Source organism: Setaria viridis, chromosome 9 (genome assembly GCF_005286985.2).
Source record: "Setaria viridis chromosome 9, Setaria_viridis_v4.0, whole genome shotgun sequence".
In the NCBI taxonomy this organism is placed as follows: Eukaryota; Viridiplantae; Streptophyta; class Magnoliopsida; order Poales; family Poaceae; genus Setaria; species Setaria viridis.
Genome location: NC_048271.2, coordinates 40,390,326 through 40,460,714, shown reverse-complemented (window position 1 = coordinate 40,460,714; position 70,389 = coordinate 40,390,326). Strand labels below are relative to the sequence as shown.

Here is a 70,389-nt window from a genome sequence, read left to right as displayed (position 1 = left end):
AAGGAATTTAGTAGAAAATATTATTGTTCCAATGAAAAACTCTCATTACTGAATATTGACAAGGCGAGCAATAAAAGATAGTAGAAGGATATGCTCAAAATTAAAACAATCCAAGAGAGAGCGATCCTAACTCAATTCAAAGCATTAATTTTGCTTATGGTGGTATGGATAAATATTTTTAGGCTTTGGATAGCATAAACAACTCTCAACCCGGTTAGAGAACCTGATCAATCTTGTTTTTGCAAAGGTTTTTGATAAGCAATAAAATTTTTAAATCACCTCCAATTTAACCCTTACTCATAGAGCATAATCAAAATCAAAGTATTAGATCATCATAAAGCATGGGTCTTGCAAAGATAAATCAATTACTTAACTTCACAACCAAGATTTAAAATTCAAGACAAAGCTCATGAACAAAAGTTGTAAAGGCAAAGTAAAAGACAAGCAAGCAAAGGTAGACACTAAAAACACTCGCACGATCCTCAATTTTATTCATGTTTCTTCAAACCTAGATGCTAAAGTAGCGATCTAAACCTAAGCCTTCCCGAAGCTAGGAAGACTACTACTTTATCAAATTTTGATTGAAATAAAAACAATAATTTAGACTCTCACATGACTCGACTTGAACAAACTAGATCCAAAAACTCCTTACGAGCGGCGATCTTCCCAGCCCCCCCCCCACCCCCCGCTTAAAACCTACAACGTCCTTGTTGCAACCGAATGAAGTACAAAGGGAGAAACGCTCATGAATGCACTAGTGACACTACCTGCACTCCTTGCACACGAGACAGTTGCTGCTTCCTTCGCCATTAGCTCTGTTCTTCCTCATATTGCCACACATCCCAAAGATCTTCCTCACATTCCTCTACAAGAACTTGAAGTCGTCCTTTTGACGGCGATCACTGTCTTCAACCTTCTGATCTAGAGCCTGCAAGGCCTACATGATGTCATCAATGGCGTCGAAGAGGTAGTGGATGTTCTTCCTCCAAGCGATGCAACACGTACGATCATGCTCCTCCGGTTTTGGCCTGTCGTCTTCTAGATTCTTCTCTTTGCCCTTGTCTTGAAGGTGTTCCTCTTCCTCCTTGCTTTTCTTCATCTCATCGGCTCAATCCCAATACATGTTGGCATCTTCATCGTCGTCACGGCCTGCAGCACCCCATGATCCGGGGCTCCTATCGTCCTCCTAGACGCTATCACCTCCATAGTCAGCCGATGACTACTCGGGCATCTTCTTCACATAGCTCTTGTGCTTGATCCCGAGGAGCCTTGTTGAACGCCTTGTGGGAGTGACGACAGCCTTCTTCTTCTTCATCGGTGCCTCATCATCACTTGAGAGGACAATGAACTCGCGATCTGTGAGCTTTCCAGATAGCGCCTTGCCTCCAACACCGATGCGAGCATTGCAAGGGCCCCTTGGTGGAGTTTTGGGACCAAGATCACACCTCTTCACCTCCACCCAAAGTAGGGCACCGGTAGCCACCAGAGGGGGCTAGGCTAATAGGCTTGGGGAGGGCAGGCCGATCAGCTGGCCTCCCCCTTGGCCGCCAGTTGTTCCCTCTCTCCTCCGAGTTCCTGGTTGCCTCCATTGCTCCTTTTTTCTAGTTTGGTGGTTCTGAATTACTTGATTAGATGCGAAACTTGAGCTTCAACTGCCCTCCATTATATACTCTTGACGTCTTGGCCAAGGATCCACACATTTCCATATTCTCCTTCGCCTCTTCCCCCAAAAATTAGCTTCCATGTATCGTCGTTACCATATTTGTAAAGGGGAAACCGAACGGAGTTGAAAACAACCCAAGCCGATCAGCCTAGGGGGTGTTTAGCCCCTCTGCCTCCCAATTTTTCATGGCAGCACGTTCATCCAAAAATACGTCTAACTTTTTGAGTCCCACACAAAAATTCGAAAAAAAAAATAACATAGCTAAGATAGAGTATGTACACAGTACCTGTTTTAATGTCGTCAGGCTCGATGAACTCCTTCTTCTTCCATGATGTAAACATCAACATAGTTGATGGGCACGATGTTAGGTTCCAAGAATACCTTTAGCCGCTGTCCATTAATAACATATTGATCTCCATTAACATCCATGATCATTACCGCTCCGGTTGGTGACACCGAATGAACCACGTATGGTCCATCCCATTTTCTGATCAATTTTCCTTTACCAAAGAGTTTAAACCTTGAATTGTATAGTAGCAATTTGTCACCCTCCTTAAATTCTTTCTTATGAAGCCTCTTGTCAAACCATCTCTTAATTCTTTCCTTATAAATGCTTGCACTGTGATAAGCCTCAAACCTCAACTCCTCTAACTCACTTATTTGAATTCTTATCTTTATTCTCGCAGCATCAACATCAAGATTCATCTCTTTTATAGCCCAATAAGCTTTATGTTTTTGAGTTCAACCGGAAGGTGGCACATTTTTCCATAGACAAATTGATATGGGGTCATACCTATAGGTGTTTTATGAGTTGTCCTATATGCCCACAATGCTCCGTCCAACTTCTTCGATCAATCCTTCCCTCCTTTGATCACCGTCTTCTTTAAGATATCCTTGAGCTGCTTATTTGAAGTCCCAGCTTGGCCATTAGTTTGAGGATGATAAGTTGTAGATACTCTGTGCTCAATCCCTAATTTCTACAAGCATTTGCCAAAATATTTTCCCACAAAATGCGATCCTCCGTCACTTATAAAAATTCTGGGCATTCCATCCCTAGGAAATATCATTGTCTTGATCATTTGAATTGATTCTTCTAATGATGCTTTCCGACATGGAATAGCTTCCACCCATTTACAAACATAATCAACCATGACCAAGATATGTTCATATCCTTGTGAATTCAAGAATGGTCCCATGAAGTCTATACCCCAAACATCAAATAGATCCACTTGCAAATTATAATTCAAAGGCATAGAATTTCTTGATGAAATATTTCCTATTCTCTGGCATTCTGGGCAAGTAGCAATGAACCTTTTCACGTCTTCATGCATTTTAGCCATAAAATCCGCTTGCCCATACTTTTGCTTGACTTTTAAAGTGACCATAATGTCCTCCGTATTTTGATGAATGGCATTTTCTAAGTACCGCTTTTCTTTCCTCTCTTGGAATGAATCTTCTTAATACTCCATCTGCTCCATATCTGTATAAATAAGGTGCAAACCAATAGTACTTCTTGCTTTTAGGAATAACCTTTCTTATTTCATTCCTATCCAAGTGATGCAAAGTGGCTCTTTTTATTTCTCTGATAATGTCATTCATCCAATCATCTTTGTCAAGTATTCTATATAGATGATCATCTCTCATTCGATCTTCAATAGGATTTTTTCCGTCATCTTGTTGATACATTCTTGACAAATGATCCACCACAACATTTTTTGATCCCTTTTTATCTCTAATTTCCACATCAAATTCTTGTAACAACAATATCCAGTGGATCAAACATGGTTTGGCATCTTTCTTGGACAAAAGATACTTGATTGCATCATGGTCAATGTACATGATCACCTTAGAATTCACAATGTATGATCTGAATTTTGCAAAAGCAAATACCACTGCGAGCAATTCCTTCTCCGTAGTTGCATAATTAATTTGAGCCTCATTTAAAGTCTTGCTAGCATAGTAAATTGCGTGTACCTTCCCTTCTTTTCTTTGTCCAAGAACTGCTCCAACGGTGTAATCACTTGCATCGCACATTATCTCAAAAGGCAGACTCCAATCTGGAGGTTGAATGATAGGTGCGCTGATAAGTGATTGCTTTAATATTCTGAAAGCATGGACACAGTCTTCATTGAATTTGAAGTTGACATCTTTTTGCAGGAGTTGCGTCAATGGCTTTGTTATCTTCGAAAAATCTTTGATAAACCTCTTATAGAATCCAGCGTCTCCGAGAAAGCTTCTTAATGACTTGATGTCTGTTGGAGGAGGCAACTTTTCCACAGTCTCAATCTTTGCCTTATCAACTACTATACCTCTCTCTGAGATTACATGCTCCAATACTATTCCTTGCTTCACCATGAAGTGGCACTTTTCCCAATTCAGGACTAGATCAACTTCTCCACAATGCTTGAGGACTTTATCAAGGTTTTTTAAACAATCATCAAAACTTTTCCCATGTACCGAGAAGTCATCCATAAATACCTCCATAATATTTTTAATAAAATCTAAGAATATAGACATCATACAACGTTGAAAAGATGCCGGTGCATTACATAGACCAAAGGCACTCTTCTATAAGCAAAAGTTCCATAGGGACAAGTGAACATGATCTTATGTTGAGCATCAGGATGTATAGGGATTTGGAAGAAACCAAAATATCCATCAAGGTAGCAGAAGTGAGAGTGCCTCGCTAACTTTTCAAGCATTTCATCCATAAACAGCAAAGGAAAATGATCCTTCCTCGTTGCCTTGTTCAACTTCCGGTAATCAATACACATCCTTCAAACTATCACTGTCCTCTGGGGAATTAGCTCGTTCTTCTCATTTGTTACCACAGTCAATCCTCCTTTCTTTGGCACGCAATGCACAGGACTCACCCATTCACTGTGAGGTACCGGATAGATTATCCCGATGTTAAGAAATTTGATCACTTCTTTCTTCACTACGTTGCGCATGGCATAGCTCAACCTTCTTTGGTTCTCCACAACTAGTTTAGATTGATCTTCCAATTGTATCTGATGAGTGCAGAAGGCCGAAGTGATTCCTTTCAAGTCGTTGATCGTATATCCAATCACCTTTCGATGTTTTCTTGATAAATTAAGCAACTTCTCGGTTTCTTCTTGGCTTAGCTCATCACTGACAATGACTGGATATATCTTATTGTCTCCCAAATATTCATATTTCAAACCCTTGGGAAATGGCTTTTGCACGACATCTGGCGCTTCTGGTTCTTGTTGTGTCAAGTTGCTGATGTCTTCAAATTTTTCTTCATCCATAGTCCCATATTGTGGTGACAATGCTTCCGTCGCTTCTCCCAATTCGTCATCTTGGCCATCCTCATTATTTTGTATGGCTCTAAGCAAAGGTTCCCTAAAAATTTTAGCAAAAGCACACACTCTCTACCTCCCCGTTATCAGGAGATAGAGGTAGACTTTGACGAGAAGCAGGTAGAAAATCATATGTATATTTAGCACCATCAAGATTTATAGTCACTTTGACCTTCCCAGCATCAAGCACAGCGTTAACCAACTTAAGAAAAGGCCTACCAAGGATTATATCATCATGTTCATTGTGGCAGGCATCAATAATAAAGAAATAAGTTGGTATTACTTTTTCTGAGATAGCAACATCTAAATCTCTAAGCACACCCAAAGGTTTGGTTGTTCTACCATCTCCCATGATTAGTTTGATTGGGGTTGGAGCAAATTGCAATGTTCGACTATAAAGCTTATCATAAAGATTCGAAGACATAACACTTGCATGAGCTCCTATGTCACAAAGTGCCTTGTCGATGTGTTCACCATCAATTGTGCAATTAATATGAGGAGTAGGCAATGATGCTCCTTCATCTTGATTGGTACCGATTGCGTAAACTTGTGCCCAACTAGCAAATGGCAATGATTCGGGCTTCACTCCCATGATCCTTTTCACTTCGGTGACATAATCTGGGTCTACTTCTTCTTCACTGAAGAGCTTTTGAATTATTTCTCCAGTTGTTTCTTTATCAAGCACATACCCATTATGTCTTTCTGGTGGAAAATCTACCTCTACAACTCTGGCCAACGCCTTTTGATTTGGATATGGTCTATGCTTATCAAGTATGTCACTGAAATTGATAGGCACCCAATCCATTTGTTAAAACTCCTACAAGGGTTTTGCGTTGGCAGAACTTTGGGCTTCAGATGTTTCTAGTTTGTCGTTCTTGATGTGTCGAGTGGGTTCCTCCTCCTTCTGTGCTGGTTCTTCTTCTTTTTGCACCACAAGTTCTTCTTTTGTATCTTTCTGGAGTTCTTTTCTAAAAATTCCAGCAAGTATTTGTCCTTGATTTTCTTGATTTCATACTCCAGATTGATAGCTATCCCATTCTCTATTCACAGCTGCACCTCTGCTAATTTTCTGTAATAGTTGAGCAGCCTCCCTGAGTGTTTTCTCAATAAAATCTCCTCCTGCACACATTTGAATGAACTCTTGACATTTTTGGGTTAGTGCAAAATAGAATGTATGCAACAACACATCACCTGAGAATCCAAGCTTTAGTCCTTGTTCGAGTAATCTATTAAATCTATCCCAAGCTTGATCTATTCCTTCATCTTCTCCTTGCACAAAATTGATCACTTCCTTCCGAAGGTTTTGAACTTTGCTTATGAAGAAAAATCTTCCGCAAAAATTTGTCATCAATGCCGCCCAATTACCCTTGGCATCAAAAGAAGCTTCCGCATACCATCGTTTTGCTTCGCCTACAAGTGAAAATGGGAACAAATTCCATATGAACCAAGCTGTTGGAATTCCCTCTTGTTGTAGCGTGTTGCAAAGCATCGTGAATCGCTCAATGTGCTTGTATGGATTATCAATCTCCAGTTCTTGGAAAGGGTTACTCTTAGCCATCTTGATGCTTTCTTGATTCAATTCATATTGCGTGGCTGCAAGTATCGAGTCAAATTTCTACATCTCGAATTAGTTGGTCAATGGTATTGCATAATCCCTTAGTGACTTTCCCCCTTCCTCTTTGTCACAAAAAAACAAAAACAAAGACTTTCTTTTCTAGAGAAAAGGTTAGAGGTTAGAGGTTAACAAAAATCAATACAAAGTTGAATGTAGCAAAACTGAGATGATCCCTGGCAACGGTGCTAGAAAAGCTTGTTGACAGCAGTTAGCATGCCAATTTGTGAACTGCAAGCGCATGGATCAGTTGTAGCTCTTCCCTCATAGTACTCCCCTAAGGTTTATCAATCCATGGAACAAGTGGATTTGCACACTTAACTAGGTATTAATCTAAGTAACCGAAAGCACTTGGTGTATGAGATTGATCTAACTAATCTAAGCAATCTAGATCAAAGCAGGTAGAGAGAGTAAAAGTGTGCCCAAGATAGATAAAACACTTGTCCTAGGGATCTAGGATCACTTCCAGATGCAATTGCCAAGAGTTAACAAAACAGATCTAAGTGTTATCATGAGTGGATGTGAACCAAGCCCAACACTTTCCCTCCCACATACTAGTCACTACACAGGGGTACTCAACTATCAAACAAAGAACACGGCAAGATGATTGTTCTAGGTAAGCAAAGATGCAATCCAAAGTAGCGCTAGCCAATCATTCATGAAAGTACATCATCAAGATATGAAGGATAACAGATTGATCTCACAAAGAGGTTCGGCGATTACAAATCAAAATCTCCATACAACCCCGAGGACAAATCAAGACTTTACCCCATGATCTTACACATGTTGATAAATTTTAGGGTAAAGGATGCCCTATAGATCAACTGGATCGAAGACGATGATGAACGGGGGCAGGAAAGACCCAGGCCGATTGTCTTGAGCACCTCTGAGCCGATCGGCTGAGGGGGTTTTCACCTCCCCTGGTGCTCCTCTTCGCGTGGCCTCCTCTAGATCCAATCTTTTCTCCATTTTTCCTACTTGTGGTGGTGGTGGATGGTGCTTTCATGGTGATCTCCGCTCCCTCTTCGTCTCCTCCTTCCTTGATCCAATTGGGTTGTATTTATAGTCCCTTGTAGGCGGCAGCTCTGGGTTAATGTCAATGAAAAAAACCTAGAGGATGTCGTGGATGTCATGCTGAAGAAACGGGGGCTCGACCGGGCCTAGGACTGGGGCAAGCCGATCGGCCCAGAGGGTCCCAGGACAATCGGCCTGGGCCCTTTCTGGCCCTCCTAGTCCTCTCCTTCCTCGTGCTAGCTCCCCTCGATGACCCATGTCCAAATATTCATTTAGCTCCTTGTGAAACCCCCTTGATTATGTCGCATTTCTGCCAAAACACAACATGCTCCAAAATACAACATGTATGCAATAATGGGGTTATTTAATGTGCCAAGTGGCGGGTTAGTGTAAGACTAAGCATGAAAACACTAGTTAAAAACACTAAAAGTGTGTAAATAATGAGCGTCAACATTGTCGACCGCGTTGTTCGCATCGATGACGTGCGGGGTCATCGTGTCACCAAGCTCAAGGTCGATGTTTGCATTGGCGATGAAGCTGAGGCTGCCGAATCGTAGCACCTGTCGTTCAGGCAACTTGCCCTACGTCTAGTTCGTGGTGCATATTCTTTTTTCCCAAACTTGAGAGCTCAAGTTTGTAGTAGGGGGTTACAACAATGCGTATGTGTGTGAGTGTGTTCCACTTGGGGTCGCATCCCTTCTATCGTCCCTCCCTATGTCCTTATATACACGGCTCATGGGAAGGGTTACACTGTAGGTCGTCGTGGGAAACCCATTCAGTTGGGCGTTCTCCTCCGATTGGTAGTCATGGGGCCCGTCCTTTAGTTGGGGCCTCTTTCTGCTTGATATCCGCCGAGATCTTCATCCAGGGCCCGCTCTTCTAATTGCCTTGGTTGTTGAACCCGGCCCCTACACGTATCCAGGGGTGGCGCCTGCCCCCAATCACTTCACCTGGTACCATCATGATGGTGGATTAGGCATGCTTGATCGGGTACGATCCAGAACAGCGCCACAGCACCGTTCCTGACTCGGAATTCTTGTCCTAAGGCGGTTGTCCTACCTTTTGGGGCACTAACAATAGTGAGCCCGACTGGTCAGCCCGCGTTCCCTTGCTTTAGCCCGTGCGGACCTGGATGCATCGTCACATCGGGCAGGTCTAGCTATGTCTTAGGGGCATGATAGGCCTGGCCCATCATTACGCCTCGATCCTTGCATGGCGTCTTGGGCTAGCCTAGTGGTTTGTTCCTCTCGATTCCTGAGCCTCAACCTCGGACGCCATCGGCCAGTCGGGCGATGATGGCGGCGGTTTTCCGCCCAGCCCAATCAGCTTTGTTTCTTGATCCTTTCTTTGTCTGGGCTTACCGATGGTTTAGGGTATCCCTAATCTGGGTACCCGTCAAGACCCAAGCTGCAGCCCCCAGTCCTATATCCACCCCTGGGTAGAACAGTGAGGAGGCACCTCCAATCAAGATGGCTAAAGATTGTTAATGTAGAGTTGGATGAGTGACTAACTGACGATAGCCATGGGTGAGAAGGGGCATATGCCCCCATCTCACCTCTTACAGACCCGGTGAAATTTCTACTAAAAGATTCCAAATTCAAGCAAGTTTTGGGGAAAAAAACTATTATTAACCCTCTCAACTAGGAAAAATTGAATTTCTAGCATAGCTTTTGAGAATAGCTATTATAGAGACGTGAGCAGAATATTTTCGACAAGCCCTACTGAACGCTTCAAGGGAGATAGGCATGAAGAGGTAGTGTTTGGCGAGAGGAAGATGATATATCACCCTTAGTTTAATGAGACGGCTTAGAATCCGTTGATAGATGAAAGGATATAGGATGTCGACTATAGGAGGGTGAATAGTCAAACTTGAAATTTATCACAACTTCAAACAAGTTTATCAGCGACTTCCGAAGTTTCCGAAGATTTTTCCAGAAACTCCGCATGGAAGAAATCTCCGGATTCTCGGAGATAGGTGAGAAATCACTTATGCCCTATGCAAAGTTTGACCAAAAGTAAATCGACAAACATAGCGTTTTCACATAAAAGAACGATGGCAAAAAGTTATAATGAGATCCAGCATTCCGATTTTGAGTGACCAAATCAACTCGACGTGAATTTTTCATCCGGAAGAATAACAAATTTAGAGAGGAAGCCATAAGCATTAACCCAGCCCATAGGAACGAGTAAAGAGTGATGGCGTTAGGTGTCACAAAAAAGACGTCAATGGATGTTTAGAGTTAGAAAAGGGCAACAATAGTCATTATGGAGGTGGCAGTAGAATAGTAAGGAGGCACGGCCAATCAAGATTGCTAAAGATCGTAAATGTAGAGTCGAATGAGTGACGAACTAATGATAGCCATGGGTGAGAAGGGGCATATGCCCCCACGTCACCCCTACAGACCCAGTGGAATTTCTACTGAAAGATTTCAAATTCAAGCAAATTTTTTTAAAGAAAACACTACTATTAACCCTCTCGACTAGGAAAAATCGAATTTATAGCTCAGCTTTTGAGGATAGCTATTCTGGAGACGTGAGCATGACATATTGCACGAGCCATAATGAATGCTTCAAGGGACATAGGAATGAAGAGATTGTGTTTGGCGAGAGAAAGATGATGTATCACTTATAGGATGACACTGCTTAGAATCAGTTGATAGATCTATAATTCAACTTTTAAGTCCTAAACCTTGACAATGATGATATTGGGCACAACAGTACTCAAAGTCCATATAGACTGCAACATGGCTCATGTCTTAAGAGATTTCTTAGGTTACCATGGTGGATCAAAAGTAAGAAAAAAAATTATATCACTGTACATGTTTACGAGTTCGTAAAGAAAGAAGAATAGTTTAGCTTTAGGAGTGAGGTTGGAATGAAGGCCCAAGGTGGCATATCAACACTGAAAACTATGCATGGCACGAGGACAAAAATACCAACGGACAAACCTAGAGATGAGTTAGCTATGCAACGGGCAAGAGGAGATTAGGGCGGACACGGGCACAAAAAACAGGAGAATTAACAAGTGAAAAGACTTTAATTTTAAGTCGGTTGGCCTTTTAGCTTCTCTTGCTTTAGCTACGAATTAAGTACATTTTTAGATAATGATTAACTAAATACGTTGATGTGTTGAATTGAAATTTGCTAGGATAGGAGCACCAACAAATATGAGACGTGCAGTCTGTTGTGCATCTCCGTTGCAGAGTTTCCACTCAGTCAGCCACTGATGACTGATCCACTATAAAGAGACGAGGTATCGGACGGTAGTTAGCAGAGTACAAGAAACAACCTCCTAGAGTCCTAGTAGGTGCTTCTCACTCAGCAGCTCACAGCTTTTTCTCAGTTACCATCTCTGTTAAAAAAAGATAGGATGCCATCGTTTTCTCAGTTACCATCTCTGTTAAAAAAAGATAGGATGCCATCGTTTTCTCAAATGGTTTGTTGGTGGTGGATTCCGTTGCTCGCGGTCTTGTCCTCTCCTCTTGCCACAAATAATCAGGTGATGGCGACAAGTAATGGATGGCTCTGGACTCCGTCGTCGGAACCAGCTAGGCAATGGAACACAATAGTCACCAGCTGCCATGGACGAGCTCTCCTTCGGCAGCTGCTTGTCTCTAGCCACGGTCCTCCTCCCATTGCTCTTGCTCGTCGTCAGCCGAGCGTTGGCGGCCATGGAAGCTCCCCGTCATCGGCAGCCTCCACCACCTCGTTGGCGCGGCCCCACCGCACCGCGCGCTGCTCCGCCTGGCGCGCCGGCACGGCCCGCTGATGCTGCTCCGGCTCGGCGAGGTGCCCGCCGTCGTCGTCTCCTCCCCGGAGGCGGCCGCGGAGGTGATGAGGGCGAACGACCCCGTCTTCGCCAGCCGGCCGCGGGGCGCGACGGCGGACGTCGTCGGCTTCGGCGGCAGGGGCCTCATCTTCGCGCCCTACGGGGAGTACTGGCGGCAGATGCGCAAGGTCTGCGTGCTCGAGCTTCTCAGCGCGGGGCAGGTGCGCCGCATGGAGCGCATCCGGCAGGCCGAGGTGTCGCGCCTCATCGAGCCGTCTCCCTCGCCGCCGCCGCGACGCCGGCGAGGGCCGTGGTCGACCTCAGCCAAGGCCTGACGGCGCTCACCAACAACGTCATCGCGAGGGCGGCGTTCGGCGGCGAGTGCCGGCAGCAGGAGGCGTACCTCCGGGAGATCGAGGTGGTGGCGACGCTGGCGGAACGGTTCAGCCTGCCGGACCTGTTCCCGTCGTCGCGGCTGGCGAGGTGGCTGAGCGCCGCCGCGCGTGATCTGAGGAGGAGCCACGCCCGGGTCGAGCGCATTATCGCTGGCATCGTCCATGAGCACATGGCGAGGCGGAGTGCCTCTCCCCTCGGCGGTGCCGGCGTTGAAAACGAGGACCTGCTCGACGTGCTTCTCCGGCTGCAGGAGCAAGGATCCCTCACCTTACCCCTCACGACCGAGATCATCGGCGCCGTCATATCCGTAAGTGCAATTAAAGACTGAATCTCCCGCTATTTAGTTTTAGAGTGAATACATGACCAGTCCTTAAACTTGTCCAGCTGTATCACTTAGGTTCTCATACTCTCAAAATGCATATTTAGCTCTCTAAATCTGGGCTCGAATATCACTTAGGTCCTGTACTCTTAAAATGCATATCTTACTCTCTAAACTTAGCGTGTCATATAGATCTCTCAACTCTTAGAATACAGTGTCATCCCACTAATACAACATGATAAGATTAAAGTTTATGCTTTCAAGCGAGCTATTACTTTCATATTGGCACAATTTCTGACTTGTTGTATAGCTCCTTCAGCTTCTCCTAATATTCACCTAGTAATTTATCTTATAAACCCCTAATTTTAGTTTAGTAAGTGCAACTAGAGTTATTCAAATTTGAACAATCTTCCAAAAATAATAGAGCACGCCTGTCATGCGCACCTAGCAAGTAAAGATATTGCCTCCGAGTAAAAGACTATTAGTCTTTCTGGATTCAGCACATTAATATTCTCCACACACGTTGAGTTGAAATTCATTTTATTTGAATATGATTAAATTATATCTATGTAAAAATAAGTTTTTATCAATTTAATCGAGATGACGGATGCTTTTAGAGAGTATATGTACTTAGATGACACCGAAGCTAAGTTTAGGGGCTAGATCTACATTCTGAGAGTACAGGGACCTAAATGGAAACCGAGCTCAAATTTAGGAAGCCACATATGCATTTTGAGAGTACGTGGACCTAAGTGACACAGTCAGACAAGTTTAAGGACCGACTATGCACTTTACTCTTAGTTTTACAAGTACTTTGATTGTAAGTGCATCATTTGTTCAACAATCAATACAATAACTTGTGAGTTAATAATACCATTGGATTCATTTTCAAAATCGCTTGCTAATAAGTATGATTTCATAACTATTACTGAAATACTGTGCACACTTATCGGTACTGTACACTCAAACTAGGCCCTAAGAAAACAGAGGTATCAAACAAAGTCAAACAGTACTAATGCAGAAGTATGATAGACAATTACCCATTTCCCAGCAATCGAATGCTCCTCCATGTATAAGACCAACCGACACCCCCTTTGATTTTTTTTATTTCTTGCATTGTTAGCACCTGTAAGTATCCACTGTTCATGCTTACAATTATTAAACTTCGCATGATTCCAGGACATATTTGGGGCAGCCACAGACACCACGGCCACAACACTAGAATGGGCCATGGCAGAGCTCATCAGGAATCCACAGGCAATGTCAAGGGCAACGAGCGAAATTCGACAAAAGCTAGGGCAGGGAAGAGTTACTATTACCAACGCAGACCTTGGCGACCTCCACTACCTGCGGATGGTCATCAAGGAGACTCTAAGGTTACATCCAGCTGCTCCGCTGATTCTTCGCGCAACCCAAGAGAATTGCCAAATCATGGGGTACAACATACCCAAGGGTTCCTCCGTCTCCATCAACACATTCGCGGTCGCGAGGGACCCAAGATACTGGGACGACGCCGAGGAGTTCAGGCCAGAAAGGTTCGAGAACAGCACACTTGACTACAAGTGGACAGATTTTGAGTTCATCCCTTTTGGAGCTGGGCGTAGGCAATGTCCAGAAGCTTTATTTGCAACCATGATAATTGAGCTTGCACTGGCGAGTCTCCTGTACCACTTTGCTTGGGCACTTCCTGATGGCGCCGACCCGAAGGTGCTAGACATGAACGAGGTTTCCGAATCACAGTGCGCCGAAGGTCCAATCTCTGTTTGCTCCCAGTCTTGCATTTGGGTCACTGATTATGACACTCATGTGGAGGAGACATTGAGCTGCAGGCTTAACTTTTTTTTTTAACGAATCAGTAGAGCTGCCGATTATATTAAAAAGAAAAATAAATCCAGACTGGACAGAACAACAAACAACATCGGTCGGTTGGATTAGGACATCAACACGCGCCGTACTAACTCAACTCAACTCTCAACAACACCGGCCGGTTGGATTGGGACATCAACATGAGCCGCACAACACAAAGCACCACTCAACTCAATAAGCGTCACTGGCCGGTTGAATTGGAACGTCAACACGTGCCGCGCAAAGTCTTCGCTCTGCCGAGCTTCTCAACTTCACCACAACTAACCTCATCACTGGTGCACCATCGTCGGGCTGCCACTCCACTGAACACCACCACCGTGACACCACTAGTAATCCATAGTACTTCGTGTCTTGGTTCAGTAGAACAAATACCATGAGGTTACTAATAGCAATCTCTGCTGCGATTTCTGATGTCATCATCCAGTTAGTACTTACAGTTCCTCCAAACCAAAGCTTCATACAGTAGCTTGCCCGCTTGTCATCTAAGAGTACTCCAGTTCAGAGGAACAAATATATAGGGACTGAAATTAGTAGAGCATGACTCCACAATGAAACTCTAATATTGAATTGCCAATCAAGACATTGCAAGACAATTATAAGATTTAGTGCTATCAGGAAATGTTGCCCTGGTACCTGGACATGGACATAAATGTGCAGGGACCGATAGCTCTAGCCTCTAGCCAGCAATGTTTCTTACCACTGCACCACCTGCCTCTGATCCCATAGCTCTGAAGTGCCCGCCACCACCCCTGACATCTGATCCCTCTAAACCTGGAGGCTTGAGGTCTTGTTGGAGAGCTCAGCAATGACCCCAACTCCGAATCCCAACCCATCATCACTCTGTTGCTGAAGTTCATAGATGATCCCCAATCAAGCACCACATCTGTAAGGCAAGGAGGCAATGAAGACTGGCACGGACAGGCACCTGGTAGGTGCAGGGTGCTGCAGAGCACACAAGAGGGGGTTTTTTTTCCCTTTTTTTTGGAACATACAAGAGGTTTTGCTTTTTTCAATGTGATAGCGGCACAGGGAAACAGTTGGTTGACAAGAGATTATCTACTTCCTTATGTCCATTTCCTCCAAACTATAGAAAGATTGGACTCCGTTGCTCGCTCGGGTTGCTGTCATTTCCTGTTTGAAGCAGACACCACATATAAGTCAGAAACTTCCCACTTTCCTTGCTTCTTCTCATAACTCACTGTATATGTATTATTGATCCCAAGAACAAAGCAACGCTCATCAGCTGCCATGGATGACCTCTCTCGGCAGCTTCTCCCTAGCTGCCCTAGCAGCGATTCTCCTCTCCTTGCTCATCAGATGTGCTTTGCCCGCCAGGAGCGAAACCAGCACCAGGCTTCCACCGGGCCCATGGAACCTCCCCATCATCGGCAGCCTCCACCACCTCGTCGGCTCACCCCCGCACCATGCCCTGCTCAGCCTGGCATGCCAGCATGGCCCACTGATGCTGCTCCGGCTCGGTGAGGTGCCCACCGTCATCGGCTCCTCCCCGGAGGCTGCAATGGAGGTGATGAAGACCAATGATCCCGTCTTCGCCAGCCGACCAAGGGGTGCGATGCTGGACGTGGTCAGCTTCAGTGGCAAGGGGATCATCCTCGCACCCTACGGGGAGCACTGGCGGCAGATGCGCAAGGTCTGCGTGGTCGAGCTGCTCAGCGCTAGGCAGGTGCGGCGCATGGAGCGCATAAGACAGTCCCAGCTGTCGCACCTCACAGACTCCATCTTCATTGCCGCGGCATCGGCTTCACCAACCATCGTTGTCAACCTCAGCCAGGGGTTCACAGAGCTCACCAACAACGTCATCTCGAGAGCGGTGTTCGGCGGCAAGTGCCAGCAGCAGCAGGAGTACCTCCAGGAGCTCAGGATTGTAACGATGTTGGTAGGAGGGTTCAGCCTGGTGGACCCTGTTCCCATCGTCATGGCTGGCACGGTGGCTGAGCAGAGCCACGTGCAATCTGAGGAGGAGCCACGATCAAGTCCAGCACATAATCAGCGGTATCATCCAGGAACCCAAAGAGAAACAGAGTGCATCTGCCTTTCCTGGTCATCAAGACGAGGACCTGCTTGACGTGCTTCTCCGGCTGCAGGAGGAAGACTCCCTCACCTTCCCTCTCACGACGGAGATCATTGGTGCCATCATCTATGTAAGTGCATCAAAACACTAGAAAATCAATCATAAGTCCAAACTGAAACATATTAAACATTTAAACAAGATCAAAGTACTAAATGGTATAATTAGACAATTACCATTTCTCCGCATTTGTATGCTTTCTCTGTTTGCACATGTATAATATCCAGTCCAGTACACATCCACTTTTGATTTCTTCCACTGTTTACACATGTAGGGGGGGCAGTCATGCTTACAATTGTTGAACTTCGCATGGTTCCAGGACATATTTGGAGCTGCAACAGATACCACAGCCACTACACTAGAATGGGCCATGGCGGAGCTCATCAGGAATCCAAGGGCAATGTCGAGGGCAACGAGCGAAATTCGACAAAAGCTAGGCCAGGGAACAGCTATGATTACCAGCAGACCTTGGCAACCTCCGCTACCTACAAATGGTCATCAAGGAGACCCTAAGGTTACATCCTGCTGTCCCGTTGATTCTTCGTGCAAGCCAAGAAAACTGCAAAATAATGGGTTACGAGATTCCCAAGGGTACCTCGGTCTTTGTAAATACATTCACGGTGGCAAGCAACCCAAGCTACTGGGACAACGCTGAGGTGTTCGAGCCAGAAAGGTTTGAGAACAGCACACTGGACTACAACTGGGCACACTTCGAGTCAGTTCCGTTTGGAGCTGGACGTAGGCAATGTCCAGGAGCTTTATTTGCAACCATGACAATTGAGCTCACACTGGCGAATCTCCTGTACCACTTTGATTGGGCGCTTCCTGATGGTGCAGACCCAAAGGCGCTAGACATGGGAGAAGTGTTCGGGATAACTGTGCGCCGGAGATCCAACCTCTGTATGCTGCCAGCCTTGCATCTGCCTCACTGATCACGATACTCATTTAGAGAACATATTTGCCTGGCATGCGTCCTTATAAGACTTGGTTCATTTAGAGATCATATGGTTGCAGCAACCTCTGGCCTCTACTATGAGTTTTTCATGTCATACTCCATTCAGTGCTTCTAGTTCCTCCAAAGTCCAAACCAACACTTCCTGTAGTAGCTCTGATTATTACCTAGAAGCTCCTCCTTGTAAATGTACTGGGTATCAACCTGAATAAAAAATGAAGGGGAAAACAAAAATCAAAGAGGGAGGGGACTGAAATTGAAAGAAAATAAACAGTAATCCTACATGGCTCTCCACAATGAGACATTAATCAAGACATTGCAAGACAGTATAAGATCTAGTGTTAGCAGGAAAAGTTGGCCTGGGCCCTGGGGCGTGGAAGACTGCCCCAAATGTGCAGGGATAGCATTAGTCAACAATCATTCTTGGCGTTGCTATATTTCACACTCGCAAATTATCGCTGATTTGGAGCCTCGGGGAAATATGCTTTGCATCCAATTGGATATGCCGCAAACATTATTTCGCCAGCTTATATGTGTGCCAAGCTACTAACTGCAAATGAGTATGGCCCAGCCTGATCAGTGTGACCCCACTTGAGTAAGTGGCCACTAACCAGGCAGTTGCAAACTAGAACTGAGTGAGTGCCGCTAAACAAGACGGCAGATCAAGACGTGTTTTAAAAGATTCCTCGCACAATAAGAATAGATGGAAAAGGCAGCAGTTGTTCAGATTCATATTATTGGAAGTTGGAACTTCTAATAACATGGTGGTGACCCTAAGTAAATTTTCGGGATAAGGCTTCAGATACTTTGTAGTGTTGCTTTTAATTTGGCTTTTCGAACTTTTGGCTCTTTTATTGAGCTTTATTTCACACTTCTTGTACATAATTTCATTTAATATTTATAAATCAATGCCATAGTATGCCCAGACTTGTTATCGATGGTGTGGTCAGATTAATCCATTTGCTTTTAAGCAGATGCATTACTAAGTTAGCTACTTCAATAACTGATGGAATACAATTATTTAGTGACAAACAATGCAATGAATTGAATGACAATAAATGTAATTCTAACTTGGTAAGCTAGAGTTGCTTGGTCTGGACAATGATTCTTAGTCGGGCCTTTGTACCCTAGCAATAAAATCTATAGACTTTTAATCCTGGTGATAGCAATTAATTCGTGGTTGAGCCTCATACCTTTGCAAGTTTATCTATAAATATTTCATGATTCATATATGTACACGCAGAAAATAGCCCTCACATGAAACTAGACATTACCATTCCACAACTGGTAGATGGTATTCTCCAGCATATTTTTATTTGTGCAGTTAAATGCAGAAAAAAGAATGAACTTGACAAGCTCCCAACTAGAATGGTAAAGACGTAAAGCGGTTATGGGTGGCAAAGATGTGTCACGAACCTCTTTAGAAAGCCAAAAAAAGGCACATCTGGTTCGTCACACCCTCCATTGCAAAGCACATAGTTTTTGTGTGATCCAGTAGGACATTTATGTAACCTTGCTCCTGGATGATACATCCAAGCTAGTACTCCTTCCCTTTTCTGTGACAGTTTAAGAAATGTATGCCCACTGCTCCTACAATGAAGAAATCGTTATCAGAAACATATGGCATTAAACATGAACAAGAATAAAGTTATTTTACTCCAGGGCATCAGCATGTCATACATTCAGTAGTAAGTAATCGTACAACAGAATAAAGCCTAAAGTCCCAAGCTACTTAGGTAGGCTAACTGGCTAAGCAATCAGAAACTGCAAAGTACACTTTACTATAGAAAATGCCTACAGCAAATGATATGGTTTAATTTTAGTCACTTCAAGATTTTTATTGGTCAAATAATTTTCAGAAAATGCTCAATATCCTGGAACCAAACATAGGTGTTTTGACCTTCGAATAAGACTCAACAAGAGAAATAATGTAAAGCAGAAAAACCAAGCCAAGCCTTTGTTATCATACCATTGTCTGCTACTTGTGCTTTTCGAAATTCAAGTATCCAGCTTGATTCTTGAAGGAATGAAGCAATAAGTATGTCCAAGCAAGATGGTTCGTCTCCTTTTTCCTCGTAAGAAGTAGATAGAGCACCTGTGTGCGTACTCAGTGAAGGAACTGCAAACCTTACATTTTTCTACTAAAATGGTTCAAGCTTTGAGCACATAACATAATTTTGCTCCATATCGAGATTTAATGGTTCTTCAAGTGCATGATAAAGGCACCATTTGTATGTGACATTCATGCACTTCTTTAACGCAGATTGTTAGCTTGCTCCACTGATTCAATCAAACTAGAACCAGGAAGTTTTCTCACCCCACTTTCTTTTGCTCTATTTCTTATATTAGCTGATTTATTCCACTGTCCTTTCTGAGCAAATACTTCCGAAATCAAAGCATAAGTACCTGGATTCTGTTGTTCGAGCTCAAGGAGCTCATTGCTAATAATCTGCCCAAGCATTGTATTTCCATGATTTCTGCATGCAGAGAGCAAAGCACAAAGTACACTAGATCTGTCATTTAAGGTAGATAACTTAATGAGCTTGTATCCTTCTTCGAGATGCCCTGCTCGACTCAATAAGTCAACAATGCAACCGTAATGCTCTTCCTGTGGAAGAACTGAATACATTGAGGTCATCGACTGAAAAATACGCAAACCCTCCTTAACTAGACCAGCATGACTGCATGCAGAAAGCACTGAAGAAAATGTTAATCCATCAGGATTAATGTTTCCTTCCTCCATTAGCTTGAACATTTCAAGCACCTTAAGATAAAATCCATGCATCCCATAAGCACTGATCATAGAATTCCATGAATCTAGGTTTCTGTGTTCCAAATTTAAGAACAAATCTACAGATAAATCCAACCTTCCACATTTGCCATATGCAGTTATTAAAGAATTTATGGTCTTTGTATCTTTCTCCAATAAGGCACGGTAAACAAAACAATGAATTTGTTTTACACCTTTCAAATGTCCAAGCTCAGACGCAGCCTGAGCTGCAGTCATAACAGTGACAGAATCAGGCTTCTCGCCATATTGCTGCATTAATTGACATAACTGAACTGTTTCTCCTCCATGTCCACAGGATAAGCATCCCATCATCATGGCTGTCCATGAAACCAAATTTTTCTTTTCCAATGAAGCAAATACAATCCTTGCTGCTGCAATCTTTCCACAACTGGAATACATACGTATTAGTTTATTTGCAATGTCAACATCTGAACAAAAGCCATGCCTAATTGCAAATCCGTGAATCCACCTCCCTCTAACAAAATTTTTATCATCAGCAATATCTACAAGCAGACAAAGAACAGTCACAGAATTTGGTGCAACACACTCGGCCATCATCTCTTTGAGTAATGAAATGGCTTCATTGGCCATGCCACTTTGGAGATAACCGTAGATCATAGCATTAAAGGAGACGACATCTTTAGCCATCATTTGATCAAAGAGACGCCTGGATCTCATAATTCTAGTGCATTTGAAGTACACCTTGATAAGAGCTGTGGCCAAAACTACATCTAGAGGGATAGATCTTCTAATTAGGTAGGCATGAACACTAGCAGCACAGCCAGAATTGCGTAGCTCATCACAAGCAGAAATTACATTTGCATAGGTTACAGAATCTGGAATTACCTTATGCTCATGTAGCATGACAGAGAAATGGTGGATTGCACTTCCACTCTGTCCAGTTCGAGCAAGACCAGCAAGCAATGCATTCCAGGAAGCCACAGATTGCATCGAATTCTTCAATACAGCAGATGCTAATTGGTAAGCTCCACATCGACTGTACATGTGAACAAGGCTGGTCTCTAGAACTTCATCTGAGACACCAATTCCTCTCCTTATGGAATAGCAATGTACCGATTTGCCTTCTCTAATTGCTCCCAAATTACCAGCAACTTGCAGTAAGCTAACCAGAGTCACACGGCTTACTTCCAAGTTTCTCCACAGCATGTCACTGGCAATTTCAAATGCATTCCATGAAGTAGAATCCATATTTTCAGAATAACCAGTGATCATCGAGGTGTAAGAAACAGTATCCTTGTCCAGAATCTCTTCAAATGCCTTCTCCGAATCATCCATCCTGGCAAGCTTAGAGTATAACCTGACAAGAGAAGAACCAACAAAATTATCCCTACTGAGGCCAAGCTTCAGTGAGTCGGCATGCATTCCTTTGCCCAGTAACAAATTTCGGAGCTCAGTGCAGCTTTTCAAGCCAAAAGTAACAGTTTTCTCATCCAAGCCAATCTGGCGCAACTTCAATCCCCTGTACAAAAGAATAGCCTCCTCTGGATAACCAGCTCTAAAAATGTCAACCATGGCCGAATTCCACTGGGCAAGATCATCATTCAGAAAGCCTTCGAAACAAAGCCCTGTCTTGGACAGGACACCTAGACTGGCGTAACAAATCAGAATTTCAGGACCAAGAATAACATCCCTGCCAAGTCCAAGTGTCAGAACGCGAGCATGGAGCTTCTTGAGAGACCTCACATCTGCGCAGTTTTGGAACAACACAGCGAACTTATCAACATCGCATGGCCTACCATATCCAGAATTCGCACCAGCAATAAATCCCGATAGCCTCCTGCTCAGCTTCAGCGCCGCAATCTTATCGGTCCTTGCAGCGACATTCCTGGATAGAACTCTTATTGCTAGCATCCTCGTGGGGACGGACGCGCGCAGGAGCTTGCAGCGAGGCCGTGGGAGCTTGCCGTCCGCGGGAACGTCAAGCCCGGACCCTGGCGAGGGGTACCGGCGGGCAGCCGCTTGCGGTTGGCGATGCAACCCGGGGATGCAGCGTCGCACGAGGATCGGCGGCGGTCAGCCGCCCCTGCGGGCTGCGGCGGCGGCGGCCGGTGGCGCCTCCCGCTTTACCCGTTAGGGCCGGCGGAACGGCTTGAGGCCTGAGTCGGGGGATTTGGATGGGAGAGCGCGTGTAACCGTAATGGCCTAATGGGCTATGTGATGGGCCAAATTGGACCTCCACACTAAGGCCTGTTCGATTTTTTCGATTTTTATTGGGTAGGATCACATAAAAAATCATATTAATTTGGACATTTCGAAAGGAAAAAAATTTGCACTTTCAGACACCGGTCGGTCACTATAAATTTTTTATAAACATGTTCTGTTGGTAAGTTTGGGAGTGAAGATCTGTAGCTTAAGTGACGATAAACGAGTGAGGTAGCTCTATCTTCTAACCTACTCCGTACCTTTCACTCAATCCAAATCCAACTTAGTGCCTCTTTGGCACGGCTTTTTGCCCAGCTCCTCCTCAGGCTTATTGGCTCAGGCTGCCAAACGCTTGTTTTGAAAAGAGCTTCATGGATGAAGCTGCAAGAATCCCCACATTTCATGCTCTTTGCTTTTCAACGTGGTGGACAAGCCAAAAATACTAGCTCACACTGGCTCGTCCCCTATCCCAACTGATAAAAGACGCATGTGCTCCTAATATTTCATGGAATTACAGCAATTTTGCCCATGGCTACTCTCTCTCCTTCTTGCCCACAACACCGGCATACCTGAGTAAAATAGAGGAAAAGAATAGAAAGGGAAAAGAAAGAAAGAAATTGTAAGAGAAGAGAGAAAAAGAAAAGGAGAAAGAAAAAGGAAGGAAGTAAACAAGACTAGAAATATGTAACGGCATAATCGACATTTGACCTCTTCTATCCACTGTGAAAAGCTAAGAGAAATCATTTTATCAAATATTTTTTCAACATAACACGTCAGAGTTAGAAAAGGCCGCTTCACCGGAAAAAAAAGTCAAAGCCAGAGTCATGAACGTAGAAAGCCAAAACGACCTACAATTTGAAACGGAAGGAGTATGAATTTAGAAAAGCCAAAACGAGAGACGGAGGGAGTAGCTGCCTGCCCAGTCCAGCTCCACCACGCCCAGCACAGTGCGCCATGCGCGCACCGATCACCGGTTCAACACCACATTTAGGTTAGCTCCAACAACGTGCGTCGTTGCCATCTAAGGGGGTGTTTGGATCCCGGGCTAAACTTTAGTCCCTGTCACATCGAATGTTTATATACTAATTAGGAGTATTAAATATAGATTATTTACAAAACCTATTGCACAAATGGAGGCTAAACGGCGAGATGAATCTATTAAGATTAATTAGTCCATGATTTAACAATGTGTTGCTACAGTAACCATTTGCTAATGATGGATTAATTAGGCTTAATAGATTCGTCTCGCCGTTTAGCCTCCATATGTGTAATTAGTTTTATAATTAACTCATATTTAATCCTTCTAATTAGCCTTCGAATATTTGATGTGATATGGAGATCAAACAACTCTAATTCGGCTCTTTTTTAACGTGGAGGGAAAGAGAGAAGACAGAAGAGAGGGTACTCACCAGCGACGCACAAATAGGCAAAGCGGTTTCACGTGATCCGGGGGACACGTGGCTATAGGAGACGGGGTTGTAGCCTTCATACAGGGCAGAGAATAAAAGTAACCTTTGAGGTCTATATCAGCCATCTAGGTCGCCCGCCTGTTGAGGAGGGGAGGAGAAAAGAGAGTTCTCACCAGCGACGAACGAATCGCCAAGGGATATGTGCGGGCGACGGATGGGGATGTGGCCTTGCTACCGAAGTAGCTTTTATTTCCTTTTCTCAAGTCCATGTCAGCCATATACGTCGCCCATCCTATCTAGGGTGCCCTTAGATTATCATATCGATGTGCAAGGGATTAGGCGAAAAGAAAATGACACCAAAATGAAGCATCGCATGAAAACTAAAGAATGGATCAACTGAGTTTTCATCAGATATACTCTCTCCGTTCCAAATTACTGTTCGTTTTAGTTTTTCAAGGTACATAGCATCTACATGTTTATTATGTCTTCAAAAGGTAAAATGAATAGTATTTTGTTGGGATGGATGTAGTATCCATCGTGGCATAACTGGGTTTTAAAACGCGAACTGAGTGTAGCTCAGCTGGTAAGGTTCAAGGTACATAGCATCTACATGTTTATTATGTCTTCAAAAGGTAAAATGAATAGTATTTTGTTGGGATGGATGTAGTATCCATCGTGGCATAACTGGGTTTTGAAACGCAAACTGAGTGTAGGTCAGCTGGTAAGGTTCCTTGTGGTGGAACCTGCCCACCAGGGTTTAGAGTCATCGACTTGGCACTGTTGTTCGCATTTTCCTGAATTTATTCCAGGATTTAATTGGCGCTATTCTTTCGGTGGTAGACGATGTGCCCGTCAACAGTGAGACGTCAGTGGTGACTATTTGCTGGCTTAGTTTTTCGAAAGTGCTCATAGAGTTAGGGTTACGTGCATGTGTTCGTAGGGACGAACGTGTGTAGCGTCTGCATCTATGTTGTACGATTCGAGAAAAAAATAAGGGGGTGTTTAGATCCTTGAGCTAAATCATCGAATCTTTGGAAGCTAATTAGGAGGATTAAACATGAGTTAATTATAAAACTAATTACACGGATGGAGGCTAATTTGCGAGACAAATCTATTAAGCCTAATTAATTCATGATTAGCACATGTTTACTATAGCATCACATTATCAAATCACAGACTAATTAGGCTTAATAGATTCGTCTCGTAAATTAGCCTCTATCTGGATAATTGGTTTCGTAATTGGTTTATATTTAATACTTAAATTTAATCTGGACTAAAGAAGCAGACACCTAACTAGGTATTGAAACGGACAAACGGACTGGCCTCTATCCGCTTCACCGCGGCGCACCCGGAGGCAGGATCAACCATCGGGCCTGCCAGCGAGCGCAAAGTGTCTGCCCTGCCAACTGCCATTGGTCGACCCCACGACGACCACAGGCCACACAGGCCACACAGCTCCTGCCTCCTCCCTGCAGGCTGCAGCTCCTTCATCAGACTTCAACGCTGGAAAAAGATTATCCGAAGGCCACTGCGAAAGCTGGCCGAATCACCGGCCGGCCACCGGAGCCCGTGATCAAGGCAATAGATAGCGGTGGTAGCGGCCGCTAATAGCGATAGCAGCATATTGCCACTATCGATATAGGTAGAGCTCTTAATTTTAGGGCTTAGAATTTTGCAGCCACAATTCTAAATAGCAGGGCACCACAGCGGGCCGCAATTGCATGTAGCAGGTTGCAATAGCGTGGAAGCAAATAACTCTAACCAGCTCAGCCCACTATTACTCACACAGTCACACCTCCAACTCAGATGCTCCACCCATCGACTGCCTGTAGGTCACCGCCACCCTTTGCCTCCAGATTTGGCGCCGCCACCGACCGCTGGTGTGCTGGCCAGCCGCCGCCGAGTTGCTGACCTACAGGTGCACGCCCGCGAAGGTCGCAAACTTGTCGTACTTCAGTCAGCAGTGGGTGGACAGCGAGGGCGTGAGAGGCTAAGCGGCTTGACTAAGCGTTTCACATATGTGAAGCTGGGGAGCGGCCAACAGGCCAAGACAATATATATATATATATATATATATATAATTAAAATTATGTGAGATTATTAGGTACTGCTATTGGAACTTAGCATCCGCAATAGCGTCCGCTATCTGCAATCGGCTACCTCGACATTAATCCGCTGCCAACATGCTATCCGGTATTTATTACCTTGCCTGTGATGAGGTGTGAAGCGATTAATATATATATAAAATTAAAATTATGTGAGATTATTAGGTACTGCTATTGGAACTTAGCATCCGCAATAGCGTCCGCTATCCGCAATCGGCTACTTCGACATTAATCCGCTGCCAACATGCTATCCGGTATTTATTACCTTGCCTGTGATGAGGTGCGAAGCGATTAAAGGTCTGGCAGCAGATCCGGCCGCACGATGCAGGCTTTGACCCCGTCTGATCCTTTGGCCAGGCTTTTTGGGGTCTGCCTGCGAGACCCGATCGCGCACAGACGGGAAGGTGTCGTCGAGCTGGGGCATGCACTTTGGCGTGGTCACTGCACGAGGCAGAAGGGCTCACCTTTCGAAGAACAGCCAGCCTGCAATCATGCAGCCGGTAGTTTTAGCAGCTGGCCGATAATCTAGTTTAGAGGGTGCTTGATCCTCAGCTAAAGTTTAGTTGGAGTCACGTAGCAGCTAAAGTTTAGTTGAGTCACGTAGGACGTTTGATGCTAATTAGAAGGATTAAATATAAATTAATGATAAAAATAATTACATAAATGAGAGCTAATTCGCTAGACGAATCCATTAAATCTAACTAGTTCACGATTACCACATGTGATACTACAGTAAACATGTCTTAATCATGGATTAATTAGGTTTAATGAATTCGTCTCGCGAATTAGCCCTCATTTATACAATTATTTTTATCATTAGTCTATGTTTAATCCTCCTAATTGGCATCCAAACATTCAATGTGACTCGAGCTAAACTTTAGCCGAGTATCAAACATCCCTGGTACGATGATTGTTGCTATCTGCTTCACGTTGATTCACACTCATTCACGACAGCTCAATCATGGACTGTTTTTTTTTGTTACCTTTGGATATCTGCAACCACTGTAGCATTCGGTTCCCCTCGCACTAAAATAACATAACGTAGCAGCCGGCCTGATCAAAACACAGAGAGATATGAGATATATTGACAAATAGATATGGAATATTTTTGCCCCAATGGTACTAAAGGAAGACAAAAGTACTAGCATATACAGGAAAAGGAAACACAAAAAAATGGATGCTGAACTGTTATGGAAGACCCACGCTTAGCAAGCCGAGCAGGAATGGATGAACAGTTACGTCTATCATTTCGCGGGGGGGGGGGGGGGGGGGGGGGGGGTTGGCCTTATTTCCCAAGTTCGTACACAAAAAAGTACCATTTCTTTCTCCCAAAAATATAGGAGCATGCATTTGACAATTTGGTCAAATACTGGTATGATCATGCTCATTAGGTCCGTAGTCTCTAGTTTAGATGGACTAGTTAGTGGGATCAATCATGTTCCAGGTTTGCGTACTTGCTTGCGCGTAGGCTGGATGTCCTTCAAAGCAAGCAAACAAATAAATTAAAGGGGACAACCGGACCATAGTAGGCCCACCTTTCAGTGTAAAATCTCGATAGTAACAACCAATTTGCTCATGATATATGACAATGTGTATGTTAGTATTTGTTGAAACCTCCTTCCTTTCATGGAATGGTAACAATTAGTCAGTAACATGTTGTGAATAGAATCGTGCGTGATTATGTCATGTTTCTAGTAGGGGTGCGACGAGGGCTGCAAATTCGGTGCAGTCCGGATGCAAAGCGCATCCGGTGCACACTCTGCCCGCGGAGCCGACGCGTGGAGGCCGCGTCAATCCGACGGAAGCAAATTTGCACGTCTGGGAAGGCCTCACGCTTCTCGGCCCAGCGGCTCATCACGGACGCGCGGCTCGATTCCCTCAGCTCCGGGACTTTACCGATTGGATTGACGCCCGCCTGCCTACCCCACCAGATAAACTACACGCGACACGGACTAGCTCACTGCTGGCAGCAGCAGGCTCGGAGGACATGCATGCTGCCGTGCCTTGCCTACGTGGTGTGCTTGGCCCAAAGATCACGTAGCGGCAGTACAGATCCCTCTCGCAAGTCACTTTTGTATCTGCCCTTTGACATTTGCGCAGGGTCAGATCGGAACGAGAATAAAACTCATGCCTGAAGGATTATGGTAGCTAGCCTAGCAGAGTCAACCGCGATCAATAATGGAGACCGAAATATAAAAGAGAAAAGAGGGTTCAACTGCAAACAAAAATCATATGGCGCCGGCACAGTTAAAAGATAAAATTTATTATTGCACTATAATAAAATCTAGGGCAAATAACAAAATCCCATATGCAAAGTGAAAACTTTAACAGCTTAGCACATTTACATGTTTTCAGGATGGAATCCTTTAACAAAATGTAATTTCCTAACTGCTGACTACAATGTGGCGTCTTGATCGACTCCAAGTAACAAACTCGTATATTCTCCTTGTATATATGGAGCAGACATGGTAGAAGAATTCCCAATCATATTAAAGTGTGGTATTGTCGCATTATCATATCTACCTTGGATCAACGGAGCAGACACGATAGAAGAATTAAGATCTTGTGTCATATTAAATGTACGTATAAGTAAATAAATTATGAAAAGGTTTAATTAGTCTGAATCATGTCTTATAGCTAATTGCTTTGGATCAGCACCTCCATCTCCATTTTCTGCAGCAGTATTTGGATCCTCTCCTGCAGTTGACAAAAAATGAACATAAAAAAATTATTATAGAAGCAACCATAAGGGAAGAAAAACCATCTTGAATGGGTAGGATCAATACCTTTGTTCTTAGCACTTTTCTTCTTTGACTTCACTGTCTTCTTTTCAACCACATTTTTGAACCGTGCATTCTTTGAACCTTTTACCACATGAGGAACTCTAAAAGATATTACACCATTCAATGAGCATGTGTCACATTCATTCGGAATTAGAGGAATCTCATTTGATTTTTCTTGCATCTTGCTAAGAGAAGTATCTACTTCCAAGTCCAACTTCTCTATAGCTTTCTCCAAATCATCAAGAAGCTCTCTTGACACTGAACACTTCAATGCAATGGTTGTAGCTTTTCGAGAGATAAGTGCAGCACGTGCTTTCAAATCTTCCTCCTCACTTCCTTGTTTCTCAATATAAAATCCTATTTTCGCATATTTTGTCCATCTGTTTAGAATATATTTTGATGGCAAACTATACACTCCATTTATATTGAAGACTCTAAGGGCATGCTTGCACAATATACCTATACGGCATGGATACCATTTTCAGCAAATTGTATTAAAAAAATTATATTACAAATTAAAATGCATATACGTACCTATGGCTTCACACTTGCTGCAAGAACATGCAATGGTAGAAACTGCACTGTTGAACACTACTGTTGCTCCATGATCGGATTGCATGTATGTGACAAAAAATGTCAAGTTGGTCCCTTCAGTTTGTAGCAATTTATGAGACAATGATAATCGTTTTTTAAATTCATCCTCAAACTTAGAATACATCCTTCTTGTGTATGATTCCGCTACGGTCTTCAGCATAGGTAAATCTGGGGTGTAAGTAACCACGTCCTTTCGGCGTGAACTAAAGTCTTCATCCAACTTATTTTCACGAAGACTAAGTAAAACCTTCTCACATTCTACAAGGAGTTCCGAAAGACCGAGTTTCCTACGAAATCTTTTCTTAAATACATTGTTCATGCCTTCACTCCTTTGAGTCGAGGTCATATTCACTGTAAAAGCATCACGGTACACAGCTACCCACTTTACCCTCAAATCATATAGGTTTCTCATCCAAGAGTTATCATCTAGGTTATATTCAGATAACAACTCATTCCACTTCTCGATGAAGTAAGCCTCCGATCTATCTTCATACACACATATCTTAAAATCAGGTAGAAACTTGTTATTTGACTTGTGAATTACATGCCCGAGATGTTTAGCAGCATTTAAGCAAATGTGCTACAAACAAAGGCGATGGCTTGTATTTGGGAATACATAAGCAATTGCTCTAGCCATAGCCGCATCTTGATTAGTGAAAATTGTCCTTGGATGCTTGCTTGACATTGCTGTTAGGAAGGTTTCAAAGAGCCAAACAAATGATTCAATAGATTCATTAAATATCAATGCAGCCCCAAAGATTATCGTCTGCTTGTGATGGTTTGTTCCATGGATCGAAGCAAAAGGTATCTCAAACTTATTAGTCTGAAATGTAGTGTCAAATGACATAGCATCACCAAAGCATTTGTAGTCCATGATAGACTGACCATATGCTCAAGAAAAATTTGCTATCCGACCATCTATCTTATCTACCTGAACGACATAAAAAAATATAGGATCCTGCTTGTTTCTCAGGTATTCTACCAGTGTCTCGTTATTGCAATTCATTTTTGCGAATGACACTTTGTCGGCTCCTCCGTAAAACTGCTTCATGAACTCATACACTTGGGCTGGCTTCATCCCGGCTTCTCGTATCTAGCCAATTAGCATAATGTCTGCTTCAATGACATGTTGTTGGGATCTCAGCTTGTGCGACTTATCTGGACTAGCAAGATAATGATTATGTTCATTACAATCTTTTACACTGTCCAAATCCCCTCTCTTCTAACACTAAATTGAACACGAGTCTCTTGTAGTGTATTTTGATGACTCGGTTTGCTGATGTCCTTGGCTACTGCAAACTATATATTTCTGAGATATACTACCATCCACTCGACGCTTTGTATTGCTCTTTCTAACACTGAACCCAACCTTACCGGCATAGGTGTTATACATCTCAAAGGCTTCTTCCTCTGATTCAAAACTCATTCCAACTTTAGGAGTGATCCCAGCTTTATCTGCCACCTATTGTAAAATGATATGATGATTAATTATTCAGGCATGTTATGCATGATCGTACCAAAATAGATGAGTAACATGTGATGTTTCTGCATTATCATATAAATGAACATGCGATAACCCTACCTGTGATGGCTGCTCTCTGTCGACTCCATGACCACCGTTAGCGGTTGCATCATCCTCGTGCGCATCTGAGGTTGCCTGTTGTGAGCCTGTATCATGTGCTAGAGCACAGGGAGGAGCAACCACGGATGAATCCTCCTGACCCCCTCCTCCTACCGTGGAAGATGGGGTGTCGCCGGAATAGCCCGGAGTCGTCATCGCCGCACCTGAAGATGAAGCCCTGGAGCGCGTCGGAGGGGCCCAGCACCAGCGTGTCGCGCATGAGATTGCCGTCGGTCTGCGACTGGTCGCCGTAGAGGACCTCGTACCGGCACCTATTACTCGACGCGCAAGTCAACGAGTTGAGCCCGCGGCGGTGCGGGTCACCATAGGGCACGCCGCAGTACGAGGTTGACGGAGATGATGTAGTTGCCTGTGCTAAGGGACAGACCCCTATGCACCGGCAGCAACACGCCCTTGGAGGCGCGGGCCGGGTTGATCACGGTGGCGTGGCGGCAGCTCGCGTGCGTCGCCTGGGATCTCATAGTTTATCCAGTGGGGCCAGGCAAGCGGGTGTCAATCCAATCGGTGAAGTCCTGGAGGTGAGGGAACCGAGCCGCGCGTCCGTGATGAGTCGCTAGACCGAGAAGCGTGAGGCCTTCCCAGACGTGCGAATTTGCTTCCGTCGGATTGACGCGGCCTCCACGCATCGGCTCCGTGGGTAGGGTGTGCACCGGATGCGCTTTGCATCCGAGCTACACTGAATTTGCTTCTGCGACGTGCCATCTACGTGGGTTAGGCTCATTTAGTACAGACCAATTAGAACACTCCAACAAATTCATGGTATTGATAAAAAAACTCATATTTCTGTTCTACGAGTACGCACTACTGGGGATTCCGCTTTTAGTACCGGTTCCAAACCCCCTTTAGTACCATTTGTACAACCTGTAACACTTATTTTGCGCTAAAAAAACAAAGCCTCGCCTCGTGCGTGGTCCGTGGGACTTGACTCATAACGTCAAGCCTTGCGCGAGCCTTCCTTGCCATCCTAGCTACACTGCTCGCTCCCTGTTCCTCTACGTCTAGGCGGTCAATCGTCTACTTCCTGCTACTTCTAGAAGAGGGACTACACTACGTACATCTTCCTGCATCAGTTTTGTTCAACTACTTCAAGCAAGGGCAACCGTTTAGCATGTCTGAACCAGTTGATGTCGGAGCAACCAATGCCTCCCAACGAACCCTTCTTTGGGTACACTCTAGTCCTTCTCTTTTGTATATTGTTCATGTTTAAAATACTATTTAATATGAACACTTGCACATACCATGTTATCACTGAATCACTTTAACATAATCATCATGATAATATTTTACATGCTTAATTTTGGAATTAAATATGCCAAAATATGCCTAGTTTTTTAACACTTCCGCCCAAAATATAGGTTGTTCTGGCATTTTAGGATACATATCCTTTACTATACACACTTAAATATACTTAATCTATGTCTATATACATGGTAAAAGAGACGTATAAAAAATAATTAAAATGATTTATAATTTGAAATGAAGGGAGTATATATATTGTAGATTATTAAACACGGAGGTCACGTTTGGAGGATGATTGTCTCATAAGTCGCCAGAAGTTGGGACTCGGGACGAGCTTGTATGGGATTTCACGATAACTTAGGGGGTGTTTGGAAAACACCTCCTAAAGTTTAGGACATGTCACATCGGATATTTGGATACTAATTAGAAGTATCAAATATAGTCTAATTACAAAACGAATTGCACATATGGAGTCTAATTCGCGAGACGAATCTATTAAGTCTAATTAGTCCATGATTTGACAATGTGGTGCTACAGTAACCAGTTGCTAATGATGGATTAATTAGGCTTAATAGATTCGTCTCGTGAATTAGTATAGGGGTTCTGCAGTTAGTTTTATAATTAGCTCATGTTTAGTCCTCCTAATTAGCGTCCGAACATCCGATGTGACACCACTTTAGTACCTTGTATCCAAACACCCCTTTAAGGTGTATTGTTAAAGCTGAATCTCAGGATCAAACAGGGCCAGCTGCCCATCATGTTGATGCATGTAGCTACAGTATCGAAGTATCTTTTACATAGCTCATGTTGTACGTAGCATGTACGTCCCAGCGTATCCGTAGCTGCACGCAAAAGGTCAATGGATACGTCGCGCTGTGTAGCGTAGAAAAAAAATGGAGTCGTACGTGTGCATGACGCTGCTGCGCGCGCGGCCTGCGCCTGCTGCCCTCGTTTACACAAGTATGTACAAAATGGAGGATGGCCGGTCCACCTTCTCCTGGGGACCGGACCGCATGTGTATACGTACTGTACATCTAGAGTGAGAGGATGAAAAGAGGAACACGTACGCGAGAGGAGAACGGGTAGTCGAGCTCGATGTCGCACTGTATCCGAGCTTAGGAGAGCACTCATTTTCATTCAAGGACAACACGACTCGCGCTGCAAGGAGGGTTCACATTTGGTCATAATAATCTATTGAGCAAGATAGAGTTAGTTGGTACCCAAGAGAATTGTTATCTGACATTTTGCTATTCCACTCGCTAACAAGATGAAAACTTAGATGTCATCTTTCTATATGTCTAATAATGCGAATGTTTGTAAAGATAACGCCAAAAAGTTCTAAAGTGCAATCTGAAGTAGGCACGGCGACACGGCTCATTTTTTCACCGGTTTACGCAATATGACAATTTTGCACGCCCAAGCAAATCATTTTCTATCTTGTGACTGCATTAATATTAATTTAGTTCTTTGAGGGGTGCATTTATAGCCCTTAAGAAGATGATGCAAATGTATTTGGCCGTTGTTACCCCCACTAGCTAGCCATATGACCTAACCCATAAATATCGCTCAATGTTCATCCCAAATTATAACCAAATTATAAGTCATTCCAAGAATCTTGGAGAGTCAAAATATCTCAAGTTTGACCAAATTTATATGATAATATAATAACATTTATGGTGTCAACTAAGTGTCATTAGATTCTTCATCAATTATATTTTCATAGTATACCTATTTGATGTCATAAATCTTTATAATTTTCTTTATAATTTTTTCTATAATTTTGGTCAAGCTTGAGATGTTTTGACTCTCCAAGATTCTTGGAACGACTTATAATTTGGAATAAAGGGAGTACATGTTAGGTTGCTTTCTTAAGGAACCACGCCGAGGGAGAGTATCGATGAGTCGGCTCGTTATGGAACAACCTTATACTTACTTAAGTATTACTGTTCCTCTACTAGCTCTTATATGGTTCTATGCCTCACTCGTCAACTCAAATAATGGGTACTATAAAAGTCGACTTCTCTAGCAATCCTAATGAGGGTGCAAACCAAATAAAAGATGATGGGAAAAGTTAAAATGTCAGATTACCACAGCAAAAAATTGATAAACATGCCTTGAGACAATCTCATCGTGCAGAGTTAGCTCTTCGTCTCCATCCCACCTCTCCGCACCACACAGTACAATTGATGACATGTACAAGCTATAAGAGCGAGCCGACGTGGTCCTGATATCGACGTGCATCCCTCTTCCCTTTTCACCCCACAACGTGTTGCTGAGGTTCCTGTCACTTGCATCCACATCCACACTCTCGGAGGTGACACGTAGTACACTGGCAGAAGACGAGTTCACCTCTTTCAAGGCGACGCACAAATTTATGTGGTGTTACACTCCGCACGTGGTTAATTAGGCCGTATATACCTATAGAATCCATCAAGGTTAAGGAGTTTTTTTTTTGATAAAGGAGGTTATGGAGTTTGAGATGGTAAAAACGTGTCAAGACGCGCCAGGGCACGCGGCCAATAGCCAAAGCGCTTCAGTCTTGACTCTTTTTTTTTTTTTGAAAACTTCAGTCTCGACTCTTGAGCAAGCAACAAAAACACAGCCCAAGAAGGTAGGTGCAGGTACCACGGGCGCGGCCGGGGCAGAGCGCCAGAGCGGACGCGAGAGAGACAAACCGGCGGCAGGCAGCCGGCCGGCCGCGGCCACCCACCAGCTGCCGGCCTGCTGGTTATTTTACCTCCACGGCTTTACCAGTTTACCCCCGTGCCGCGCGGTGAATGCTTGCAAACCCCCCGTTTCCATTCCGGGTGGAGGCGGGGGGCCCCGCGGGTCAACGCGGCCTCCCACTCCCTTTTCACCGCGCTCCCGAGAGCAGAGGGCGATACGGCCGGGTTCCCCCTCCGGCCGGCCTCCCCCACGCCCCCACTCGCACTCGGGCAGCCCGCAGCCGCAGCCAGCTAGCTCCCCAGAAAAGGAAGCGCTCCCCGAGAGCACAGCTGCTCCCCTCCCCCTTCCTTCCTCCCCCCATGGCGGCCCACGAGGCCTCCGCCTCCGCCCCCGCCGCGGGCGACGGGGCTGCGCGCCGCCCGCCGCGGCCCACGCTCGCGCTGCCCCCGCGCTCCGCCGTCGAGTCCCTCTTCGCCGGCGCCGGCGGCTCCTCCTCCTCGGCCGGCGCCGCCGAGACAAGCCCCGGCCCGCTCACCCTCGCCGCCGCGCTCTTCCCGGACGCGCCCTCCCCGGCCTTCCACGGCTCCTTCACCCAGCTCCTCGTCGGCGCCATAGGCTCGCCGGCCGCGGCCGTCCCCACGCCGCCGTCCCCGTTCTCCGTGCCGCCGGGGCTCAGCCCCACCGCGCTCCTCGGCTCGCCGGGCCTCTTCTCCCCGACGGTATTCCCTGACCCTCCCGCTAGTAACCCAAAGTACCTCTCACTCACCATTGCTTTGCTACCTTGCTCGCTCGCTTATCCAGTCGTGCTTGGGTTTTTGGCTGGTGCGTTATGAGGAGTACTAGTAGTACTTAATTAAATTCGCAGGGAATATGCTACTCCTATTACTGCTTCCTAATAGTGTTACGGATTCGGGAGGGTATTACGTATTCGGGAGGGTAATACAGTGTGACGGTGCCTGCCTTGGACCCGCACCGGAAGATCTGCGTGCAGCGTGGAAAGGTCAAAGCACGATCGCTGGCCTGTTCGCTTCAGCTTATTCAGCCGGCTTATCAGCCATCGAATAGTATTTTTCTCTCACAACAAATCAGCCGTTTCAGCTTTTCAGCCGGCTTATAAGTTCAGCTGAACAGGCCCTCGTGCCATCTCGTGGTCCTGTCGAGTACTTTGGATTGCTGTAGGCTGCTGTACCAGATGTGAGGCTTGTTGTCAAGGGTCGCCCTGGACTTTAGCAATTTGTTTGTTGGGATTATGCTGAGATACTTCTGTTGCTGATGGTGTTAATGTTGGGGGAAAAGTCCTGTTCTTTCCTCACGTGCAGCATCAGTTACTCTGATTAACATTAAAATTATGACGTCTCATTCAGGTGCACTTTGGGAAACAGGACTCCATACTTTTTCTTCATTAGTTTGCAGTGATGAGGCTAGAATGGTAATTGGTTACGTTGATTAGTCATGTTTGCCTGCTCCTCCATGTATGCATAGTTCATGATGTGAGTTGCTTGTGCACAATCAGGTTATAGCATTCTAACATTATTTCAGATAACAAGTCAACTAAAAGACGCGGGTGCCTCAACAACTTAGGATTCAATTACAGAAATAGCTTTATGAATTTTTGCATACTAGGTTCTGTCTTCTGTGATGTGATAAATGGTGTCATTTGTGGTGAGCGAATGGTCACCTTCTGAACTAAAGTGGAAAAAGGTGATTATGTGGCTTTTTAAGTGGATCATCCATATATCAAAACAAATAAAATTACAATACGCAGCTCTCAATCTGTGGCACTTGATTGAAAAATATGTTTTTAAGTTTCTATAATTGATTCACAGAAGAAACATTGTAAGGTTTTAGATATTTAGATGTATATGCTTCAAGTTAGTCCATAAAAGCAGGAAATAGAATGCAGATTGTCAAATGTTATTGGCACTATCAAACCTGCTTATGCAGCCAACATCCTTTTCCTTTACTACTTATGAGGCCAAACTAATTGTACTTAAATCCAACTTTTAGAATCAAATTGACAAAAGAGCAGGCTTCTTAGTCTGGGGCTCTGGGCCAATGGGGTATACCAAATTGTAGTGCAATTCTGGTTTTGCATACTGTAACAAACATAAACTTGTGTTGCTCAGTACATACTGCATTTAAAACATGCAGTATTTAGGATATAGGAAATCCAAATTGGAAATGTGTTTTGCACGCTCCAATTTTTTCCTTCCCAAAGAACTGTTATTGGACTTGAAGGAAAAAAGACATTTTGTGCATGGAACTGAAGGTGTCTACAACTCCAGTGCTTTACGTACATTCATTTTGTGCTGCCACAACATCATTATATGTATGTATTTTAGAGTAGTGAAAGCAAACACAATGGATGACTAATAGTTTTGTTTGCTAATATGAATGAAATTTTAGAGTATATCAGTTTTCAAGGTTTGTATAATGTTGCAACTGGGGACTTTATCACTTTAACAATCTTGAAGAAATGCTATGTCATAATTAGAGCAGATAATTCTATTTGTTAGTTGCCATTACAATATAGCATGACATTTACAACTGCAGTAAGTACTTTGTTACAGATGTGAAATCTCAATCTCGAGCTGCCGCTTTTGCTAACTTACAGTTTAACAGGAGTGGGAAAAAGGAAAATTGGTATAATCTGTTGTGTCTCATACATTTCCATGTTATTTGTGTCATTTGGATCTGCTCAACTATTTTTGTGTGTCTGTTTCTCTGTTTTATTGTGCTAACTATTAGATGTTTATGTTTTGGATTATAAGTATTACTCTTCTTTTTTTTCCTGCAGGGGAGTTTTGAGATGTCCCATCAGCAAGCCTTGGCACAAGTAACAGCACAAGCAGTCCACTCTCAGTACAATATGATCAATAACTCAGATTACTCGATCCCTTTTTCATCGACAACAAAACCAGCTGCCACTGTGAAATTACAGCATGTCAACCCTGCCAATGTGACATCAACGCAGGAGATATCAACTCTGCCGTCACATACTGGTAACAACAACATTGAACCTAATGAGGTTTCACAAGGACTCCAGAATTCTGCACCCACTTTTGATAAACCTGCTGACGATGGATACAACTGGCGGAAGTATGGCCAGAAGGCGGTTAAGGGTGGGGAGTATCCAAGGAGTTACTACAAATGTACCCATGCGAGTTGTCCAGTTAAGAAAAAAGTGGAGCGCTCAGGAGAAGGACACATCACTCAAATAATTTATAGAGGTCAGCACAACCACCAGCGTCCACCGAAAAGGAGGTCCAAAGATGGTGGTGGTCTACTAAATGAAGCAGATGATTTCCATGAGAATGAAGATGCTTCAACTAGATCAGAACCAGGCTCTCAAGATCACTCTGGAAAACATGGGGGGTCAAATGATGGCTTAGCAGGGCCTTCAGTGTCAAGGAGGAGAGAAGGAGATGAACAATTGTCGGGCTCAAGTGATAGTGAGGAAGAGGCAGATGATGAACAGAGGGTAGGTAATGGAGATGCTGGTCGTGCAAATGCAAACAGAAGGTAGTTTCTATAATAGACATTTTTTTTTCTATTTTTTCAAGCTTCGGTATATAATTGCTAGTTTTATTGGGCAGACATGTGCCGACTCCAGCTCGAAGGATAATTGTGCAAACAACTAGTGAGGTTGATCTTTTAGATGATGGTTACCGATGGCGCAAGTATGGACAGAAAGTAGTAAAAGGGAATCCACACCCGAGGTAACCCCTTGGCATTTTGACTTGTTCTCCATCTTCTTTGAATGCATCCACTCTGCAGTATTTGTGCATGTACCTCTGGAAACAACATGTTTAATTGGAATAACTCTGAATAACAGCATTTATCAAGTGGTACTAACTATTATGTATAAGGAGTTGCCTCTTCTTGAAAAAATAGAACATCTCGAAGTATTATGAGCTTTGTTAGTCAGTAGGTTTAATGTGTACTGTAGTTGGTGTATTGAACAACTCCTGTATACGTGAAAGGATTGTGTGATGCCTAGAGGGGGGGGTGAATAGGCTCGATCTTTAAAACCTGAAAATTCTTCGCAGCGGTGAAATGTGTCGGAACTTCCGACACTGTGCCGAAACTTCCGACGCGGTCGGAACTTCTGGTACAGGGGTGGAACTTCCGACAGAGTAAAAGGTACTCTACGAAATTCAAAATAAAACAAGTTCCAGCAGAAACTATTTTGAATCAAAAGTTCAGCAATGAAGTATAGAGACTACTGCAGGTGATCTTTATGATAGAAACTTCACAAGATTGTAGATCGGCACAAATCAAGTTCTAGGTCAACAAGAACTTGAAGAACACAATAAGTACACGAGACAAAGGAATTGTTTACCGAAGTTCACTCCCACAAAGGAAGCTACGTCTCTGTTGAGGAGCTCACAAAGAGCCGGGTCCTCACTAACCCTTTACCTCTCTCAATCAACCACAAAGGAGGATTGAGTCACTCACTATGAATCCTCCAAGAGGATGGGCAATACAAACTTCCCGGGCGCACCACAACGAGAAGGCGCTCAAACGGGCGACACCAAACCATCTAGAAACAAGCTTCAAGAGTAACAAACGCGAATCAAAGACCGAAGATGCTTCAAGTGCTCTTGAGATGAACTTGGTTGACCTCACACTCAAAGCTAGAGTCACACACCTCAAATCCTTCTCTCACCCAAGCCCTAGCTCAAAACTCTCAAAGATTTAGCTCAAGGAGGGAGTGGGGAGGAGTATTGAATGCTCTAGGAGGTGTTTGTCTCGGGTTAGGTCAGCAACAAATGAAGGGGGGCTGAGGGGTTATAAATACCCGAGTCCCAAAAACTAGCTGTTGCTGTTCTGTTAAGTGATTGTCGAAACTTCTGACATAGTTCAAATAAAATAGCTGAGCATCCCCTGCCGGTAACTTCCGGCACCTATTATCGGAACTTCCGACACAGGACCAGAATTTCCGATACTATTCAATTATATCCGCTGAGCACCCTCAGCCAGAAGTTTTTGAAAACTTCCGGCAGGTGTCGGAACTTCCAACCCCATGTTGGAACTTCCGACACTCACAGAAACTGTGAGAAACTAAATTTGTGTGAGTGGTGTCTCTCATAGGCGGTTAGCATCTCAAATAAGCACTTTGACATCTTCAAGCTATCCATCCGCGTCTCTCTTTATAGTACGGTGTTCCTATACTCAAATTCAAAAATAGAAGGTATAAAAAGATCTTCCTTTATGCTTCAACACCGTCTTTCAAACAAATTGGGGTCCTTTCTTGCATTTTTTCATTTCTTAAGACTTAAACCTGTCAATTTCTCGATAAATTCATTAGTTCCTTAATTATGCATGTCATCAACACCAAAACCCACTTAGGGGGCCAAATGCACTTTCAATATGACCCACAAGATATGAAATGTATATCAGCCTTTTATGATGTTGAATTGTTGATCTACCTATTGTTTAAGTAGTGAGTATCATTTGTTACTCCAGCAAACCCAAAACATGTACCTCACTGGTCTATGGTGCGAGCTCTTAGGGTGTGGCACATTGTTGGATCAAGTCCGCATCTTTTGAAACTTAAGCTCAATGACCCTGGAAAGTAATATGCAATATCACTATTGCTGGAAAACCTCATGGTAGCACTTGCACTCCGCCACGATCTCCATGTATCCCATGTTCTTTGGTGTTGTGTGATACTTTAGAAATTAAATGTGGAATATTGATAGGTTTTAGTCCCTCTGATCCACATATGTCGTTTTAGGATCCACATTATGAAAAGGTTTTAGCTTTGGTCATCAATGCATGCAGGATTATGTAGATGACAACATAAACTTGGTGTTACAAAATCCACCTTAAATAAATACTTTTCAAAATGTATGCTTCTTTTATTTAAAATAACATATTTCTATTGAAATTGCCAGTTAGTGTAACTACCATTGCTTTGAGATTTGTGAACCTTTTAGAAATAAGAGTGAAGAAGCAAAAGCCACCGGTTATTAAGGGACAAGGTAGAACCTTTCTTTGATGTGGCCCCGCTGATGCTGCCTACATAGGAATTGATGTCACATACTACCAAGTTTTATTCTTAAGTGCTATTCTTACAAAACTTTTCCGCAGGACATGTTATTTTGCGCCATTTTATCATTTTGCCCTCAGGGAATCGTGTACAGGCCTTTCTTGGCTTTCCCTAATACTTATGATGGCAGCTCTCTTGCGTTTTCGAGAAATATTTTGCGCCATTTTCCCAAAGACACTGTTATATTGGAAATTTGCCAGGGGACATTGTCTTTTTGGGTGCTTTTGCTTCAGGACACAATTCAGTGTCCTATGGCAAATTACCATTTGCTGAACTGTGTCCTGCAGCAAATACACCCAAAAAGATAGCGTCCCTGGCAAATTTCTGCTGTTACACTGTCCTAAAGTAAACGCCACAAAGTAACAATGTCCTGCAGCAAAATTCTATTCAGCCATCTAACATGATTCCTGGTTAAGTTAGTTAATTCTGAAAGCATTTGGTGAATTGTTGCATGTCCAGTTGCCTATTCTCATATCAAAGATAACATGGAAGTTTCTCTTCTTGTATTGTACTCCCTTGGTGTAAGTGGGACCTGATAAACTTTTATTGAACAGGGACCAGATAAACTAGGTTTATGTACTTAGTGACCTACTCAAAGTGTTGATTTTAGCCACTTAACAAGCACTGATCCCCATTTGGTGCTCCTATGTACAAACTTTAAGTATGTGTATTAAACCAGTATAAACAGTTCTGATAAGAATATTTATTAGGCAGTTAATGTACTTCTCTGACTACTCTAAAAGATAAAATTTCATGTTCAAATTCATCACCAGGGATATGCTAAATTTTGGACAAATAACAAAATAAAACAAGTATGAGGTTTTGTGACTATTAGACCAAAATAGTGGTGATGTGGTAGACATACGGCCATAAAGCCTGATTTGTTTATACTTGTTTACTCATGTACTAGTTAACAATAACAACGAAACAATCGAAAGGTATGGCTTGACCAATGACAGCGAACAACTGAAAATGATTATTAAGGCCAGCTTTTTTATCTATTTAGTTATCGATTTTGTTTGATAATGCATTTTTTCCAACTTACCTGGAGTATCAATTTGAATTCTATTTACACTTGAGATATCTATTCTGCTTGATGCAGGAGTTACTACAAATGCACGTACCAAGGGTGTGACGTGAAGAAGCATATCGAAAGGTCATCACAAGACCCAAAGGCTGTTATAACGACATACGAAGGGAAGCACAGCCATGATGTGCCAGCAGCCAGGAACAGCAGCCATGCTGCTGCTGCTGCTGCTAACGCTAACGCGTCATCCTCCAGCAGCTTACCACACAAGGGCCAGAATTCAGCATCCAGTAGTCGCAAAAGAGCAGACATGTCATCGGCTTCTTCTATGCTACTAAAAGAGGAAAATGAAATAACATAGAGTTTTGTAGTGTCTAGCAGCCTGAATTATTCTGTTCTCTCCGTTCACTTCCCAGGTGTGCTGCCTCACGCACTGTGCTGGAGCAAATTGGCATTGTAAGTCCTCCATGGTTTTAGCGAAGAGCGAGATCCTTTTGTTTATGCACTTCCAAGAGCTTGCACTTCCTGTTTTGCAGCACTGTGTTATGTTGTTATCCCATTGGTTGTAAATGCCATTAGTCTTACCCATGGAGAACTATAGTAGATGACAGCTTTCACGAGCCAATTGTATATTCTCGATTTGGAACTTTTAAAGTCTTAACTGAGATGATTTGTAGATACACGACTCTATCCTGGCCCCTGTAAGTGTTATTTCGACAGGATATATAAAGTTATAGTTGCTGATGATTGGTTGACGTGGGCCTGTGACCTCCCTTCCAATTTTCCATGTATCCAATCACGAATTAGTCGATGGTGTTGATTGTATGAGAGTATTCTGTCCCAAATTACTATTCATTTTGACTTTTCTAGATATATAACTTTTACTATGTATCCAGATAATATATATATATATATACACACACATATAGAGAGAGTAATTCTCATAGAGTAACTTTCATGTGACAAGTGGTGGGCTACCCTAATGTACTGGTGATCAGTTTTACAAGCTTCAAATAAAAGATTAAATAAATATAAAAATAAGGCTTTATAAAATTTTAAAGAAATCCATACATACCCTGTCATCAAATAAAAATAATGCTTTTCATCCTTTGCAATGGCTATGGACATCTAGATATTGCCTTGAAGACGTTTGCCCGGACCAGAATTTTTTTCATTTTATAGATTTTCTGCATCTTTTATTTGTCACTTGTAGGTCTTGTTTCATGAGCACTAGTTATTTTCTGATCTGTTGTCCCAAAATAGATCTAAGATTTTTTTCTAAAAATTTGAGGTGTTTAAGTATTTTATTCCTCATTTAAACTAAAACATTGCAGTCATGCCAGCCTTTCACACGGCGCTTGGCCTAGAGTGAGGCCTTGTTTAGTTCCCTTTTTCCCAACTTTGGTACTATGCAAAAAGAAGATTTCCCATCACATCTAAATGTAGACGAAATCAAAAACTAATTGCATAATTTTGTTGTACTTTGCGAGACGAATCTTTTAAGGCTAATTAGTTAATATTTGAAAAATAATTCATAAATACAAACGAAATACTACAGTTGCGCATTTATGGTAAAATGCAAACTTTACCACTTCCAATTTGAAAACTAAACAAGGCCTCCTGAGTGAGAGGAAATCCGGAATGACGCGCTTCGTTTTCGTTCCCGTGGGAGGCCTGCTGCGCCAAAAAGCAACAAAAATTCTATCCCTTTCCTTTTGACGTCCTGGTGCAGGGAGTCCGCATCTTCAGACATCTCAATCGTCATGCTAGCCTTTCGCCCGGCGCGGCCCTCCCTCCGCTCATTCGTTCGACAAAATGCCTCCCCGGGGCAGCGGCCTCCGCCTCGCCAGCCATCACCGACCCGGACACACACGTCTGCCAGCGCCCTCATGCGGCGGCGGCGCCCTCTACTCTCATGGTCTGCTGCACGCCTCCCTGGGCCGTAGGTCCGTCCGCGCATTCGCTCCCCCCGCCCGTTTGTCAAGAGCACGGGCACGGCGCGGTCCGCCGCTCCGAGGGGAACATGCAGGTGTGTTCGTGATTGATGGCTCCCGCGGGGCACTAGCTAGTCTGCACTGGTGGGTTGCGGAGGCTGCTGGTCCGTGAATAGGATGAGGTACGCCCCCCTTCGCTTTTGCCATTCTGATTCTGTACTCTCAGTGCTGCTCAATGTTCTGCACATTCTCTCACCTGGATACTCTCAAGCATGGTATGATGGCCATGCTGCAATATATAGCGATGTGATTGCGAATTGCAGCGCTGGCTAACTTATACACATTCATGCAGATGACGATAAATTCGTCCGCCAATTTCTTGGAGGCTGAAAGCTATGGCTGGTTGACCTCCATGGTTTCACTGCATACAATCTGCTCGGAGTGTAAGCAGGCAAGTGGCTCAGAAATATATATTAGAAACTAGGTTTGACTATTCATGATTTCTGTCAGCAACTCAGCATCTTGTCATGGAATGTTCATGTCGGTCTGATGGCCATTTAATCTTGTCAGGTTTAATGTTTATCTGCGTCTGAAAGTGACATGTTGTAAACGGCAACTCGGGTGGAAAAGGTTAGAATCATGACCAACACCTGAAGCGGGTCGTATTGGCTTGTGTATACATTATTACGGTTACAGGAAAACTTCCATGCTTAAAAGCTGACAGAAGGGCCAGCACTTTAAGCAGAAACTAAGATGTGTGGTCATCAGTTTTTTTCCTGTTTCTCATCTCTCCTTACCAATTGGAATGGGTCTAGCCTTCCAACAGCTCGCACATGCAATCGCTATGATCAAATGTGTCACTTTTCATCAACTGTGACTATTGTTGGAACTTGCCCATGGTTAACAAATTCAATCTTGTTCAGCCTAACGCAGCAGAGGACCTGCTCAGGGAGCTCCTCTTGCTTCTGGGCCTGCAAGGTAATAAATTAATTACAATTAAGATGGATTCAGTATCAAGCGCACTTCCAGATAAACTGCCATGTTAGTTATTCATACTTATGTGTTAGTTATTCATGCTTATGATGTACTTTTTTGTGGAAATTGCATATGCAAAACAATGGCGAACCCTATGATTAACAAGTTAAACAGCATTTGACGAATCTGAAATTTGGCTCACACCCAAAGAAACACTTAAGGACATAAGTTGTCCGCAAATAAGTAGAAGAAGCTGAAGAAGATTGATAGATACATATTTGGTGGAGAATCTAAAGGGAAACTTACCTGAATTGTCAAACCCAAATCGAGGATGCCATTCTTTAGGCGTTCCCTAAATGAGTCCAGTCCCTTCCTAGCGATGTAGCTGAACCGGTGTATATCAAGGTCTACCTCAAAGTAATTCTCTCCCTGGTGACGTAAGAGATGAAACATTAACTGGTGGTTTCTCAGAATACCACGTACCTTTACAATCTGATTACCACCTAACAACATTGAGTGTGTTACTTTACAATTCAAACAAGGACATCTCTTTACCTCGTAGAAATTATGTTGGGGCCGTGAAAGGACTGGCTTCTCATTGTATGCTTGGACCAGCTTCCTCTCCGTGGAACCCAACTGGAGGTCATCTGGGTTAACCAATCCAGCCATGATTTTCAATCGATCTCTGTACATGATGGTAGATTCTGATGTGAACCCTTTTACCTTCTCAGATTCATTCTCAAAAAATCTCTGTTGATAGAAAGATTCTGTTAGCTTCCAGAAAATACTTCTGTTTGGGAAGTATAGATTGTGAATTGGAAAAGGCTAACCATGATAGAATCCTTGAAATGTTCCGAAACCTCTTTGTCATAGTATTCGGATATCCTGAAGTACAAGACCAGGCTAAAGCCTTCTCCGTCGCTGTCACCGAGGAACATAGAAGCAGGATAAGTAGGCATCTGTAATTGAAACAAAAAGAAAGCTTGTAATGTTAGAATCACATGATAATCAAGCTATACCGATTTCCATGCAATATGCAGGGGGATACCTGGATGTTCACAATCAAGAGTGACGGGAGCTTGGGGTGTGTTCTGATCTGTGGAAGTTCAATGTGCTGAGCAATGTGATGAACCTTCTTGGGGCAGGCAAACAAGTCCACTCCTATTGGATAATAAGCAGCATAATTTGGAGCTGCACATTTCTTCTTATCTCTGAAAAGATTGAAATCAGATGTTCGGTTTGTACAGCTCATTTCATGCTTATAGATAAACTTATTTGACAGCATTATTTCTTAGTTTCTCATCATACTTTAGGAAGGTCTCGCTCCTCAACTTGAAGAGGGATGGATCAATCCGTGACCAACATCCTGTTGTCGGTTTCTCTCCTCCACATGGGATTGTTTGCCCTACCTTTGGACGGACAACATATTTCTTAGATTTACCTACAGTGAGATTTTGAACATTAGCTAGATTGAGCGGGGTGTCAAACCGAAACAGACACTGGACTTACCCAATTCGCTGCTGTCTTCACAGCCATCGCATGCTGTTGTCTTGTATGAGAGCCGGATGACTGTTGACTTTTTTTTTGCTGGGCTTCCACCAGTCAACTGCTGCATCCTGTCATTGAAGCTGATAGAGTGCAGCAGCTTCTGTAAGCGGGATGGGGTGGGGCTCTCCTTGTTATCATCATCTGTATCATTTTTATCCTTCAAGCCCTGGAAGCTGAAGGAGGTTGGTAAGCACTTCGTGGCACACACGGACATGCTTTGGCTCCTACATCCATGATCATCACTTTTCACTGCAAGAATATCAGATAAAGCTGTAGATGTTGAATATTTGCAAAGCTTATTCCTTTGAGGTGCAATTATTCATACCGTTATCTCTTTTCAGGTACTGTTCAACAGATAATGTCATGGGCACACCACGGCATATCTCTCCAATACGAGAGAGTGCGTCAGCAAAACGGGAAGCGCTCTCATATTGCTTCATTTGGTCCTCATCTTCGTCTGAACTATCTGCAGGAGAATTCAAACCTTCAGCATTGCAGTTAAGCCTCCCTGAGACATCAATTCACACAATGGCCATTCCTAGTTCCTAGTTGTTAAGTTTATAATGTTCTTACCTCCATTTACACTCTTGAATTCGTCATCAGAATCATCTTCAAGAATGCTGACAGAGTCAAACCAGGCATCTTCGTTGCTGCAACCTACAACGGTATGAGAAAATCTGGTTGATCGGTTGCTCCGTACTTATCAGCTCAAATGAACTTTTACCTTTACAGTCCCTCTGGCTGTGGTGCCACTGCATCTGCGTAAGGTGGAATGTCTTGGAATGCTCTGACTTGCCACGGTTCGCCGTCTCGACATGGACAATCTCACTCACCGAGAAGCCGGTCATGCGTCCTCTGGAATCGCTCAACTGTTGTGACTGGGGTGCCTCTGGCATGATGGATCGGGAACGGCTGCGGACTCTTCGTCCTCTGGTGTAATACCTCGCTGGCCTCCTATGCTCTAGGGCAGCCTTGGAAGTACAGGAACCCATGGTGATGGATACTTGTGTTTATGTTTTCTGTTTCTTGTATCTTCAGTAATCTTTAAGGTAATTCACCTTCACTGATTGTAAACACTGTGAAGGTAGAGATGAAGGTCTAACCTGCAATCAAAAGAAGATTAGTTTGATGCATGTTTAAGCAGGGTTCTAAAGATTCGCATATAGGCGGTGGGAGTGGAGTGGTTTCTATGGCACCAAAGACCGAGTATTCTCAACTAGACAGGCAAAATGGGAGGGGAATGTAACAAGAAACTGGATAAACAGAATGGAGAACTACCAGAGTGAATCCAGGAAACACAGATGGTTTCCAAAAAGCAAGAGACTTGGAAAGAGAGGGCGAGGTTTGGAGAAACCTGCAGCCGTTCTGCTATATAATGTTGCAGTCTCATGATTGATGGACTAATTTTTAGAGCATGTGTGCTCGGTGGTAGGTTGGCATTTTGCATTATAGGCATTATTCTACACGACGAATTATATCAACTATTCCTGGACAAATAATTAGGCCAGGTTGACCTTCAGGGAAGGTTCTTGTTCAGTTTGCATAATGAAGAAAGATCTTGCAGTTGAACAGAAATATGTTCAAGCAGATTGCCTTGTACTGTCAGTAGGGGTTTCGGATTTATGCAATGATCAGATGGATGCCGCGTTTGCAGGGGTATCTGCATTTCTTGAAAGATTTTCAAGGTTAAAGAGAAGCAAATGTTCGAGAATCATCAGTCGGACAACCAGCTATGAGCTGGAAAGAATTGATATCTGAACAAATGAATTATATGTTTGGCAAATGAGTTAGGGAATAATAGAGGAATAAATTCTTGGAACACTACGTGCATTCAAGAATAATTGTTGGTGTTGGGTTTTCTTTCTTTGTTTTTTGGTTATGGAGAGTAAAACATATTTCGTCTTTGTTTTTGTTTTTTGCAAGTGCTCACTTTGTTTTGGGAGGAATTATTCATCTATTCAGGAAAACAGCATCTGGGTGCAAAGAGAATGTATTTAGGAACAGGGTTCCTAATTTCGGCGAAATTTCACTAAAATTTCCGAAGTAATTTCAGTGGTGACTGAAGGAAAATCGCGAAATTCACTATGACACTTATGCATATACTTTATTGTAAATATAGTACTCTAGACTCATATTTTCTATTGTTTGTGTTGCATATTCATCAACTCAATAGTTGTATAGTCATAAATCATGCTAACCATTTGTTTAGATTCAAAAAGTTTAAAAATCTTATAATTTGGTGAAGATTCTAAAAAAATTTCGGCAAAATTTCACTGAAAATTTCACGAATTTTGGTAATTTTGGCAGTGACTGAAAAAAAACTGAAAACGAAATTGTAAACCCTGTTCAGGAAAACTCTTAGTTACTGTTATCTTGGGTTTTAATAAGAACAGAAATATGATGAAAAATATTAGTCGTCGGTAGAAATGAGTAGAAAACTGAGTGGTTGTCAGACCATGTTGGGATGGAGGTAATAACCTACGAACTTCCCTCGCTCCTAACGAACGTAGATCCTTGTTTATTATTGTAATTATGTGCACATGCACGGCATATGATTTTTGTCTCTAATTATGTCGGTATGGTTGGCCCAACGCTGACCCATGGGCACTCACACACATGCATGAACAGACGCTATCTTTATCTTTTCTCTGTCCCCCTAGAAGAGCGGTTGTGTTTATCATTAGGTCATTGTGTTTTTTTGGTTCCTTTGTAAAAAAAACTGTGCGTTACTAATATGCAAATTAGCCCATAGGCGGGAGAGCAAAAACATACAAGTAGTACATTGCAACGTGAAAGGAATCTTTTTTTTCTTTTCCTTAACCTGTAAATGTTAGTCCAGAAACTTATTTTCTTGGTTGAGCATATAAGATTGATGGGAACAATTTTTTTAAGGCGTAGTACATATTTTCTTTAGAGTCAAGTGCATAATCTAATAGCATTTCAATAAGGGGAAACAAGCATTCAAGTAACACGATGCCAATTTTCACAACCCAAATGAAGTAACAGAACATACTCGGTGAAAACAAAAACAAAACACGATTTAGAGTGAAAGAGAAAGATGACAAACCTCTAAGGCTCTAAGTAAAAAGAATGGCGCGTGCAAGCATCTCTAACGAGGTTGATGGTGTGCGGGCCCCACGCCTCTCCCTTTCGCACGGTCGACGTTGAGCCGCCGGCCGGTGAGGGGAGGTAGCTTCGGGGGTGTGGGAGGGGGGAGCAAGGGGCCCCTTCTCTTGCGTAGAAGAGGCTGGATAGCAGCAGCCCCGCAGGAAATAACCCATGCGCCCACCGCCTGTAAATTAGCAACACCCATTTATAGCGTTTTTCCTTGTTTGGTATCATCCTCGCTCGCATCCCGATCTTCGAACGAGGAAGGTGTGCCGTGTTATCGGTGTCACGTCGCTCGTAACCGTATACTTCTTCCATCCCATGAAAAGTACAATTACTGTCTTTTATTTCTCACTTGCACGTAGATACCCATTGTCCTAATAAACGTGGTGTATTTAAAATCAGAGGGATTACGTGTACGCCTATCTTCACCAGCGAGTAAAAAGTAAAAACAAATCAAAGCCCCAAATGCCACTGACGCATCAGATATGCAGTGATTTGTGGAACATATTCCTGAGGTAGCTGTCAGAAGCAATCTACATAGCAAAATATCAAGCAAGTGCAAAATCGACTTTTGCTCTTTACAATAACACATACGGATTATCCTTGTACTTGCCGATGAAAGTAATATAATCCCTATTAACACAATAATGAGCAGAATCACTACATCTACATGCTCAATGTTTTATCGCTAAAATTGGTTGGCGGTTGAAGTTTCAGGCTGTTCGCTTGCTGTTCATTATCTTTACTGCACCAACGGTGGCGAGAACTGAGAGGCTAATAATCTGGTATTGATGCAAAGGTGTACCCCGGTGCTCCTCGCCACGAATAGTAAGCAACTCGAGTCTCGTAAAAGCCTGAAATTATGCAAAAACCATGTAAATGTTCCGGTTTCCACAATCGTAGCAAAATCACGTACTTTTCAGCTACTGCAAATGGAGATGCAAAAAAAAAAGTGTAACCAGATTCCTTTTCTACAATAGCAATTGCAGTACCAGTTGACCATGAAGCCTACTGATTTCCTAGTTTCTGCCAAGTACCATAGGAGTCCCACTATCAGTATCAGCAACGGTTATAGAACAATGTGCAGTGCCTTTAGCATGGCTTGTGTAGGGCAATAAATTTCTCTCTAAAGTAATGAGATAAAACAAAGAAAATAACTACACTAAGAGGTACTTCTAAAGAGTGAATAACAGAATAAACAAAAAGGAAAATATTCGACCATGTTGAGAAAATAAATGCATAATAAGCCTTCAGTATTTTAAATTAGCATACCAGGAAGGAAGGCAAGGAAACCCAGGAACAAGAGACCATATGCCTGAGAACTATCACCCTCCATGTGACCACTGAATATGAAGTATGAAAGGAAGAGAAGTGAACTTCCTAGGAGGAGGAGGAACAATGCCAAGGCTATTGACTTCCAGGGGATCCTCCTGTAGGATTTTGGTGTGTAAGTGAACCGAAGATCAACATCTTCTTTAGTAAGATTGTTGTCGTCCCCTTCCTCTACAGGAAGAGGTGAGTAACGAACATTGCGTCTCGACGCCATACTTCAGTATCTGCACAGGAAACGTTTCCTGCAAAATATGAATTCAAAAATGAGAAAACCAAAAATACCCTATGATCGAATTATGAAAGTTTGCGTGCACCATATCATACATACAAAGCTGTTAGCAAGAAATTTTCATATCATCCATCCACATTGGAAGCACTTTGGTTTAGACCAAATGGTCAAATAAATTGTTTTTTCCTGCATTGCCTAGTCAGCTGGTATGCTTGTGTTGGTCAGACTTCTACTTCTGTGCATAATAGATACATGTTTCTAAGTGCACTAGTGCTGTAACACATGCTTATCTTTGGCAAGAGATAGTACCCTACTTTGCTGTAGATGTATAACCTTGGGCACCCATCTTAGGCTAAAGAAAATGCGCAGTGTAAGATACTTGCAGCATATATTCGTTTGTGCTTCACTCGTAACTTTTTTTGGAAAGCTCAGTTCAAGCCTTTTCTGCTTTGAATTGATCAATAGCCCGAACAGAAGACTATCGCGCAAAGGCAACATAATTGAATCTTATTTCACATGCTGCGGTGTCCTATGCCAAGTACCTCAAACTATCACACCAAGATAAAAAATGTGCTATGCTTGCCATATTTGTCATAGATGAACATTCATAAACAAAAGAGAAACAGAAAGAATAGAATAAAACATGACCAGGCATCAATAAGCAATGCTTGCCATAAGAAAGCAAAGCAAATCAAGACAAGCAGAAAAAGAACAAAAAATGAACCTTGCATTAGTTATGGTCAACAAACAATACGTGCCGCAATATACATTGGTCAAAGTTCCAAAAGTGTAACTATCATTTAGCATGCTATACAGACGTTGGACCCTAGCAAACAGTAGCTCACTCCCTATGACTGGCAAAAGCTTGCCATCCAAGATGGTTAGCAACCTACAACTAGTTTCTACTACTTTTTAATCCTTCATGATTGGACCACACTTTATACAGAAATACGGCGTTGCCTCTTGCAACAAGGAAGAAGTTATCCCTCCAGGACCAAGACCACAGCTATAACTTATGTTCCATCCAGAAACATGACAATATTAAAAAAAAACATATTAAGTACAGATCTGTATTAGTTAGAAGTTTATAACAAGAAATCTCAACTTGTTGATGCACTGCAAAGCCTTAAGGGATCACCACATTTTCTGGATGGAAATGCACTGCACGAGTCTAGTGAGGACTGAGGAGGCTCTGGCAGGAGATGGCCAGAAGGGATGCTGTTACGGCCAGGGGTATCAATTGTGGGACCAGAAAGGAGGAGTTACCACAGCAAAGCAAACATATTTCTAGTTTTTGCTAGTTGCTACTATTTTAACAGAACCTAGACTGGACAGAAGTATGGAAAAAAAAGCCATCTCAGGTTGAAGCATATGAGACAAGTTAAAACACAAAACTTCATTCATCCACAGCTAATAAAAGATGAAAGTTTATCAAGGCCGCAAGAAAGTTCAGATTTTCTGCTGAGAAATATATAAGGTATACAATAATATGGGAACCCAAACAAAGGATCATCATACCAGGACAGAGCACACATAAAAGAGAAAGGAGAAACACCACAACTCCATCATAAACAATGACTAGTCCCTGGTATAGCAAATCCTTGTGAGTATTACAAGAACAAACACTGATTAACAAGTACCAACTTAATGTCCTCATCTTAGGCAGTAGAATAGTGGAGAAACTTCATATAAAGACTTACCAAAGCCTGAAACATTTTTTTGTTCTTATACACAGTTCATTGGACAATAACATGCACATAATTTATATTGCTTGAATGAATACTACAGTATATACGCAATTAAGCAGTCCACGCTTCACCCAAAAAAACTTAGTTGTATAACAAGCATGGTATAACCCACCAACCAGCATGAGAAGCCATCCCACAATTCACTCAAAACTATGCATTTCCATTCCAACTATTTAACGCTAATCTTTAAAGAAGGGGTGCATCTTTTAAGGGGAAGGAAACCTGCCGAAAATGCAGTAAGCTAGCTGCATGAGAAGAAAACCAACCACGAGAATAAAACAAGTTGGTTGATTTAAGTTCCAATGGTGTTCAAAATGGCACAAGTACATCACTACAAATGTGAAATGCAGGAAAACATTTCATAATCCAAATAATTACTACACAGAGAAGGACCTAATGTGGGAGCATAGGGGTTCAGTCTGAAATCACAAAACTATTACTAAGACAGATGGAGTGGGATTAGATTACCCAACACCGCTAGGAAGATTGGGCTTGCATTGCCCACAAAAATTAAGTTTTTGAACATCTAGTAATGCAGAACAATCCATCCAGGCAAACTAGGGCTTGCTTCTTTGCCAACAACAAAAATGAGAAATCAATTTAAACCCGAATGGATCTCCATTCCACGCTAGTGCAGGTACAAGTACGAGTAGCAGGACTCCAAGAGAAGAAATCCTTGGAGGCGAAACGCTCCTCAGTGAAAAGTGGCCTGGAGTCGCGCGTGCTCGGCAGAGAAGGCCCGATTTTGTCGAGATAAACAGGCCGGTGACTAGAGGTGCCTGCGGGTGGCCTCGCCACCGACAGGGAAAAGGACTCCAAATGGAGGGTAATAAGAAAAACAGTAGCAGGCTCTCGTGATCGGGCTTAGACCCAGCGGAAATTGTCATGTCTGAGCGTCGATCGGTCCCTACTACCCGGAGGATCGAAAGATCCCAAAACCAAGAAACCCCCACGGCCATCTCTCGACTCCCCCAAGGTGAGACGGATCTAGCATCGTGCGCGCGCACAGCGGACGAAGTTGGCGGGAGAGGATCACGTACCCGGTGCAGTTACGCTGACCCGGCCGGAGGTGGGGAAGACGACGGCGGCGGTGGAAGAGAGGTGGAGGCGCCGAGGCTCGCGAGGTTCGATCGGTCAGTCCGGGTCTCGCTCGCTGGGGCGGCTAAGGCCTTGAAGCAGACCGTGGGCCGAATGCTCTCGAAATTGGACCCGTTCAATGGATCAAATTGGACTTATGATGTACTGGGCCAGATACATAAGCTTTCCAAATGTTCTGTTTCTTGCACTGAAAAAAATGATATTTCTCTCGAGTATTAAAGAAACAGAACATTTCAAAAATAAAAAAAGTGGAAAATGAAATGGCTGATGTGCAGGCAAGCAAGCCATAAGAGTGTACGGAATATTAGTGTGCACGGCAAGGACACCCAACAACCACAATCCACACTCATTCTTGTGCAAGAGCACATATTTAGCACTACAACACTGACACGGGAGAAAATGTAGCTCGTTACCATTCCTACATTATGTGCTGCGTGCCATAACCAGCAGGCACATTCCGCATGCATATGTCTCTCCCAACATCTAACCATAGATCGTAGCTCCACTTGACTCGACAGTAGCTAAAGACAGGCCGTTTCGCTCCATGTATACTCGCTCCAACCAACAAGATCACACTTCAATTCAGAAGCTACTAAGTACTAACACAGTATAAAAACACATGCCAACCTGCATGCATAAGGCACGAAGCCAAACGAAATATACACCCCACGAGACCAGGAAGCGATCGTCGAGCATGGCGTCCTCGTCCGGAGCCACGTCATCGGTCTTCGCACTGATCCTCTTCACATGCTGCCTCGCATTGCTCGCCGCCTCTTCGGCGGCGGCCGCGGCGGCAGGCGGCGGCGTTGATGACGAAGTCGACGCCGGCGGTGACAAGCTGATGATGGGGCGGTTCCTGCGGTGGCAGGCCGCGTACAACCGCTCGTACCCGACCGCGGAGGAGCGGGAGCGGCGGTTCCAGGTGTACCGCCGGAACATGGAACACATCGAGGCCACCAACCGGGCGGGCAACCTGACGTACACGCTCGGCGAGAACCAGTTCGCCGACCTCACCGAGGAGGAGTTCCTGGGCCTGTACACCATGAAGGGCATGCCGTCCGGACGCGGCGGAGTCCGCCGCGACGCCGGCAGGAAGCAGGCCAACATCTCCGCCGTCGACGGCCCGACCAGCGTCGACTGGAGGTCCAAGGGCGCCGTGACGCCCATCAAGAACCAGGGCCCCTCGTGCTGTACGTAGTATATATGCATGCATGTTGACTCCAATAATTCATTTGCCTGATTATATAACTATATATAACTATATATATATATTTATATATACATGCAGCTAGCTGCTGGGCGTTCGTGACGGCGGCGACGATCGAGAGCATCACCAAGATCAAGACGGGGAAGCTGGTGTCGCTGTCGGAGCAGGAGCTGATCGACTGCGACCCCTACGACGGCGGCTGCAACCTGGGCTACTTCGTGAACGGGTACCGGTGGGTGATCGAGAACGGCGGGCTCACCACGGAGGCCAACTACCCGTACCAGGCGCGGCGGAACTACTGCAGCCGCAACAAGGCCGCGCAGCGCGCCGCCCAGATCTCCGACTACGTGCAGGTGCCCGCCGGCGAGGCGCAGCTGCAGCAGGCGGTGGCGCAGCAGCCCGTGGCGGCGGCCATCGAGATGGGCGGCAGCCTCCAGTTCTACAGCGGCGGCGTCTTCTCGGGGCAGTGCGGCACGCGGATGAACCACGCCATCACCGTCGTCGGCTACGGCGCCGACGCCAACACGGGGCTCAAGTACTGGCTCGTCAAGAACTCGTGGGGGACCAGCTGGGGAGAGCGCGGGTACCTGCGGATGCACCGCGACGCCACCCGCTCGGGGCTCTGCGGCATCGCGCTCGACCTCGCGTACCCGGTCGTCTGATTTATTAACGACGTGCCGCCATTACTATACGACTACGTATTGTTTAGCTTTGCCGCCTATGTGCGGTATACGCTGTGATGAAGTACACAATAAAGAAAACTACGTGTGCGCGCGCGCGCGCGCCCACACATACACACACTTGGGTGCACTTGATACATACTATACTACTACCATGTAAATGTAAAAGCCGGGGCCGGTCAAAAAGCCAAATTACCATGATTAATGTAAATGATGGGCCTTCGCACAAAAAGAAATTCCGGGCTCGTTGGCTTTTCTTGTCGGGCCTTTATCTTTTTCAGGCCCAGCGTTTGGAGATTCCAAACCATAATTGGGCCTTCCTTCACACCATCTCACTCAAGTCTTGGAGAATCGATCCACAGTTCCAGAGTGGGAGAAATTCAACTGCCCATATTCTTTTTTCTTGCCAATTTCTGTTTCATTTTTTTCTTAAGCAGAACATTATTCTTATTTAGTGGAATATTTAGAAATTCAGACGGTGGAACATGTTTTCTTCACCGAAACATTCACAAAATTCAACTGGCTGAATCAAATGTTGGTATACTCACCACGGAGGCCAACTACCCGCACCACTTTTTCGAGCAGATCATTTTTAATCTGGATTTTCTACAAATTTATTCTAAATATTTATGTTGGTATACTCTATTAGATATTTTTCCTTGACGTTAGAAACAAAACAACTATTTATATTCCTACCATGTTCCTCGATCATAGGGAGTTATTAGTATTCGTTATGGATGCATTTGACATCCCAATTCAATATTAATTGTGGATGCATAATCAAATGTTTCATATCCCCTGCGGCCCATCAGGTCCACACCATCATCCCTATTTTCTTCTCCTCCCTCCAATGGCCGGTGTGCTCCTCCACCGCTACGGCCCATCGTGCCACCTACCAGTGTAGTCACCGGCAGCCGCATCCTCCCTTCCCCTTCTTAAGTTCGGCCAGCAGCTCCCGCACCTTACCTCGACTCTTCCGCCACTAGTTGAGGTAGCTCATCGCCCTAGCCGCGGACCCAGCCCATCCGATTATCTTCTACTGCATCGGTTGGCGGCTCTGGCCGCATTGATTCTACCACCGTCTTGTCCGCCGTCACTATTGGCATCCGAAAATTTTAGGGGTCATAAGTCTAATCCTAATGGAGACTTTCATTTTGATATTCTAAAGATAGTCACATAATCAACATGAAAATGAAATTGTGTTTGAAACTACATCTACAATGCAAATTTTCATGGTGTAGTTTCATATGCACTACATGCAAGACACAAACTGTATTGATAACTGTGCATATATGATTTCATCTAGATGAAACCCCTCTTACCTCTCTCCTCATTAACTCACTGCCACATCATCAAAAATGCTGACATGGGACCTAATTAATGTGCATGAAACCTCTATGAAACCTGCACTGGGATTAGTCTAATCTAGAACTTACTCGCATGTAGACAAGAAGCGCTCTCAGCAAAATAGGGGGTGTTTGGATATTATGTGCTAAACTTTAGCAGTGTCACATCGGATGTTCGGATGTTAATTAGAAGGACTGAGCTAATTATAAAACTAATTGTTAAGCCTAATTAATCCATCATTAGCAAATAGTTACTGTAGCACCACATTGTCAAATCATGGACTAATTAGGCTTAATAGATTCATCTCGCGAATTAGACTCCATTTGTGCAATTAGTTTTGTAATTAGTCTATGTTTAATACTCCTAATTAGGATCAAACATCCAATGAGGTAGGTGCTAAACTTTAGCAGTGAAGCCAAATAGGCTCTAATGCTATATCCATGGCTATTCGAAATGTGAATTATATTATTTTTTTTCTTGTGGAAATGGAAATGAAAAACACGAAGAGTTTTTCTAGAAATATGGAAGCAAACTGGCTGCCTCGACTAGGACATTGGAGAACCCAATGCTACCCATCACTGAAACCCTAAACCCTCGGTCTCTCACCGGGAGGGGCGACAACAGCGGAGGAGCAAGCAGTGGCGTCCATGAGTCAGCAGTGCTAGGGTTAAGAGGGAGTAGGAGGAGGGTGTTTGTTTCTTTAACACCTCCTAAAATTCCTATCACATCAAATATTTAGATACTAATTAGGAGTATTAAACATAGGTTAATTACAAAACCAATTGCACAGATGGAGACTAATTTGCGAGACGAATCTATTAAGCCTAATTAGTTCATGATTTGACAATGTGATGCTACAGTAAACATGTGCTAATGATGGATTAATTAGGGTTAATAGATTCGTCTCGTGAATTAACCTCCATCGGTGTAATTAATTTTATAATTAGTTCATATTTAATGCTCCTAATTAGCCTCCGAATATTTGATGTGACGTGAATTTTAGTCGGGATTAAATATCCAAACACCTCGAAGTCTCACTCTTCGTTCAAAAGAAGTTCCTCTCTTCCGTTTAACACTGCTCTTGGAAATTTAAAGCGAGGGCAGCGTTGACTTGTGAAGCTGAACTGCACACGCAACCTGAGCTTGCGTACAAAGAGGTAGGCACACAGGTCGGTTCAGGTCGCAGAATACACCTGCAGATGAAGTTTCACATCGCCGGGGGCCAAAACGTGAAGCTCTCCCTCAAAGAGACTAGCCACGCCACTGTAGCCCTGGACCCCCTGGTGCTCCTAGACTCTACTAGTTTCTGTACCAGCACCGCCCGTCCGCCTTGCATTAACCTCCATGTTACCCTGCTGGCGGCCCTGCACCGCAACTCCAAAGTTTACGGTGGGTAGACGGAAATTTACTGCGTCCCTGTCGCCGGTGCAGCGCTTCTTATCGGCGCAGCAGATCAGATCAGCTAATGTAGCTCAGACACAGCGCTAGACAGTCTCTCTCTCTCCAGTACGTACAGTCTCTGAGGCCTGAACTTGCTTCTCCATCGTGTTCATCACAAGCTAATCACATGGCTACTTCATTGCTTGCAGTGCAGACGCCAGGATCTCCAGGCTATGATGGCAAAATCGACATGGAGGAGCGCGTCCCTCTCAACCTATATGCTGAAAGCTGAAGAAAGTTTAAACGAACATTTTTTAAAAAAAATAAATGTGCATTGAACGGCTTGCAGGCATGAAAGGAGGCACAGCATTGAAGGTTGGCCTTCTGCACAGCTGCGTAGCTGCGACCTGGTGACTCGATCTGCCTGCAAGACCATGGACACACGCACTGTGTGCATGCAGTCGTACACGCGTACATGCAGATGAGTCCACGCCTTGCATCCGCACCTCGCTATACGCGTGCCAGTGCTACCACAGGAGTTGGTGCCTGCCGAAGTGGTAAACCCACGAGCATGGCTATATCCAGCAGGACATGCCTCCCGGGCGCTCCGGTGCTCGGGCTGTTGGTGGCTGCTGCCGGGGCATGTGATTTTATGTGATCCTGCCTGCGTTCTCGTGGTCATGGCTCGTGATCTCGCGCATGCCGCATCAGCCCGCTTTCTTTTTTGTGGTTTGGAGTACGTTACGTGACATGTGCACAAATGGCTAGGACCCATCCTCCTTGCTTGCATTGCGGCAGGCATCACGTCGACGAGCTTTGTATCTTGTGGTGCATGGAGTAGCAGTGCAGCTGGTACTGTGCACTCTGGTCTCCTTGGCCACTCATCCTTTCAGCCACCTCCATCTTCTCCATCCATCCATCTGTTGCAGATTAGTAAGTGCGCGTGCAACAACTCTATCTTTATATCCATTCATTCTTCTTCCTTGGTCGCCCTGCATATGCATGCATTCCCAAAGGAAGCCTGCAAATTGCAAAGGCGACCGACTTCAATTTCTTTTCTGCGTGGGCAGGGAGGGGGAGGGAGAGACCACTGCACAGTTGCACATTGCTACATTGCTTGGTGCAGTGCTGCAGGATGCAGGGAGAGAGAGATGGGATGAGGGAGACAGAAAGGAGTTGAGATGAGAGTGGCAGCGAAGCAACAGCTCGAGAGACGACCTGTGGCGTGGGGGCACCACACTGCAGCATTGAGTTGTCACAGCGGGGCGCCAGTGTCCCACTCGCTGAGGTGAGATGAGAGGATACTAGCAGCAGAGGGCCCTTTTGCATCGAGTCTGGATCTTCCATGGCGTACCCCGCTGCGGCCAACAATGTGATGTGCACTAGATTAGCTCATATACTTGGGGCGGCATGGTGAGATGGTGAGACCGTGAGAAGATGAACTGTATATCGCCATACATCGCAAATGCCAGCCTGATCACTAATAGCGCCTTAGCGGCAACCTCGAAGCAAGGACGGAGCTAGGAACTCCAACTTTTTCGTGTTAGGATGGTCGGTAGTGCTGAATTTTTCAAAAAATAATAATTTTGTTTTGTTTTTGTTGGCTTCGTAGCCTAGAAACTGGAGGTGTCGGTGCAAGGACTTGGAATAACTATAACTAATTTCAACCTTGTTTAGTTTCTAAATTGGAAGTGGTAAAGTTTGCATTTTACCATAAATGCGCAACTATAGCATTTCGTTTGTATTTGTGAATTATTGTTCAAACATTAACTAATTAGGCTCAAAAGATTCGTCTCGCAAAGTACAACAAAACTATGCAATTAGTTTTTGATTTCGTCTACATTTAGTACTCCATGCATGTACCGCAAGTTTGATGTGATGAGAAATTTTCTTTTTCATAGTGTCAAAGTTAGGAAAAAGTGGGATGTGATGAGAAATTTTCTTTTTCATAGTGTCAAAGTTAGGAAAAAGTGGGACTAAACAAGGCCTTCGTATCCTAAAAGAAAAGGGAGGCCAACCTGACCATCAACTTAGTGTGCATTTGACTAGAGCCGTTTAACGTGGTGACAAGAGAGCTTCACGCTGTGAGAAAATTTGACCGGCTTTGCTACTGCTTGCTAACGCATTTTCTTCACTCGATGGCAGAGCAAGGGAGTCGTCCTTGCAAGGCGAATAAATTGAGAGCTTACCGTTCATCTCGCGCATGTTTATCCTCTCGTGGCCTTCCCCATCCTCAATGACTCCCCAACCACTTCCGCCGTTAGCTCCGCATGACCAACGCTTGCGACCACCGGGTGAAGCACGAGGTCTTCAATGAGGTGAAAATGCAGCTCAACCTAGAGCCCTAGGCTAGAGAGTTCCAGGGGTGTTTGGGTACCCATTAAAATTTAACACCTATCATATCAGATATTTAGATGCTAATTAGGAGTATTAAACATAGGCTAATTACAAAACTAATTGCACAGGTGGAGTATAATTCGCGAGACGAATCTATTAAGCCTAATTAGTCCATGATTTGATAATGTGGTGCTACAGTAACCGTTTATTAATGATGGATTAATTAGGTTTAATAGATTCGTCTCGCGAATTAGCACAGGGTTCTGCAATTAGTTTTATAATTAGCTCATATTTAGTCCTAATTAGCATCCGAACATCCGATGTAACACTGTTAAAGTTTAGCATCCCGTATCCAAACACCCCCTGAAGTCGAAAGTACGTTAGACATAGAGGAGTTACCTCAAACAGGGCGAACAACCACTATTCGCCGATGGGAAATTTAGGGCATGTTTGGCTCCCACGTGCTAAACTTGAGCACCTGTCACATCGAATGTTTGGATACTAATTAGGAGTATTAAATATAGTTTAATTACAAAACTAATTACACATATGGAGTCTAATTCGTGAGACGAATCTATTAAGCCTAATTAGTCCATGATTTGATAATATAGTGCTACAGTAACCATTTGCTAATGGGGGATTAATTAGCCTTAATGGATTCGTCTCGCGAATTAGCCCAGGGGTTCTACAATTAGTTTTATAATTAGCTCATATTTAGTCCTCCTAATTAGCATCTGAACATCCGATGTGACACATCTAAAGTTTAGCACCTGCTATCTAAACACCCCTTTACTCTATCTGCAATGACGTCGGGGGACCTAGGCAGTTCTCCGGTGAGAGAGGTGCGGTGCGTGCTCGCGCTGTTTCGTACTATTGTACGCTACGCTCTCCTCACTTCTAATGGCTAGCACACAAGAGATAAGGGGTTATACTGGTTCGGGAAGATTCCTACGTCCACTTTTGTCAGGAGTCGTGTTCCTTGGATCAAGTGCACTTGTCTTACAATGGGGTGCTTGCAAGCAAGCGTTCATGCGATGCGAGGGTGTGCGCGTGTATGATGAATGTGAGAGAGAAGGAAGGTCCAGTTCCATTTACATAGGCCAGGGGTTGGGTGACAATGTTGTGAAATGGAGGGGCCCCCGACCTCACAGGTCTGGGGTTGTAGCGTGGTCAGGGCAGCCTTGTGGCAAGGGACCCTCTTGTCCTGTCTTCTTAGCCGGTTGTGGGCTTCGCATGCCCTGTATGGTTGCTCCTATGTGGCATGGCCGCTTACGCATGGCCTGGCCTGCTCCGCGGCGTGCCCCGTCCCGTCTGCCAACCCTATGGTAGTGAACAGGATGGAAGCTGTCACTGACGTCCGTACCGGAGATGAGTGGTCGAACCTTGATCAGCGGCCTGGACAGGACATGCTGCTTCTCCTGGCGTTCCCCGACCTGCTTAGTACGCTCATGGCTTCCCCACACCGTTACGTCTGGCACTAGGTCGCACCTTGCCTACGAGCCCGTACGTGGCCCGGCGTGGGGGCAAAGTCTTGATCTTGATGAGTCACCCTGGCGGCGAGGGTCATGATGACGTCGGGGCACGTGGGTATGTACGACCGCGTCTTGTACTCTGTAGGTCATCCAGGGTGGTCCGAGGGGTGTAGCCTCACCCTCGAACCCCTGGCTAAAGGTCGGCTCCCCACGCCAGGTCATGTCCCTGACGTGGCGCAATCAGGGGCGCCATGCTCCACATTTAATGCTCTCGGTACGTCATCGACCGTCCCTTAGTCAAGGAGTTGGTGGGAAGCTGTGGGCCCCTTGCGGGCCCTACCCCCGACCTAGATGAACTGGCGAGTTACGACGAGTTACGGCTCTCTGCTCCCGACCTAAGGGAGGTCGGGTGACGGGCCGCGACATCATTGGGGCCACCTCTGGTATGACTCTTGCTATTGGGCCTTTGGCCCTTTTTGCGCCTAGTTTCCCTAAGTACGTTCCCTGGTGGTACCCCTGGTATAGGAACCTATCAATAGCCCCTGAGGCTTCTTACGACCTTGTGGTTAGGGGAAGGCTCCTTCGCCCTTCTTGCATGCTGTTCGATGGCTGAGACATCCTGTGGGTTCGCTTGAGCGGACCCACTGGGTCTAGCCCCCGAGCTTCTGAGGGAATCGAAGATTCGCTTAGAAAGTTATTAATACGGGTGCTGCTCATTTCTTATCGTCGTCAGGCACTGCGAGGAGACCTTTCTTGAGCCTCTGGTTTGTTCGCGGTCCTGTGCCGGTGCGTGACCAGGACCGGTGTGGCGGATCCACCTCGGATTAGCCTAATTAAGGTCTGGTTAAGTCGCCTGACATGCGATGCTCGGCCTTAATCGTGCTAACCCGAGATGCCGTCGGATTTCCTCCGATTTAACCACTTTGACAGGACCAAGTTAGCAAACTCACACGAAGGTGAGCGGTTCCAGAGAATACAACAAGTCCACTGAGTTAAACGATTTGACCATTTAGTTTGACAAATACACAGACATCAGAGTTTTACAAGTTCAAAAGCAGCGGAAGATAAAACAGCGGAGCTAGCGCCGGGGTCGGACATCCTTGGTGAGGCCAGCCAAGACGTCAGTGATCCCTCTCCTTGCCGTTCGAGGAGGGATCCCACTCGACCGTCCAACCCGGAGGGAGTTGGGGCGGCCAAGTGCCAACAGGAGCGGACTCGGGAGCGGCGACTTCACCTGAAAAAGAAAAGCCACAACAAGGCTGAGCTACTAAGCTCAACAAGACTTAACCAACAGGGAGTAAGCTACTCCACCACTTCTAGACTTGCAAGGCTCTTTGGCTGAGGGGTTTGTTTGCCAAAAGCACTATGTAGATCCTTATTTTCAAAGTTTTAGCTCAGATTCTAAGTTCATTAACCGGTCTAAGTTGGCAACTTACTCTAAGCAAACATAGAACCAACCAAGGGTATATAACATCATCAAGACCATGTCATCATCAGATTCCTTTATTACTCAGTGTAGCATAGCGATCAAGTAGTCTCAAACTGTGAGAGGCAGACGAATCGATTCGAGTTCTTTAACCATGCATGGTGAACCTAACCTCACGACATCCGCGCACCACCGAGGGTCGCTTCCTGTGTCGGCCTTCCCCATCAGTTCCCTAACCCGTGTCGGGCCCATTTCCTTTGGTGCAATGTTCCACAGACTCGGCCTCTGCCGTTCTGTGACCACACTTGCCACCACGTGCGGCCGTAGGGGAACTCCATTACAAGGACAATGGGGCGACCGCTCACGTCTAGGTTCAATCCGGTACTCGGCTTCCTCATCCCATACTGAGTATGAGGTTAGTACTTTCAAACACTTGATCACGAACACCACCACTATCGGGCCTTAACAAGTTCCATAGATAGACGGGGCGATCAGCCGACCACCAAAGAGTTAACCAAAACCCTGCCCCGTCCATCATCCTTATAGTTGTAACAGAAGGAGAAAAAAACAACTCCTATAAACTCGCGAGTGACAGGAAATCACTCGGCTTGTACCGCTTCCTATTTTAAGCATAGCACTACTCGGTCTACCAAACTAGTGTACAGATCAAGGAACTAAGTCATGCATCTACGGTTGCAAACAACTTGTTGGCACTAGAAATCGGTCAACCGAATTCCAGCGGCCGACACACGACCCGGGAGAATCTGCTTAGCTCCTGTTCGGGTGAATGCCCTAGTGCGGTTCGCGCGGCGTGCCAGCCAATCTGACCTGTTGATTGGCAAGGAAGAACACGTGTCAAATTCAGTAACTACGATCGGCTAAGTTTCCGATCGAAAGAGCTTATCGGCAGATCGGCCGATTTACTGTGGTAAAGAAATCGGCTATAAGACAGCACGATCCCTGTAGCCTTGTAGATAGAAAAATATTAAAGTAATCGGTACAAGGTACATAGTAACAGTACTAGGAAAAGATCTAATCGGCAATAGATAGATCTGGTAACAGAAAGTAATGAAAGCCGATACTACCGATTCCTAGTAGGATAACTGGTGATAAAAACTAGGAAAACAGGTAAAAACCTATGAATCTAGTCGATATCGATAACTGATGAATAAATCTAAACGAAACAACAGCGATGCGCCGGAAGTTAAAGCTTAGATATTACTCGATAAACGGAACTTACAGAATCGGCCGGAGATCAAGATGATGCAGCCCTGCCAACCCGCACGAACTCGTGAGAAGGAAAAGTGATGGCGAAGTCGCCTGCTCGAAAGTAAGTATGAAGAATAAAGTAACTTGTTGTATTGACTGATTGTTGTGTTTACAGATTTACAAAGGTAGCTATTTATAGCCTCGTACAAATAATCTTCTTAACCGACTATAACTCTATCTCTAATTCAAACAGGAAACAAATATCTACAAACACGATCCGTGCTGAACTAATTACCCCACGCTTCGTGGGCTGAACTCCACCTTATCCTTCCATCTTTCCAAGCCCATACAGGCTCACCTTAGTCCACTTTCCCGATCGGCCGATCCATTATCAGCAAAGGTTTGCCGATTGGGAACCTGGCGCATTCACCCGGAAGCGGAGTAAAAGCTGCTGACCGATTCCGTACTGTAGCACCTTTTGGCCGATTTCCATCTGTACTCCTTCGATTTCTTTCTTCTTTGGCGCCGATTCTACTGATGACGAAATCCGGCGTCAACACATGCCCCCCAGTTTCGGAGTAAAACATAGTCCTTTACTTCGAAATTCTTTATAACCTCTCCTCCGAAACGGCCGCAGTGAAAATATCCTTCCGTTTCGCGGTCTCCCGGCTGATCATTACAATTTTTTGAAACGGGCGCCCACGACGGCCACTACCCCGAAAAACTCGACACGCCGACGCGGTGAAAATTCCATTTTTACCCTTCTTTCAGGCACCCTATAAATATCATTTCACCGCAACTTAGCTTCAAGCTCACATCTCTTTTCCAGCGCGCGCACCTCCTTCTTTCTTCAATCTTGCCATCGAAGTCTCCCGGTTTCAGCTCCAATCACTTCTTCCCCTTTTCCCTTCAATGGCGACTCCCTCCGGCAACTCCCCAGCGCGCGATACTCCAGGGACAATTCCTCCAGTGGAGGTAGCGACGGCCGTCACTTCTTCAACAGATGCAAGGGCTTCATCAGAAATCCCAATGGCGGTTCCCTTCACAGCCCCATCATCTGCGCCAACGTCGGCGGCTACGCCGATTACTCAGAACTTTATCCCGGAGGTAAATACCGAATCCTCTCCTTATCGGCAATATTTTAGATCTACTCCTTACATTCCTATGCCCTCTTTTCCTTTTTAGGCGGTTAGAGACAGAATCACCATTCACCTCACGGATAGTCCCGGCCTTGTTTGTCTCGGTCCCATGGGAAACCCAGATCCGGCGATTCTTATAGATTCGGAAACTGACCGGATACCTTTCAAACGGTCCGATATGAACTTAAATCAATGGGCAAGTACTTTTAGATCCTGGCCGAATGAAACCCCTGGTTGGAGGGAATGGTACCAACGGGTGGCCGCATCAAGGAGCGTTTCATGGGATGAGCTTAAAATCGGCCAATGCATCAACCTTTCTCTGTCGCAAATGGAGAAAAATGAGCCGCTAGTGATGGCAGCTTCCTATTTCTGGTCTGACGCCCTTAATGCATTTTTATTTGGTCATGGTCCTATGACCCCCACTCTGGCCGACGTGGTCCTCTTGACTGGCTTAGACGTATCCTCCCCTGACACGCCTTTTCAACTTCTGACCGTTCCGTCGCATCGGCTGGACACAAGAGGAATCGGCGGCTGGAAGGGCTTTATTAGTGATAACAAGAAGACCGGTACTGTTGATAACAGGGAGCACACCGCTTTCCTGATAATGTGGCTCGAAAAACACTTCTTCTGTGGAAGAGCCGCCGGCCCAACAACCAACACCCAATCTTTAGCCGAGGCACTGTCCAAAGGAAGCCACATTCCTCTCGGGAAACATCTTCTGGGTGCAGTATACCACATGCTCCACCAAATCGGCACAAAACTTTCCAAGGGAGAACCAATCGGCAACCCAGGTGGGCCTTGGTGGTTTGTTAATCTATGGTTGAACCTCTATATGAGCAGGATCACTCGGTAGCCAGTGGACCGCATGACATTTCCCAATATTGAATCGGCAGAAGACCCTACCGAACGTCGCCGATGCATGTCTTATGGCGAAGCAGCGTCAGCTTTTCCAGGTTGTGCATATTCTGCTACAAAAGTAGCCGAGTATTTTCGGTGCTTCTACAATGGATTCAATGAGGACGCTACCATCTGGTTCCCATACCTGCGAGACATCCCAGTCTTTGAGCTCCCCTCCTGCTTTGACTCGACTTCTGGCCGGTTTGATGAGGGTCTTTATGAAGAATTGATCAAACCAGGACTTTTACCGGCCAACTTCTTCTCGGGGAAAAATGCCCCCACATATGAGTTCTACAACCCATCTACTGCTGCTCGACAATTCGGCATGGGTCAGCTGCCGATACGGGTGTATTTTGCTGGCCGAATCAAGTTCAGAGAAGCGCTTAAAACCGGCCTGGATTATTGTCGGTTGCGAGACCGAATTCCGGATTCCAGTACGATCAATTTGAATGAGTGGCTATTATATCCATTTGCGATCCAGCCTTTCAAGCTTTGGTGGGCCGAATGGAAGCAGTTCTTATTCTGCAATTCAGCATCGGCGTACTGCAACCTTCTAGATCCATCCAACATTGATCCTAATGCCGAGGTATTTCTGATTACTGACTGTATTCTTTTCACCTTAATTGAGCATTAACGATTTCATTTCTCCTTTAGGCTGGGAATCAAGCTCCTCCTACGCACAGCCGCAGTGGTAGGCTAATAGAGAGTTATCCGTACACCACTTACCCTCTCCTCGGCTATGACGCTCCATCAGTCGATATGATTGCTGGCCGATCGAAGAGAGTTCAGAAGAAGGTCGTCAAGAAAACCAGTCGCCGAGTTCGAGTTCGTACGGAATCGGTGGACCCTCCTGTTCCCGCATCGGCAGAAGTCTTAACTGCACCGCCCCCGGCCACACAAAGTGCTGATACTCAGGCCATTACACAAGCCGGAGCGGCTGCCGCCTCACTATTGCTGGAAGCTTTACAAGTGAGTTCAAGCCTTACCACTTCCGATTTGTCAACTCAGTATTAACTCTTGTTGACTTTGTGCTTCTTAGGGTTCTTCTATGGAAATATCACAGTCAGTGATAACTCGACCGGATGCCAACACGCCCCTGCCTTCATCCATTGAGGTACGGTACTTGTCTTATGGACTCCCTTCGGGTATTTGCATAACATATTTAACCAATCCCTCGACGTAGACCATCGGCACACCAAGCGTTCCTCGACAACCGATTCCTTCCCAGGGAGCCGGTCCGAGCACCGTGCCGATTGTCGTAGAGTCTTCTTCATCGGATGAACCCATGACTCAGGCCACTGAACAAGATACAACGGCTCTACAAGCGCAGCATGAGGAGATCCGTTTTAAGATGGTAAGTTCTTGAACCAGCCTCACCAGCCGATTTACTCTGCCCCCCTGCCGATTTACCCTTTTTTTGTTTATTCTTTTCAGGAACAGGACTCTCCCAACAACAGTCTCTTCTCTTTCGCAGTCGCTCTCTCTGATGATGAGGAGACTTCTTCTCGCCAAGTTGCCTTAAGCTCCGTTCCTGACGACGTCCGGGCTAAGCTTACCAATATCCGATCCCTCCTTCAAGGGGATATCGGCCGATTGGTAGAAGATGCTTCGCCGATTCGGCAGCTTTTTAGTGACGTCAGCGGACGAGTACCAGAGGAAGCAGAAGAGGCGTTGGCGCCGGCAGCTTTTATTGAGTCTATGAGGATTCCCGTTTTTAGAGCCCTTCGTCATATGGCCGACCGTGCGAAACTGGCCAAGATCCGTGAAGATGAAAATGCTTTCAAGCACCAGGCCCAAGAAGCGAATCGGCGGATCCATGTCTTGGAAGATTCACGGCCAGCGATCATTAGTGAAATAGATCGTCTCAAACGGCGGAGGGCGGACCTTGCCAAAGAGATGGAACAAGTGACCAAGGCCATCAGCGCCGAAGAGAGCAGACTTCAAGAATTACCTTCGGCTATTGCCGATTTGACACGGGAGAGGCAGCGTCTTGCTCAGGAGGCACTGAGACTCCACCGCACCGCATCGGAAGTCCCTGGATCGGCAGAAGAAGACCAACGGGTTCTTGACTCCGCCGATCAGATCCGGCGTCGGGCCATCACGGCTATCGATACCCTTTTGGGTAATCTGTAAAACACTGACCGTTTTGTACGAACATTTACTGCCGTCTTTGACTGACCTTTCGTGATGCCTTCTATTTACTGCCTTCCTTATTACCGATGGGACGTGGCCTCATCAGATTTTACTGTATTCCCCCATAAATATCGACCCCGGCGTTTCCTCCCGATAACATCGATTTGGCTCCCATCTCATTTCCCTCTTCCTCTCATCGGCGGAACCACTTTGTTATGGCTTCGTCATCGTCCTCTTCCGTCAACCAGGTGACGCTTCGCCTTCTCCCTCGGATCTTAGGAAGAGAATGCGCCATCTTACTCCTTCTTTGTTTCAGCCTCAGCGCCTCAGTCCGGAACTCGTGCGTGCCATCGAGTGCATACATTCTGAGGACCCCTTGACTCTGGAGGACAAGGCTCTGATTTTAGCTTATCAAGAGGAGCTCCAAGACCATATTACCGCAGATGCTCGAGTAGTCTTGGATGCCGTGGTGAACGAACACCGCCATCGATCTCTAGCCATGAGGGGTCATTGCCGTAACGTTCCCGATGGTGACATCACTTCGACGACCTGCACGATCTTGGATTTTCTGGAAAGGAACGGTAACTCGCGGGTTCCTACCGATAGGGCCCGTCTGCTTCCTCCGAACCCGCGGCCTTCCACCGATAGGGTCCGCATGCTTCCTCGGCCCGTCGTTCTGGCGGCGGCGGAGGCTTCGCGCCTTCCCGTAGATCTCCCCCGTCAAGTCGAAGCAGAGAGTTCAATGAAGGCCATAGAAGAAGAATACATTCGACTCATGATAGAGTTAGGTCGGGCTGAGAGGGAGCGTAAGAAAAAGAATAATTAGTTGCTGTATTTTTTATTCTAAGGGCGACTTAGTGTTTTGTCGGCCATGTAATCGGTCGCCCGTACCGAACGAATGTAATCGGCCCGAATAAATGTAATCGGCCATTATGAATGCAATCGGCCGTTCCGGTCGATTTCATATGCATCTTAAAACCGATTCGTGTCGGTCATGTTTGACTGTGTTTTATCCCTTTAGGCCCCGACCCATATACTCGGGTAGTATCTTTTTAAGTACCTCCCATTCAGAGCCCTAGTGAATTCTTCCCCCTCTGTTGTTTCCAAAATATACGCATTCCCTGGAGCGCATCTGCCGATTTTATACGGCCCTTCCCAGGTAGGAGACCATTTGCCGAATTTAGGATCTTTCGACCCGATCGGTAGTACCAACTTCCATACCAAATCTCCAGGGGAGAACTGCTTGACTTTGACCTTTTTATCGTACCACCTGGCTACTCTTTTTTTATTCTCTTCGATGCTTATTAGAGCTCTCAGTCGTTGGCCGGCCAAGTCATCAAGTTCTTCCTTCATCAGAGCTGAGTAGTCATCGGCCGACAACTGGTCCTGAAGTGAAATGCGCCTTGATCCTGCCCTTGACTCCCATGGAAGTACTGCATCGTGACCGTATACCAACTGATAGGGGGATAACTTGGTCGCCCCATGACAGGCCATTCTGTATGCCCACAGGGCTTCGGTCAAGCATAGGTGCCACTTCTTCGGGCATTCTTCAATCTTCCTTTTGATCAACTTGATTATTCCTTTGTTGGAGGATTCTGCTTGACCATTGGCTTGAGCGTAATACGGAGAAGAATTTAGCAATTTGATGCCCATATCGGTCGTGAATTCCTCAAATTCTCCTGATGTGAACATTGTTCCTTGATCGGTTG

At 44.7% G+C, this 70,389-nt stretch overlaps 5 protein-coding genes, 1 long non-coding RNA gene and 2 pseudogenes across 13 annotated transcripts; 5 read left to right on the top strand and 3 right to left on the bottom strand.

Moving 5' to 3' along the window:
- The first annotated feature begins 11,254 nt into the window (after nt 1–11,254).
- Nucleotides 11,255–13,944, top strand: LOC117836706 (zealexin A1 synthase-like; annotated as a pseudogene).
- Nucleotides 13,945–14,345: 401 nt separating this feature from the next.
- Nucleotides 14,346–21,909, bottom strand: LOC117836704 (pentatricopeptide repeat-containing protein At4g21300). 6 transcript variants are annotated; one of them, XM_034716183.2, is made up of 5 exons: nt 18,973–21,908; nt 18,420–18,593; nt 16,228–17,207; nt 14,596–16,120; nt 14,346–14,444 (listed from the first exon to the last, which is right to left on the bottom strand). In XM_034716183.2, the coding sequence occupies exon 1, from the start codon at nt 21,664–21,666 to the stop codon at nt 19,258–19,260; it is 2,409 nt and encodes an 802-aa protein (XP_034572074.1). In that variant the 5' UTR covers nt 21,667–21,908; the 3' UTR covers nt 14,346–14,444; nt 14,596–16,120; nt 16,228–17,207; nt 18,420–18,593; nt 18,973–19,257. The 6 variants fall into 6 exon arrangements, with proteins under 6 accessions (XP_034572074.1, XP_034572073.1, XP_034572072.1 ...); XM_034716182.2 differs by lacking the exon at nt 14,346–14,444 and having other exon boundaries at nt 14,485–16,120; nt 16,228–16,536; nt 16,647–17,207; XM_034716181.2 differs by lacking the exon at nt 14,346–14,444 and having other exon boundaries at nt 14,485–16,141.
- Nucleotides 15,215–16,983, top strand: LOC117836707 (desmethyl-deoxy-podophyllotoxin synthase-like; annotated as a pseudogene).
- Nucleotides 21,910–34,646: 12,737 nt separating the features above from the next.
- On the top strand, nt 34,647–42,222 carry LOC117838616 (probable WRKY transcription factor 3). Of its 2 annotated transcripts, none has more exons than XM_034718711.2 (4): nt 34,647–35,115; nt 37,194–37,918; nt 37,993–38,115; nt 41,554–42,222. In XM_034718711.2, the coding sequence occupies exons 1-4, from the start codon at nt 34,756–34,758 to the stop codon at nt 41,837–41,839; spliced, it is 1,494 nt and encodes a 497-aa protein (XP_034574602.1). In that variant the 5' UTR covers nt 34,647–34,755; the 3' UTR covers nt 41,840–42,222. The 2 variants fall into 2 exon arrangements, with proteins under 2 accessions (XP_034574602.1, XP_034574603.1); XM_034718712.2 differs by lacking the exon at nt 34,647–35,115 and adding an exon at nt 35,157–35,825.
- A 965-nt stretch (nt 42,223–43,187) lies between these two features.
- On the top strand, nt 43,188–47,075 carry LOC117840090 (uncharacterized). Its single transcript, XR_004636941.2, has 6 exons — nt 43,188–43,594; nt 43,765–43,863; nt 43,983–44,390; nt 45,428–46,432; nt 46,539–46,600; nt 46,668–47,075. It is a non-coding gene; the product is annotated as an uncharacterized lncRNA (long non-coding RNA).
- Nucleotides 44,030–46,927, bottom strand: LOC117840089 (uncharacterized). Of its 2 annotated transcripts, XM_034720546.2 has the most exons (10): nt 46,660–46,927; nt 46,509–46,592; nt 46,261–46,401; nt 45,897–46,184; nt 45,696–45,828; nt 45,436–45,598; nt 45,218–45,346; nt 44,943–45,137; nt 44,694–44,816; nt 44,030–44,383 (listed from the first exon to the last, which is right to left on the bottom strand). In XM_034720546.2, exons 1-10 carry the CDS (start codon nt 46,925–46,927, stop codon nt 44,270–44,272), a joined length of 1,638 nt encoding a protein of 545 aa, XP_034576437.1. In that variant the 3' UTR covers nt 44,030–44,269. The 2 variants fall into 2 exon arrangements, with proteins under 2 accessions (XP_034576437.1, XP_034576436.1); XM_034720545.2 differs by having other exon boundaries at nt 44,694–45,137.
- Nucleotides 47,076–49,532: 2,457 nt separating the features above from the next.
- Nucleotides 49,533–53,555, bottom strand: LOC117835054 (uncharacterized). Its single transcript, XM_034714404.2, has 3 exons — nt 53,396–53,555; nt 50,319–50,620; nt 49,533–49,900 (listed from the first exon to the last, which is right to left on the bottom strand). The coding sequence occupies exons 2-3, from the start codon at nt 50,590–50,592 to the stop codon at nt 49,821–49,823; spliced, it is 354 nt and encodes a 117-aa protein (XP_034570295.1). The 5' UTR covers nt 50,593–50,620; nt 53,396–53,555; the 3' UTR covers nt 49,533–49,820.
- A 425-nt stretch (nt 53,556–53,980) lies between these two features.
- Nucleotides 53,981–55,692, top strand: LOC117840662 (senescence-specific cysteine protease SAG39). Its single transcript, XM_034721180.2, has 2 exons — nt 53,981–54,643; nt 54,742–55,692. Exons 1-2 carry the CDS (start codon nt 54,073–54,075, stop codon nt 55,320–55,322), a joined length of 1,152 nt encoding a protein of 383 aa, XP_034577071.2. The 5' UTR covers nt 53,981–54,072; the 3' UTR covers nt 55,323–55,692.
- The last annotated feature ends 14,697 nt before the right edge of the window (nt 55,693–70,389 follow it).

Excerpts from the sequence above, each read along its gene's own strand:
- LOC117836704 (XM_034716183.2), bottom strand. The coding sequence starts at position 21,666 with ATGCTAGCAATAAGAGTTCTATCCAGGAATGTCGCTGCAAGGACCGAT.
- LOC117838616 (XM_034718711.2), top strand. The coding sequence starts at position 34,756 with ATGGCGGCCCACGAGGCCTCCGCCTCCGCCCCCGCCGCGGGCGACGGG. Across the intron at positions 35,116-37,193 it reads CGGGCCTCTTCTCCCCGACG|GGGAGTTTTGAGATGTCCCA; the intron begins GTATTCCCTGAC and ends TTTTTCCTGCAG. Across the intron at positions 38,116-41,553 it reads AAAGGGAATCCACACCCGAG|GAGTTACTACAAATGCACGT; the intron begins GTAACCCCTTGG and ends TGCTTGATGCAG.
- LOC117840089 (XM_034720545.2), bottom strand. The coding sequence starts at position 46,927 with ATGGGTTCCTGTACTTCCAAGGCTGCCCTAGAGCATAGGAGGCCAGCG. Across the intron at positions 45,829-45,896 it reads TGAAGACAGCAGCGAATTGG|GTAAATCTAAGAAATATGTT; the intron begins GTAAGTCCAGTG and ends ATCTCACTGTAG. Across the intron at positions 45,138-45,217 it reads ATTTCAAGGATTCTATCATG|AGATTTTTTGAGAATGAATC; the intron begins GTTAGCCTTTTC and ends TTCTATCAACAG.
- LOC117835054 (XM_034714404.2), bottom strand. The coding sequence starts at position 50,592 with ATGGCGTCGAGACGCAATGTTCGTTACTCACCTCTTCCTGTAGAGGAA. Across the intron at positions 49,901-50,318 it reads TTTCCTTGCCTTCCTTCCTG|GCTTTTACGAGACTCGAGTT; the intron begins GTATGCTAATTT and ends GCATAATTTCAG.
- LOC117840662 (XM_034721180.2), top strand. The coding sequence starts at position 54,073 with ATGCCAACCTGCATGCATAAGGCACGAAGCCAAACGAAATATACACCC. Across the intron at positions 54,644-54,741 it reads GAACCAGGGCCCCTCGTGCT|CTAGCTGCTGGGCGTTCGTG; the intron begins GTACGTAGTATA and ends ATATACATGCAG.